General features: G+C 40.6%; 1 protein-coding gene across 1 annotated transcript; it reads right to left on the bottom strand.

The window, feature by feature from the left end:
• Positions 1 to 4,899: 4,899 nt before the first annotated feature.
• Positions 4,900 to 39,817, bottom strand: SELP (selectin P (granule membrane protein 140kDa, antigen CD62)). The gene is made up of 14 exons (XM_006887455.1): positions 39,788 to 39,817; positions 32,759 to 32,849; positions 28,622 to 29,008; positions 25,880 to 25,987; positions 25,240 to 25,425; positions 24,010 to 24,195; positions 21,624 to 21,809; positions 16,742 to 16,927; positions 14,417 to 14,602; positions 13,200 to 13,409; positions 12,010 to 12,195; positions 10,765 to 10,884; positions 9,115 to 9,145; positions 4,900 to 4,954 (listed from the first exon to the last, which is right to left on the bottom strand). Exons 1-14 carry the CDS (start codon positions 39,815 to 39,817, stop codon positions 4,900 to 4,902), a joined length of 2,148 nt encoding a protein of 715 aa, XP_006887517.1.
• Positions 39,818 to 53,313: the final 13,496 nt, after the last annotated feature.

Raw genomic sequence — 53,313 nt, forward strand, 5'->3', positions numbered from 1 at the left:
TTAGGGCTGTTGTACACAGGGTCGCTATGAGTTGCAGGCAACTCGACGGCACATAACAACAACAACAACAACAACAACAACAACAGTGCCAGATTACTCATAAACTAGCTATATTGTCCTGAACATTTAGTCAGCCTCTCTGAACCTCAGTTTTGACATCCAAAAAACAGATAATATAAAAATAGTTTCTCCCAATAGGTTAGTCTTGAGAATGAAAGGATACAGTTAGATATATAAGTAGGGCACCTAGAAAAACACATGTTTATCAGTATGATTTTCTTTTCCTGGTCCAAGACTCCTTACATTCCTGAATGATATGATTGTTTCTCACTGGTCTATGAACTCATTTTGTGCTTGATAGAGAATCTGAGTGAGGAGTGTATTATCTGAAGCATCATTATGACTTGTTCTGTGATTACCTGGATCTACACGTCTCCAGTTTTTTCTCTTGGACTTTGTCTCTATACCTTCTGTAATTTTATTTGTGACAAACTCACATGAAGCCAAATATCATGATATCAGAATCTTCAGTGTCTTCCCTCCTCTTTTCTTTGTCCCTTTGCTAAAACTATCCTATCATCTCAGGGAACTCTGGTGGCCTAGTGGTAAGAACCTGTGCTGGCTGCAATCCTGAATGCATGCAGTTTGAATCTGCCAGCTGCTCCATGGGAGAAGCAATCTCCTCCGTTGTGATTAACTACTGCTGAAAACTTGCTAGAGGGTCAGCTATGGGTCGGTTCCAATTCTACGGTACACAACAACAATATCCTATCATCTCTGAATGCCTGCTCTCCTCCTCTTTGCCTGTCTAAATTCAACTAGATGTCTACCCACCTCTCTGATTCTGAGCTCTGGCTGGCTTTTCTGTTGTCTCAGCTCTTAAGTATTAGCTCTCTGGAGGCAAAGATTTTGAAGCTCCATCACACATACTTTGGGCATGTTTCCAGGAGGGACTAGTTCTTGAAGAAGGACATCATGCTTGGAAGAGTGGAGGAACGATGCAGGACAGGAAGACCCAGGATGAGATAGATTGACACAGTGACTAGTGTAATAGAAGCAGGTATATCAGAGACAATGAGATTGGCCCAGGATAGGACAGAGTTCAGAGCTATTGTGCATAGGGAGACTATGTGTCACAGGTGATTCTATGGAACATAATCACAAGAAGAAGCACTATGCATTCAAATAATGCATACATGTGGGTAGGGAGTTCTAGTTGCCTAGTGGTTAGAATCTGCACTGCAATCCTAAAGGCATATGGTTCCAACCCACCAGCTGCTGCTCCATGGGAGAAGAATGGGCAATCTCCTTCTGTGAGATTTACTACCTCTGAAAACCCACTGGAGGATCAGTTGTGAGTCAGCTCCAAGTCGACACCATCCAACAGCAGCATAATGTGTGGATATCTATTGTCTCTCCATATAGATTATAAACATGGAGGGGAGAGAGATAGAAACAGCCAAAAAAAAAAAAAAGCCTTAAATTCATTGCTGTTGAGTCTGATCTGATAGAGAATCTGAGTGAGGAGTGTATTATCTGAAGCATCATTATGACTTGTTCTGTGATTACCTGGATCTCCAGGGAATTTTCAGAAGCTCTATCTCTTAAGAGAGGATTGCACATTTTTCTTTTCCTGCAGAGCAGCTAGTAGTTTTGAACTGCCAAGAGATGCCATTTTTAGGCTAACAACACAGCTCCCTATAGACTGCAACACCAGAGCCCACCTATCAACTTCTTGTGCAGGGACAGTCGCTTACACTTCTTTATCTGTCTACATCAGCGGTTCCAAAAGCTACTAAGCCATCAGAACTCCTCAGAGAGCATTTACATAATGCAGATTCTGACTCAGGAGACAAAACCGAGAACCACTCATTATTCTACAATACTTGCCTAGTGACTGACATGGAGTTATCAATTATTGACAATGTAGCAAAGAATATTTAAAAACAAATTTAATGTGATTTAGCTAAAAGTTTACAGAGCAAATTGATTTTCCATTCAACAATTCATATATCATTTAGTTTTTTGGTGACCTTGATAACAATTTTTTCAACATAACAACACTTTCCCCACTTCCTCCTGTATTGTCTACTTATCATTCTTTCCTATCCCTTTCTACTTTGTGAGCTTTATCTCTGGACAGATGCTGCGCCTGTGATGTCAGTGGGTTTTAGGTTGGTCTAAAAAGTGCGTGACTCCCTGGTGTTACTACTCACCTTATAGCTCTCTATTATTTGGCTGAAAGTTGAGCCTGGAGGGTGGCTGAGGCTTGGGTGCTAGACTTGAAAAGTGTCCAAAAGTCATAGTCTCAGGCGTTCCACCAGTCTTTACCAGATCAGTAAGCCTGGGCTTCTTATAGTTACTACTTTGTGGGGCTTTTTCCTTGGAGAAGAATTTTAAAGTCAGGAAGCTGCGCTGCAATCCTGAAGGCACACATTTCTAGGTTAACAGTTGCTTGGCAAGAGAAGGATGGGCAACCTCCTCCCACACAATTTACTGCCTCTGAAAACCTGCCTGAGGGTCAGCTATGGGTTTGTTCCAACTTGACCGTACACAACAAAATAGCCTAAGTTATTCTAAAAACTCTTGCAAAATTGTAGTAACTTTTGTAGGTGATGATATAAATGGCCTTACTATTTTTATCTTCATATTTGCATATATTAAATGTGCCTGACATAATCATTGTATTTCAGACACAATAACTTTATTTTAGAGAACGTTTGGTTCACTAGGTTTTGTATAGGGAGCACTGATAGCATCGTTGATCCATCACTGGGATGCTAACCGAAAGCTTGGAGCTTCAAATCTACCAGTCACTGTAAGGGAGAAAGATTAAGCAATCTGCTTCTGTAAAGATGTCTTTAACTCTGCAACTTTCAGATAAGCGATTTCAACTTTACACAAGTGACTTAAAGAACACGTAACAGTTTCTTTCCTATAGAGCATTCAGGTGATAAAGACTTTTTGTCTGCTTCTCTAATGCTCGCTTTGTGGAATATGGTAGGTTTGTGCTGACTGCAGGGTTGAGCTAAAACAGATACACCTGTACTTCGGCACCACATTCACAGTAAACTGCGTGATGCACACAGGAAGACCTAATTGAACAAAATATCACATAGAACATGACGTGTAGGAAAACAGTCTTTTAATTACAGATTTAAATTTTGATCTTTGGATCCTTGGGGTGAGAGTAACACGAGGGATAAGGTCCACAGTGGCCCCAGTGGCACATGACTTCCAGGCTTGGTTCTTGGTCCTCTGCAGTCTCTGGTGACCCAGTCTCAGTAGCAGAGGCCTAGTAAACAGCAACTACCCACAACCAGAGAAAAGCCCACATGAATTCCTTCAAGTTAGAGACATGGCTTGCCTTTAAAGCAGAGGGTGCTGTTCTCCAGTGCAAAAAGAAAGAGGAACTTTTATGTTTCCAAAGTTTGGTTTTCTAGTCAGTCAAATTCTCCAAGTGCTTTGGTTACCGCTGATTATTTCAAGTAACGGCCAGGGTCCATCCCACAGACCGCTGCAACGACATCCTCTGACTTCTGCTGCTTGTGTTGGAGGCAGAGGAGAGGTGGAGCAGGAAGGGATGCTGGATAGTTTGGGATTGTGGTGTGAATATTCTACTCTGTTTCAGAGCCCATATAAAGGAAATGTCATGTCTTCTGTTTACAAGTATTTACAGAAATGCACTCTGGTTGAAGTCAAGTGTAGCAGGAAGTCTAATGTTTAAAAACAGGATCCTGAGGAATTTGAATGATGTGGTCAGGTGATGGAGGCATCTCTGAAAATGAGACAAAATAAATTAATTATCTTAAGAAGGAAGGACTGTGGAGAAACTGGAAATCCTTATTCACTGCTGGTGGGAGTGTAAAATGGTGCAACCTCTATGGAAGACAGTAAGGAACTTTCTCAAAAAGTTGGAAATAGAAATGCCTTTTGAATAAGCAATTCCACTACAGGGAATATACCCTAAAGAAACCAGAACCGCCACCCAAGCAGATATATACACACCCATGTTTATTGCTGCTTTGTTCACAATAGCAAAGAGTTGGAAACAACACAAGTGCCCATCAACAAACAAATGGATAGAGAAGCTGGTATATTCACACAATGGAATACTATGCAGCACTGAAAAACAAGGTACTCATGAAATACTATACAAAATGGGTGACATATGAGGACATCATGCTGAATGAAATATCTCAGTCACAAAATAACAAATACTGCATAGCGCCACTGTTGCAAAATGGGACTGATATCGGGCTTGAGGGGAACCTCACTCTCATCTACTAACCACTAATGAGTATGTCATACATTCAGAAACGTCTTGTTAAAACATTTCTATACAGATAGGTATCGTCACTTTACATTGTCATTTTACTGCCATCTCTGTACCCTACGGCCAGCATAGTTTCTTTCATGGCCTGGTAAATTGGCAGTTTGAATCCACCAGCAGCTCTGTTTGATAAAGATAGGCAGTCCCCTCCCATAAAGATTTACACTCTCAGAAACTCAGGGGAGGGTGCCTTTGAGTCAGAACTGAGTGGATAGCAGTGAGTTTAAATATTCAATGCTAAAAAAAAATGTGCCTATTGAGTCAGTTCTGATTCTGGGTAACCCTATGTATGTCAGAGTAGAGTGAGTTCCTGTAGGATTTTTCAGTGTCTGCTTTTTTATTTTTATAAGTAGACTGTCAAGCCTTTCTTCCAACATGCCTCTGAATAGCTTCAAACTCCCAACATTTTTGTTAGTGGTTAATCATGTGAATGGATGGCACTCCTAAATGTAATAGAACTCCTAAGATGTAATACATGATTATGCTGAATAAGTCAAGCATTTACATTCTTCCTCTTTCCCTCACCCTTCTGTTTCCTTCAAAAGTATTTTCATAGACAATTTACCTTAAGGTCCAGAGTCAAATGCAGTATTTGTGAAAACGCCGTGTGTTCCTAGGTGGCTGAAAGAACAGAAACATAAAGATAATCTGCCACGTAATACTTGATCCCCAACAACACAGAAGCTGTATACCAAGCACATAGTGCCTTCAGAAATCATGGATTTCCACCCTGGAATTCTCCTTTAGAAAGGAAAACAGCATGTGCCAAAGTGACTTTCAAGATCCCACTTAATAGCACTGGAAAATTTACACTGAATTGCACACTCAAATTCAGGTATTGTTGGTGCTTTATGTACTTACTCCTTAGTATGTCTTCCCAAGGAGTTGTTGCCTTTTTGTTTGTGAGATAAAATCGTAGCAAAATCCCAGTTTTGCTGCCAATAAACTGGCAGTAGTTTTGAAAGAATAGTTACACTGCCCTCTAGAGGCATTTTGGTTTATATAATGATCAAGGGATCAGGCTTTAGCAAGTAGAGGCTGGACTGCTGAGAGTCTTAAAAAGCACAGGGTAATAAAGGGCAAAGCCCCATGGTAATTAATTTCCTAAAACATAATGCATGGGAATGACTGTAATTTGAAACACAATGTGAATGAAGATGAAGAAGAATATGAAGCACTATGTCTATGAACTTTGTCAGGAAACCAATTTGAAAAAAGAGCACAGGACAGAACAATTGTCCTATACCACATACAGTTTTAACTAAGCTATCAATATTCTTGTAGACAAAACATATCTAAGCCCCAAACTTAACTGTTTTATGTATGCTGTTGTTGTTGTTATGTGCTGTCAAGTTGACCACCCATAGTGACCCTCTAAACAACAGATCTGAATCCTGTCCTATCCTGTGTCATCCTCACAATTTCTGACATACTCAATCAAGCCCATTGCAGCAGTCACTGTGTCAATCATCTCATTGAAGGTTTTCCTCTTTTGCCAACCATCCACCTTTCTGAGCATGATATCCCTCTCCAAAGAAAAGCCTCTCCTAGCAACATGTCCAAAGTGTGTGAGATGAAATTTTATCATCTTTGCCTCCAAGGAGCACTCTGGCTGCACCTTCTCCAAGATGTAACTGTTTGTTCTTTTGGCAGTCCATGGGATACTTAGTACTCTTCTCTAGCACCACAGTTCAAAGGCATCTATTCTTCTTCTGTCATCTTTATTCATTTGTCTAGCTCTTAGATGCATAGCAAGTGACTGAAAAGACCATGGCCTGAATCAGGCACACAGTCCTCAAACTAACATCATTGCTTCTCAATAATTTGGAGAGATTTCTGACTGCTGGCTTTCCTGGGCATAATATGTCTCCTGATCTTGACTGCTGGATCCAAGTGTGGTGGTGTTGTTGTTATGTGCAACTCATAGCGACCCTATGTACAAGAGCCCTAAACCCTGCTCTATCCTGTGCCAACCTCACTGTCTCTGACACACGTACACCCATTACCCCACTCACTGAATCAATCCATCTCATCGAAGGTCTTCCTCTCCTGCACTGTCCCCCCACCATCCCAAGCATGGCGTCCCTCTCCAAGGACTGGTCCCTCCTTGCAACATGTCCAAAGTATGTCAGAAGAAGCTTCAGAATTCTTGCCTTCAAGGAGCAGCCCAGTTTCACCCTCTGAAGGACAAACCTGTCTGTTCTCCTAGCAGTCCAAGTGTATTTTTTTTAAATTGTTATTTTTTTTAATTTTTAAAGCTGGCCTCAGATCCAACTGTATTGATTGTAGGCCTAAGTAAGATAATGTCCTTGACAGTTTCAGTCTTTTCTTCATCTGTGAAGAAGTTACCTATGGATTCAGTTGCGAGGATTTTTGTTTTCTTGATACTGAGATGCAAACCATTTTGAAGGCTGCAGTGTTTCACTTTCTTCAGCAAGCACTTCAAATCCTCCTCATTTTCAGCAAGCAAGGTTGTGCCATTTGCATAACTCAGGCTTTTGGCGAGTCTTCCTCTAATTCTGATGCCACATGCTTCTTGGAGTCTAGTTTCTTGAATAATTTGCTCAGCATACAGACTGAATAGGCATACAAAGACACACAGTTTTCTTTATTTTAAACCATGTAGTGTTCTCTTGCTCTGTTCACACAACAGCCTCTTGGTCTAGGTATAGGCTTTGCATGAGCACAAATAAGTGTTCTGAGATTCTTCTTCTTCTCAGTGTTAGCCATAATTTGTTATGATCCATACAGTCAAATGCCTTTGCAGTCAATAAAGCATAAACAAACATTCTTCTCATATTCTTTACTTTCAGCCACAATCCATCTACCATCAGAAATTATATGCCTGGTGACACAGCCTCTTCTAAATCCTGCTTGAACACGTGGTAATTCTCTATGTACTGTTGCAGCTGATTTTGGATGATCTTCAGTAACATTTTGTTTGCATGTCATATTAATGATATTTTTCAATAATTTCCATTTTCTATGGGATCACCTTTCTTGGGAATAAAAGCAAATATGGATCTCCTCCAGTCAGTCAGCTAGGTTGCTGTCCTTCAAATTTCCTAACATAGACTGGTGAGCACATCCAGAACTGCATTTGTTAGTTGAAACATTTCACTTGGTATTCTTTCCATTTCTAGGGCCTTATGTTTTTGCTAAAATCTCCAGTGCTGCTTGAACTCCTTCCTTCATTATCAAAGGCCCTTGTTCATATGATACTTCCTGAAATTTTTCAGTGTCAGCCAAATCTTTTTGTTATAATGACTTTGTATATTCCCTCCATTTTCTTTTGATGCTTCATGGATCATTCAAGATTTTTCCAATAGCATCCTTGAGTATTACACCTAGAGGCTTGAATTTGATTTTCAGTTCTTTAAACTTGAGAACTGCTGAGTGAATTATTCCTTTTTAAGTAGCCAATTCCAGCTCTCTGCACATTCCATTATTATACTTAGCTTTGTATTTTCAAGATACCCTTTGAAATCATCTGTTCAGTATTTTTACTTTTGTTTTGACTTCTCAATGCTCTAGTACAATTTTCAGAATCTCTTGTAACATCCATTGTTTTTTCTTTTTCCTCTGTTTTTATAATTGGAAGTGGGAGTGGCATCCACTTCCTAAAAAACATGCCTCTGGAAACTCTAGGAATATTGATAAATGACAATTGTTATAGAAAGGCCGTTACAAAGATTTTACATATACACATTAATTCTTTTTTTGCATTTTGGTGCTTTCATGGTATTAAGGCATTTTGCTGCCAATGAGAAGGGATGTGATTTGCATCCACCATTTGCATTGTTCCATTGGATAAAGATAGGCAATCTCCTCTTGTGCTATTTACTATCTAAAAATGCACTATAAGTAAGCTACGGGTTGGTTCTGACCCGATGGTATACAACAACAATAGCAAAAGTGCAATCACTGTTATAATTGAGAAATGACAGACAAGTTCTACAGCTCTTTGTTTGCCATTCCATTTTGAAAATCAGATGTGTTTGCACCACCTCTGATATTATTTGAGTCAACTAATACAGTATCCGCTCCCCCCTTGGTCTGCCCTTGTAAGAAGCCCTGATGGTATGTGGGGTTACATGTGGGGCTAACCAAAAGGTCTGTATTTTTAGTCTACCATCCACTCTATAGGACAGTCTCCTCCAGTAAACATTAACAGGCTTGCAAACCCATCAGAAGGTCCCCATGAAATGGAATCACATTGAGGGCAGTGGGTTAGACTGTCTTTGGGGATGCTGTCCTCATCATGATCTGATCCCGGCTTCAAGCTGTTCATTCCAGTTTGACTCCCACGCTGAGAATTTGTATTTCTGAGGTAAGAATAAACCTTGATTCTACTCAGAGGGGCAAGCTTCTGATTATTTTCTTAGTGTGGTGCCCAAGCCAAAACTTTATTTGTAATACATTTCTCCTTTCATTTCTCCTCTGGTGGCGTAGTCTGTAGGGATTTACTCTGCTACCCGATAGGTGGTGTCCCTCTGGAAATTTGAAGCCATCAGTGGCTCTGTGGGAGAAAAATGGGCACTCTCCCCCCGAGTGATCTATAGCTCTGAAAACCAGCTGGAATGTCAGCTGTGAGTTTGTTCTGACTTAGAGGCTGTAAGCGTTTTATCATCTGTATATTTTACTTGAAGATAATAAAGGAGCCACTGTAAAAGACTGAGATTTAAAAGACAGTGTTATAGCTGATCATTTCATATCACAGTGACTTATAAAGTCAAATTGGGAAAAATAATGTACCCAATTATAAAACATTTCCTTCTTACCTTGGAGGGTTTAACAGGTTTTTCCCATCATCTGAAATAAGCAAGAAGATACCATGGTTTGTGTAAAAGAAAAAAATATGATAAAAGGAGAAAGATTAGTGATAGGACTGATGGAAGAAAGTCTGTAGACTGATTTTCAGATGGACTTATTATAAGGTGTGTACTCTCCCTCAGGATCTAGAGCTTGGCCTGATTTAGAAAACAAAATCAAACCAATCCCATTGCCATCGAATCAATATGATTCGAACTCATAGCAACCCTCCACTGGTGCCCCAGGCTATATAAATCATTATGGAAGAAGATAGCCCATATTTCTCCCTCAGAGTAGCTGATCGCTTCAAATAGTTGACCTTTCAGTTAGCAGCCCAACAGGCTACATTAAACACTTGACAATATTTAACCCCAGAATCCTCTCACCTTCTCCCTTCTTTCTCTCAGTGAAAAACTCTACTTCTGGCCTTTGCTTTGGGTTTCTGTTCTTCCTTTCTTTTATTATTATTATTATTATTTGTATCAGGGTTTCTTGCAACTTATTTCTTTGGCATTTGAAAGCCCTGCATTGTTGCAAACTGGATCCTGCTATTCAGACATCAGTTGAGTGAGCTAATTGCACAAATTGTTCCAACATGACAGTAGATGCTTTCCCTCCAAGGTAATATGTGATCGGGGTCCCCTCCTTTAATCTGAGTGCTACATTCTAATAATGGAAATTTTAGGCATTGTTGAAGACCTAGCAGTTAACCCACAGGAAATCAAAAGCATCTCATGGAAAAATAAGTTTGGATTATAGTAAGTTTTAAAAAGAAAAAAAAGATTAACACATTTACTTATTACATACACTTAGTGAGTGTGAGAAATTCTCAGTGGAATCTCCCCAATGGCAGCAATATTCTGAGTCCCAACCTTTTGGGTGGTGCAAACAGTTAACAGGTTCAACTGCTAATCAAGAGGTCTGGGGTTATCCAGAGGTAGTTTGGAAGAAAGATCTGGAAATGTGCTTCTCCAAATCAGCCCTTGAATTCTTCATGGGGCATGGCTCTACTCTGGCACACCTGGAGTTGCCAGTAACTGGAATCCACTCCATGGTAACTGATTTTGTTTTTTGCTTATTTGGTGTTCGAGGAATGCTAAAGTTATAGTTTTGCCTTACCATACTCACCATTATTTAGCATTGGCATTGGTTGAACTTATCTATCCTCCTATTATATATAGTCCTTGCTATCAGGAAGCATCATTTTAGGTCCCACCACATAACAAAGCTGATCAATAGATGAGCTACATGGAGGAAGGAGTGGGGGGTGGGGTGGCGGGAAACACAAAACCTTCTCCTGTTAGTTTTGGTGATAGGCCACCTAGACCAGAAGCTCCAAAATACCAATCTTAAAAACACTCTGGGAATTTGGGGAATAGAAAAATTCAGATTTCCAAGTCCATCCCTTGATCTTCTAGTACAAAGATCTAAATTGTTATAAAATCCCCCAGGTGATTCTTATAAACAACTAGAACAACTGAACACAAAATAATTTACTTTTTGCCTTGTTTTTTTGAAAATGTTTTTAAATGTGAATTACTGAAGTTAAGGTTTAAACCTCCCACTTCAAGTCACAGGAAAAAAAGAAAAAAGAATAAAATAAGAAGACTTTTATTTACCTTTTTGTCTGCAACGTCTCCTTAGCAGAGCCAAGAGTGTTCCACCCATCAAGAGACCGGTTGTGGAAGCCACAGCTCCGCCAAAGTAAGTCAGAGCTTCCTGGATGGTCAGTGGTCCCGCTGCAAAACATTTACAAACCCGCACAGCGTGAAAACTGTACTGCAAACAATGATCATTATCCCAAGAGTTCTAAGATGTGAAATTGAATAGGGTCATCAGTGGTCATCAGTGCCACCAGGCACAAGAGGAAGATGTGGAAGTGGTTAAAACCATTGCGACAGAAGAAAAGAGGGACCCAACTTTATCCCTTAAGTAACATGTGAAGGAGTCAGTGGAAAGATTCCATAAAAACAATTAAATGGCAAATAGAATAAATGGAAATAAATACAGCCATTTGTAATTTGGAGGGCAATTGAATATGCTGTTGTTTGTTGTCGATTGCCATCCAGTCGAGCACAACTCATAGTGACCCTATGAACAAAAGACCTAAAGCTTTTCTACAACTATTGTCTCTATGAAAGAAAAAAAAAGAAGTCATAAGCTGCTAAGAGGAAGGGGGATATGAAATAAATCTTGCACGTAATAGAACTTAATTTAAAAAAGATAACATTTTCAGGGAAATGTGATAAATAGGGGTCATAAAATAAGCTAGGATTATGCATAAAATTTGTGGTGCTGGTGAAAAATATTGACTATTACACAGACTGACACATAACCAACTCTGTCTTGGAAGTACAACCAGAATGAGCTTTAGAGACAAGGATGACAAGATTTTATCTTGCATACTTGGAGCATGTTATCAGGAAGGAATAGGCCCTAAAGAAGAATATTATTCTTGGTAAAGTATAAGATCACCCCCAAGAGGAAGACACTCAACAGTGTGGACTGACACAGCGGTGCAGCAATGGGCTCATCACCACGGTCATGAAGAAGGTGCCAGATCCAGTGCTTCACTCTCTGTGCACAAGGCCACGCGAAACCCTATCACTTTAAGACGTTCCGGAACTCCAAGATGAGTTAAACGTGAATTATAAGGAAATGAGTGGTGACTGTCTGTACAGAGTCACTGAATTTCATTCACATTTCTCTGTACAAGGCAAAGAAATTCCATGAGGTGAGAAAATTCAGTGAAAGGAAGCAAGACTACTACGGTTGGATGTACTGTTGTGGGACACACAAAAGAAAAGCACTGGTTTGCTATTTTCCCTATCAAGGTAACTTTTTCACTCATATGAAGCCTGTACCTTGGCAGGTGGGCACCGTGTTAGACCAGTGGCCATTCTCTTGACATGCTGTCCTTGCTGAGCCGTTAAGTAATTGACCTTCTGGACAATGGAAAGTGCAGGTGGACCCATAGCTGAGATTTCCCCAGGGATTGGAACAGTTCACCACTATTGGCATAACAATGTGCAGCTCAGTGCATCTGACAGCTGCAGGAAACAAAACAAGGCAGGAAAAACAACATATAAAATGCAAGTAGCAAAAATAATCAGGGTTATAAACTTCATTTATCACCCAGCTATTAGTGCCAGTGAATGAGGCGGAACTTAAAAGGCCCAGAAATGGAATGATTCACTTCTGCTGGTCATAGCAACTCTCCTAACAGCACATCGGCAGACCTGTCCACTCGAAGAATGCCTGGTAATGTATAATCAATCTTGTCTAAAAATATTACTTATGAAATTCTGATTCTTGAAAATATTGTCTGAGTGCTTCTGTTATTACTATTCCCAGTTAACAACTATCTGGAATGTTTCCATGTGTTTGTGAAAACATTTCAGTGTCTAACATGGCTGAACTCTTAGAAGTTTTAGACCAGCGTAGGACATAATTTCTTTCAAACTATTTTTAAGAAACCATATTATTTCTCACAATTTATGGGTAGGGAACCAAAGCATAGGAAAGAACATTTGTCAGATAACATTACTGAGAAACAGTACCACCTCCAAGCACCGTGATGGGAATATAAAAATGAAAAATAAATAGATCTCAATGCTTCCCATGTATCTTTTCAGAAAATGTCACCCTTGGTTTGTTTATAAAAAATAATTTAGGTTTCAATTATTATGAAAAACATGGGTTATCTACATTGTCACCTAATAGAAATGCAACTTATTTTTCACAATTTACATGGCTAGTTTCATGCAGTAGCATGCTCATTGTCCTAACACATTTTGGACATTTACAAACATTTCCTCCTTTGAGTCTTAGCATGCCAGGGCATTAGCTTGCACTAATGAGGAAGAGGAGAGCTAACAGGTCAGCTGAACATGGTTTCTGACTAGGGTGGTCAGGAACGGTGGGTTGGTGTAGATTTCATGAAGGAGCTGGTATTTGAAGTTGTTTGGTTTTGAGAGCGATGTTAGCAGGCACAGGGTCTAGTGTGAGGTTCCACAGGGAAGCAGCATCTGAAATTCCCTGCCACGCACATTACCTCTGCAGGCTGGAGCTACTGCTGTCCATTGTCCTGAAGGTCTGCACTGGAGACGGCTGGCTCTGGTAAGGGTGAACCCAACATTGCATCCAAAGTAGCAAGTGGTATTCAAGCCAAAGGCTCCCAGATGATGAGTGCAGGACATTGTTCCATGCTCAGGAGGGATGAGGGCTGGGCATCGTACCTCTGAAGGAAGAGCTGGTGATATGGCTGTTGGGAGAAAGTGCCCCAATTTAGAGGGCCCACAATTTAAAGAAGTATTATAGAATTAATAAATGCTTTCCACTCCTTTCCTGAGGAGTCTTTACCAATACATCCTTCAAGAAGATTATTTCTCCTTAAAGAAGAGTATTGATTTCCAGTATGGAAAAACAAGATAAAGAAAGTGACTTAAGAGAGTATTTGGAAAGATGATTCTCCTGGCCGTCAGAAGAAATTGTTATGTTATTTGTCAGTGTTACTGATATTTTTAAAACAGAGACATTGGTGTAAGAGCATAAGAAATTCAGTAGAAAGCCAAGTTGCCTTGGGCAGACTGCCTGTGTGTTTGTCCCTGTCTTATTGGAAGGTCTTGTCTTTGACCACGGGCTAGCCTGGCATGTGGGACGTGAATGGGGCTGCTGGCTCCGTCACTCGCTTCCCTGGAAGACAATGGGCCACCTCCTTCTACCCTAGTTTCTTGATTTAAAATACTGGATCAGTAACTTCACCTCTTGTATCCTCCATTCAGTCAACTCAAAACTGCTTTTTGAAAAAGAGGTCAAAAATACAAAGCACAATGTCTGCTTAAGAATCAAGTTGTCCTTTACTTTTTATGTAGTACTGTTGAGTTGGAAGCAACTCACAGCGGGCCTTCCTTCGAGAAAGGGAGGAGATTCCTCATTGTCTCCCTGTTTCTCCCTAAGAGCTGCTGGTAGATTCAAACTGCTAGAAAGGTACTGCCTCTGGGGTAACAGCACCCTGGAGCTACACTCCCTGATAACTGGACCACCAGAGTTCACTTACAAACAGAACAAGTCCTGCCACTCCTTACAGATGTTGAAATCTGTAAACTCTGTTCCCTTCAGATGACCTTTTTAATAAAAAGGAGTAGTCTTTCTACAACAACAACAAGGCAATATATACCAGTCACAGTAAGAATGATTTAAGTGTTGATTATTACTGTAGAAGACAGTTCCACAACAAGAGCTGACCCTAAAGAATAGATACTGCTTTACCTTCACAGCTGGGTGGAGGTGCTGTCCATTTTCCAGAAGTAGTGCATTCAACATCCGTGGACCCTTGTAGCTTAAAGTCCTTGCTACAGGAGAAGTGGCAGGCAGACCCGGCATGGAATTCTCCGAGGATGTCCAAACAATCCATTGTGCCTCCTTCTGGAGGGAACAGCTCTGGACACCTGGTGGCTGGAGCATTAAACCAAGAGAGTCACATTCTGCTGGCTTATTTAGAGGTCCTGTCTGTGACTCACTCATCCATTCAGCAAATCTTTATTGAACAGCTACTGTGTGGTGTTTTGCTAAGCAATGGGCATTCCACAACAGATAAGATAATTCATTTACTTCAGAGGGGTAGGATGGGACAGCCTTGCAGCGAAGAGTAATGTAGAAGTCATGGAGATAAGGACATCAAGGATATTTCAATTGTCACATTCTAGACTTTGTATTTCCATCCCCTTTTCATTACCCTCCACTTCAGAGACCTCACAGAATTGTTCTGATTATTTTTTATTGTTGGATATTTTTATTTATAACATATAGTATAAAAATACATGTTTATACTTTTCCATCTAACTGATCCACTTTCAGGTCTTGGCAAAATATTCCCACATAAGCATAAAATAAAAGGAGGAGGGTTGGACAAAGTATAGTTAGTATTGCTTGTTTGGTTTTTTTAAATTGATATTTTAATGAAAGTTTTTAAAGAACTATACCGATGGGGTAGTTCTACTCTATTCTATGTCGCTGAGTCAAGTCTACTGTAACAAATGATTGGATTTTATTTTGGAACTGTGATTTTGAAATATTGCCACATGGTGACAGTATAGCACAGTGATTTAAAACATTCTCCTCTACCTGCTGCTTCATTGCACTAACAATCTCCAGCCCACTAAGTATTACCGTCTCAACTAGATGAATGGATGGACTAGACAGCAGGGAGCTTATTAAAGTGAGAAATAGGAAAGCCTGTATATGTAACAATTGAATTGCATTGTTCTGAAAGGTCTGTGATTCAAACCCACCAGCAGCTCTGTCAGAGAAAGAAATAGTGGTCTGCCCCTGTAAACACTTAGAGTTGGACCTTTTGAGGCAATTCCACTCTGACACAGCAGTAGATAGAGTCAGATTTACAGAGCACTGGTAGTGCAGTGTTTAAGTGTTTAACTGCCAACAGAAAGGTTAGGTGCTTGTCTACCAGCCTGTTCCACAAGAGAATGATGAGACAGTTAGCTGCCATCAAGATCACACAGACTTTGGGAAACTTATGGAGCAGTTCTACTCTCTCCTAGAGGGTCATTAAGGGTCAGTATCTACGTAATGGAAATAGCTTTGGTTTGAGGTTTTTATAACGAAGGCTCCTTTTTTCAGAAGTTCCTGGATGGATGGAACCTTCAACCTTTTGGTTAATAGCCAACGGTATCAAGTGCAATCAGCATTCTGGAACCTGACAGTTTGTCCCCAATAAACCCCAACAAACCAGCCATTGTAAGCTCTCTGGAGCACAGATCTGCTGTGACCCACAAAGCAGGCTGGCAGATGATGGTGACAAGTCAGATCAGACCTAGAATCCTGACTTCACTGCTTCTTAGCCAGCTACTTTCCCTCTCAATGTTGTGGTTCCTTTATCTTTAAAACAGGGATGATAATAATATGCATTTATAGGCTGTTATGAGGATTGAATGTGGAAATACCTAAAACCTGCCCTCAGGAAGTGTATAGTCCATGTAAGAGGATGAGTAGAAGTACCGAAATACCATGTGAGGTGCTGGAGAAGCTAGGATTAAGTCATATCTGTCCCTGAACAAGTGCAAGGGACTCAGTGTCTGAAATCTCTAGTGCTCAGTGGAAGGGAATGAAGAAATGTACACATGAACTAATGAGGAGTGTAGGAGGGAAAAAAAGACTATAAGGAATTGAAAATCTGTGTAACAGTACGGCACCACCATTTATAACCATTCTTTCCTTAGACTGACAAGTTACTCAACCTCTCTGGGCCTAGGTTTGCTCATCCATAAAATGGAAATGATACTCTTCTTCCTCATAATTTCAGAACTGTGGTGAATATTAAATTCTTTAATTACATGAAAACACTTTCTAAAACAGAATTATTTGGCCAGAATTGTTACTATTAGATTATTAATGATAGAGTTGGAGGTAGGAAAATGAGAGAGGGAGAGAGAGTAGCATTTGGTCTAGATTGTTGGTTTAGTGGACAATGTGTTGCTTGCTGACACTGGTAAATGCTTTCCCATGAATCTCTACTGATTCTGAATTTTCGTAATGTTACCTTAAAGGCCATGAGAAAGGACAGACCCAAACTCCTACCTTCACATGTTGGTGAGGAACCTGTCCAGTGTCCAGATGAAGTACAATCCAACCTTTCTGGTCCAGACAAAGAAAATCCCTTTTCACACCGGAATTGACATGTAGTTTTATAGCTGGAACTCCCAAGAGGTTGGAAACAGGTGACCATTCCATTCTGAGGGCTCAGCAAAGGTGTGCAAGTAACTTCTGTCATAAGACGGAGAGAGAAAGGGAAAGGAGAAATAATATTATAACTCAACAGGCCAAGGGGGTGTGTGTGAGGGGGAGAGGGGAGATAGATAATGGATGGGTAAGTAACTGACAGTCAGTGAACATCTTGAAACACCCCAAATAGCTTTCTTTAGAAATTATTTTTAAATAGGGAATGACCTGTTTAGAAAAATAGTTGTGCGGGTGGTCCCAGCTGCCCCTGGCTGTATTGGAAGTTGCTGCTCCCTTGATACTCTCTTCTCAAATGGACCTCATGGAAAACCAAATGACTAGAGTTCTGGTTATCCCTTGGACTGCCAAAAGAGCAAACGAGTGTGTCTCAGATGGAGTGCCTCCAGCTTGCTCCTTAGATGCCAGGATCAAACTTTGTCTCTCATCATTTGGACATCTTGTAAGGAGGGGAAGATCCTTGGGAAAAGGTGTCATGCTGGGAAAGGTGGAGGGTCATAGAAAGAAGGGAGGGCATCCTCCCAACAAGATAGGCTCAGGTATATCTGAGGCACAAGATAGGGAAAAATTTAGATACAATGTTCATAGGGTCACAATGAGTTGTGGCAATTTGGTGACACCTAACAACAATGACTGGAGGAAAATAGTATACTTCCCCCCTTCCTAAAACTCCTTTATGATGTGGCAGAAAGAATCTGGGTCCACATCTTGGCTGTTACTTATCAGTAATGTATCTCTACATTGTGATTCCAAATCACAGTCTCTTCACCTGTAAAATGGGAAAAGCCACAATCCTTACCTTGTAGGCATCCTTAGCTGCATAATAATAAGCTACTTAAATAAATGTATAATGAAATTTTAAAATACAAGTTATAGACACAAAGTAGCCACATAATGTTAATAGCCTATTTGCAAATACAATTTCCACTTCTTCCATCTATTTCATCCTACCACCACAGATAACTGAACTTGTTCACTTGCATGAAAGTTACAATAAGCCTCAGTCCTTTGCCACACTTTACACCAAGAGAATCCAAGACACCAGGGAATCTTCTATTCATTGCTGTTTGTTGTGTACTGTCAAGTCAGAATGAACCCATAGCTGACCCTCAGGCAGATTTTCAGAAGCAGTTAATCACATGGGAGAAGATTGTCCATCCTTCTTCTGCGGAGCAGCTGGTGGCCTCGAACCACATGCCTTCAGGATTGCAGCACAGCCCTTGCCACTATGCCACCACTGTTCAATGGTATCATTGTTTAATAAAGTCTTGGTGGTATAGTGTGTAATGTGTTGGATTGCTAATCGGAAGGTGGTTGTTGTTGTTGTTATGTGCTGCTGAGTTGCTTGTGACTCATAATGACCCTGTGTACAACAGCTTTGAACCCTGCTCTATCCTGAGCCAACCTCATTGTTTCTCACACACCTACCCTTATTATCCCAGTCACTAAGTCGATTCATCTCATCCAGGGTCTTCTTCTCTTACGCTGTCCCTCCATCCTCCAAAACATTATGTCTCTCTCCAAGGACATGCAACATGCCCAAAGTATGTCAAACAGAGATTCAGAATCCTTGCTTCCAAGGAGCAGCCTGGTTTCACCTTCTCCAGGACAAACCTGTTTGTTCTCCTAGTGGTCCATGTTATATTCAATACTCACCTTCAGCACCATAGCTCAAAGGCATCAGTTCTCCTTCTATCATTCCAGTCAGTCATTGTCCAGCTTTCTGATTCATATCAAGTAATTGCTAAGACCATGGCCCAGATCAGTTGAATTTTAGTCTCCAGACTTTAGTACTCTGGAGAGGTCCCTGAAAGCTGCCTTTCCCAATGTAATTTATCTTTTTACTTTCTGGCTGCTGGTACCAAGCGTGTGGATTGTGGAGTTAAGCAAACTGAAGCTGTTAACAATCTCAATCTTGTCACCGTCTATCATGATGCTGCCGATTGGAAATGTGGGTAGTTCAAATTCACCAGTTTCTCAAGTGTAAAATGGGCAGCTACTCCTGTAATGATTTTTAGTTTTGGAAGCCAGGTGGAGGCTTGCTAAAAGGAGTCAACAACTTGAGGACAATGAGTTTGGTTCTTAGGTATTTCAGTCTTCAGAGTATTTTCTGTGCTCTTTCATTCCTTCCTTCCCCCCCAACTACATTGCCCCCAAGTATATGAATTTGTCCAAAAATCTAGTTGTTTTCTGTCACTGAAACCTATTTAGTGTTAAGTATGTATAAGAGGATGAGCTGGAAAGAGGAAAAAGGGGACTGTAAAGGCACATTGAGGCATATGCAAGACTTGGTGACATTGAGTCCATTTCCAGATCTTTCTCTAATGGCAGGGGTGACAGTGGAGGAGAGACATTAAAAAGGGAAACGGTCTGCTAACGTGCTTTCAGAAGTATTGCAACAGCTAGGGGGTTGCAAGCCTCACTGTGCCTTCCTGCCCAGCCCACATTTGGGTATTTCACATGATAGGCACCTAGCAGTGAGAGGATAAGGAGAAAGTTCAGTTGGAGTAAACAAAGAACTAAAAGCAGAAGGGAACTGGAAGGTCACAGGAAGCAGTGGTGAGTGGCAACCTCCTTGCTGTGAAACGCCCATAGGCAAGCCAGTATGAGGCAATGAACTGTAATCTGTGCCTGGTAGAGTTCAGGGCAGCCGAGAAGAGCTCTGAGTGCTGTGATAACCCAAAGCAAAGATACCCAGTCCTTCCCCAAAGCTGCATGGACTTTGTGATTCATCCAGGCTTCAAAGTATCCAGGATGGGAGTTGAGGAGAAGAATCTCAGTCTCACCCTGTTCCCCTCAGACCTGCTCTAAAAGTGCCTTCCATCTGTCCATCCTACAAAGACAGACCACAAGCATCCCTGTCGAGTTTCCAAGTCTGTAATCCTTAAGGAAGCCAATTGTCATTTCTTTCCCCTAAGAAAAAACTGGTTGACTTGAACCACGAACCTTTTGGTTAGCATCTGGGTGCTTAAACACAGTGCTCCAAGGTGACTTGGAAGACAGTTTGGGGACAAAGGACACCCAGTTTTGCTGAATTTGTTTATTCATTTGCTCATTCAGTCATCCACGGTTGGCCCAATTTAGCAGTGGTGGACGTGAGTGTGACCTAAATAGCAAGTGGTTTCCTCTTCAAAACACGACGTACCAGCTTGATTTTGCCAGATGTTACAGTCTGTGCAAAATGAGTCGGCAAAGGCAAACAACACAGAAGTTAGTTGGTATTTTATGTGTTTTACTTTTCGTGGCAATTATATCTGTTTCATAAAGTTATAAATTACAGAAGGGGAAAATCAGAGAGGGAACATATTTGGAGGAATTCACACCAGAATGTAAACAGTCTCTGTTTTAGGGTGGAGGTATTTTAAAACAACATAATTCTCCTCCTGTATTTTCCCCTCCCTGTAGTCTTGGTAAATAAAGACCTTGATTTTGGAGGGGGGCGTATATTTTTACTAATTTTAATGAAAGTTGACAGAGATTTAAGGTTTCCAGTCATTCATTGTTGCACTTTTCTCCCTGTCCACACCTTCCCCCCAATTTGCTCTTCTCTTCGAAAATAAAAGAAAAATTCTTTCATTGCTATACAATCCCTCCCCTCAAGTCCACTCCACTGTACAGCCTTCATTCTGAACTCCTGTCATGACAAAAATACCTAATCATAAATCCCTTTTAAACAGTTCTCTCCCTAATCTGTTTCAGTATTGTATACATTATTTATCCCATCTTTCTCAGTCTTCCCTCAACCCTGATGACAGTCCCGTTTTACCGCAGTGGTCCTCTGCAATATTTGTCCTTTTGTGACTGAGATATTTCACCTAGCATAAAATACCTTGTTTTTTAAAAGCAATGTTTGCCATAAAGATAACTAAAAAATCGGGTACAATTAATAGAAAAAAGAATGAGTATAGGGAAAACACATCTATCTTTTAATCTCCAAACACAGATTACTAGATTAAATTCTATTTCAGGTGGATATTATACTATCAGTAGAATGCAATGACTTTTAGATATCAAGATACATATAAACATAAAAGTTTATCTTGAATCTGAAAATTTCTTTCTCTGAGAATACTGTAACCTCAAGTTCAAGAAGTAGTTTCTTTCTCATAACTTTCATTGTACTTCATCACTTTGCTTAATATTTCATTTGTGGGTTTGCTCCCCATTCCACCATTATACTAGACTTCTACGAGTGAAGAACCATGTCGGCTTCGGGATAACTATCTCGTACCTATTTTTTTTTCCTTTTAAGGTTTCTTTACAGATATTGTAATTAGCCAAGGGGGAACAGTTAACCTGGCTCATGAAAGAGCCTTTAGGTCCTGGTAAAGTAGACCCTCAGAGAGATGGATTGAGACAATGGCTGCAACTGTGAACTCAAGCAGCAACTATTATGAGGACAGTGCAAAACTGGGTGGTTTAATTCCATTGTACCTAGCGTTGCTATGAGTCAGGACCAACTCAACAGGACCCAGAAAACAACAAGAATGAAGACCTTGCAAAGGCATTCCCAGGGCTTACTCCCCAGTGTCTGTTGCCAAACAGCCCGATATTTGTACCATCTGCCTAGCCCATGAAGGTATTTGCTTTTGAGGTCCCTGAGTTGTAGGGTGAAAGGATGAGTTCAGTATTCATTTTCTAGATGTTTTCAAGGTGGTCATTTACCATGGTGAAATAAAGCTTAGCGTTTATTTCCAAGATGGTGGGGAGCACACGACTATACCTTGGCATTCTGGTGGCATAGCACTCCAATGTCCTGTAGCCAAGCATTGCAGCATGCTCGCACCCACCAGGAGTGAGCCTTCGTCACAGGTGAAGCTGCAGGCTGACTGGTACCTGAAGGTACCATGCACATGGGAGCAGTTCATCTGGGCCTTGTTGGGAGCTGGAAGATCTTGGCACCTCAGAGCTAAGGGATGGGGAGGCAAAGGAGTGAGGGGAAAGAATGACACATAACCACTCATTGATTTCAACCCCTAATCCTCCCTTGAGACAGGAACAGAAACTCTTAAATCAGAATTATTTAACCCAGAGGAATACAAAAGTGTCACCTAATGGAAATACTGTATTAAAAAAGTGCTGACTCATTATTGAGCATTTGGAAATATGTATTAATAACTTCTTCTATCTCATGCTTTTGAGCCAAAGACTTATTTCTAAGAATTAGTGTCACCATAGTAGATGTGCATGCAAAAACGACTTCAAATATTTTGTCAAGAAGTTATTTGAAAAAGGAACTATGCTAGTATAATTGTCTTTAGTCTGGTGGTGTAGTCTGTAGGGAATTGCCCTGCTATCCCAAGATCCATGCCTCTTCTGGCAGTTCAAATCCACCAGCAACTCCTCAGGAGAAAGGTACACAATCTTCTCCTATGTGACTTGCAACCTCAGAGGCACAATGGAATGTCAGTTATGAGTTAGTTCCAACTCTCGTGACAATGAGTCAGAATAGCAATGCAGTAATATCAAAAGTGTACATTGGATATAAAGCCCGCGTATCAAAGTAGAAAACCCTAGGAGAGCCTGTAAATGGAAGTAAGGAGACCACATCGCATGATGTTTAAGAGAACATTCAGATACCTGCCCTGGATAATTCTATCTGGAAACAGGAATAGCATGAATGATCCCTGATGATCCATGTTAAGTGTGTCAGAAGACAGTTTCTTTGTTGCCAGATGGTCCATTTACAATCTATTACATCATCCTTACTAAAGCTCACTCAAATGGGGCTTGACAATCTAGTGCTTCAACCTCATTTAGCATTATATCAGAGTATACTTAAACAAGGGAGCTCTGGAAACAGCCCATAGGGAGTTTTGCTGCTCACCTGAAGGTGGCTTCTTTCTGATGGTTCAAATCCACCAGCAACTCACAGGAGTGAGCACCTACTTTGTGATTTATAGCCTCAGAAAGCCGACCAGAGGGTCAGCTATGAGTTGATTTTAAGTCCATGACAACGAGTATGAGTTGTTTTCAATCTTAAACAGAGAGGAATTGCATAAACTACCCATTTATGCCAATAAAAGAAAATATGAAATGCTGATATAGTAGTTCTGAAATTATTTCTGTGTAGGGTATTTTTTGTAAACAAATATTCCTAACTATCTTGCTGTGCATTAGTTATCCTATAAAATATTGAAAGATAATCTTTTAATAAAAACAGACCATGTGCTTATGATTAATAGGATGTTGTTATTGCTATTATCTTACCTACATTTATGAAGCACAAAGCTGTTTTGAAGTTACTTTTATACACATTAATTCATAGTAACTAGTGAGGTAGAAAGATAAGGCAGGTGATTATTATTGTTATAAAAACCCATTGCCACTGAATTTACTTCATAACAAGCCATCAGAACAGAGTAGAGCAGGCCTACAGTGTTCCCAAGGCCATTATGTTTGTGAAAGCAGATTCACCTCTTTCTCCTGTGGAGCAAGATTTTGATTAGAAGCCTCCCTCTTCAGCACCCCCAGGGCTCCATTGTTGTTGTCAACTGTTACCAAGTTGGCTTCTGACTCATAACTACTCCGCACACAATAGGATGGGAGAGTTGCTTAGGTTTCCATTGGCTGGTTTTAGGAAGTAGATAGCTAGACCTTTTCTTCATACTCCATCTTAGTTTGGAAGCTTTTCTGAAGTTTGTTTCAGTTTATAATAACACACAAACCTCCAATGACAGATGGGTGGTGAGTGGAATGAGGTGTATTGGCTGGGAATGGAGCCTGATTTCCCACATGGAAAGTGGGAATTTTACCACTGAACCCCCCACTGCTCTCAAGGCAGGTAATTGTGTCCCCATTTAACAGAAGACCCTGAAACTCAGCAACTTTAAAAGTTGTTGAGAGGGATTAAAAAGTTAGTATTAAGTTTATCTTTATGTACTGTTCTTCCTCTCCAGTCTCCTTCATGCTAACATATCCCAAAAGTGCCTTGATTGTGCTGAACTGAATATATTGGGACCAAAAATGGGTTTCTTTACTGTTTCATCTCTGGTGCATAGTAAGTTGTCAGACACTGTCTGATGGATAAATTGATGACAATGATAAATTAAGATGTCAATGCCTTCTGAGCTGTGAAGGGCAGAAGGAATATTTCAATGTTACCATACCTTCACACACGGGGGCAGGTGCTGTCCACTGTCCCTTGTCAGAGCACCAAGCTGTTTCAGCTCCTCTCAGCAAGAAACCCTCTGCACAACTGAAGCTACAGCTGCTGCCATACTGAAAGCCTTGCAGAGACGAGGAGCAATCCATGTTGCCGTGGACAGGCCTTTCCATCGGATCGCATGTAATAGCTGAAAGGAAAAGTTATTGTCTGAAACCCTCTTCACAGTGGAAGCTGCATGTGAGTTGGTGCTGGAGTTCTTTTGCAGACTCAAAACAGATTGTATTTCCTCATTCAGGAGGCTTTAGGGGTGAGTATTGGATGGTTGCAAAGGAGGAAGGAGAGAGATGGAGGTAGAGGATTGAGGGTTGGGAGGGAGGGAATCACAGAGTCACAGAGTTTGGTGGACAGAGGCAGGGCATAAAGGATAGATCTAGTGGGGACCTGAAAAGAAGGCATGAAAGTGGCATAGAGCAATGGTGATTAATTTTATAAAACAATGAATGGGAATGGTTATATGAAACACACAATGTATATATGTATATGAATTTTGTATGCAAATCAATACAAAATAAAGAATTAAAAAACCCAAAACAAAAAAACACCCAAAACAAAATTAGTGTTACTCTTGACAAATTTAGAAACATTATTCTGAGTGAAAGAAATTAATTTCAAAAAGACAAACGCAGGTATGATTTCTATAATATGGAACGCTTAACAAGCAAATAGATGAGAGTGTATCAGCGACTCCCAGGGACTCTCGTGGCTTAGTGTTAAGGAATTTCACTGTCCACACAAAGGCACATGGTGTGAATCCACTAGCTACTCCCTGAGAGAAAGATGGGCAACCTCCTTCCATATGATTTATTGCTGCTGAAGACTCACTGTAGGGTCAGCTATGGGTTGGTTCCAATTTACAACTAGGGGAAGACAAAAGGGACACGAGGGAACTCTGTTAATGGGGATGGAAAATAAGGCCATATATAATGGTGGTCATTGTGTTTGATGTCATTTTGTCACTGAATTGTCATTTGTTGAATTAACAAATGTATTATTTATATTTTTCACAAGAAGGGGGGGGAAATAGTGTAACTCCAGTTAAGTAGAAGAGGTAAGGAGAATTTTCCATCTACTATTCACCCTTGCCTTTCCCAAATTTAACCAGGAAAGTGACATTATTCTTTCCTTGCAATTCTGGTTGCTAATGAGGCTCTAAAAAGCAAGGACTACATACCTACACACTGTGGGGGTTTATTCGTCCAGTGTCCAGAAGCCAAACATTGCAGTTTGCTGGGTCCTTTCAACATGTACCCTTCTGTGCATTGAAAACTGCACTGTGAGTTGAAAGAGAAGTCTCCCAGAGGGTGGCTGCAGTTCATCAGCCCGTGCTGAGGTATGTCCAATGCTCCACATTCACTAACTGCAAGAGATAAAACATTGGCTTAAAGACAAGGCCACATTTGCTGAAATCTAGCTCATATGTGTTACCTTCTTCATGCACTCTCTCTAGACTCTAACCCAGAATGTCAACTTTTATTTACTCCCTTTGTATTGCATATATTTTGAGAAATAACCATTCTTTCACTGACCTTTACTTGAAATATGAAAAACAAGCCCTAAATAGGTATCCTTCATTTGCTTCTTCTATGCTTTTTCTCTTTTGAGATTTTTTTAATGAGTAAATGTTCTTGCCTAGGATAAAATGGTTTACCCAGAACCCATATCTAATTGAACCCAAATCTAATTGAAAAGCTTGAGTAAGGTGAACAGATTGTTGAGAGCATCCAGGATTGGGCTTCACCCATCAGAGAGAAGCTGACATCATCTTTGGGGCAAGGTGAAAAACCAAAATATTATCAAAATTGTTTCCTCACCGTATTCACATTCTGGCCCATAGAATCCAGGGTAGCAGGAGCAAGTGTAGTTCCCAATTGTCTCAATGCATTCTCCTTGGCTGTAGCAGGACATGTCATGGCAGGAGGCTGAGTGATGTGGAAGGATTAGAATCATGGTCATTCGTGAGAGATTCAGACTTGCTTAGACAGGACTGAGTTAGGCAGACAGCAGAGAAGTCAGCTTGTCGTTGTGAAAGTATTGTGAGAGCCTATTGTGGCATTATCCAGCTCCCATTTCTCTGCTGTATTGGCCTAGTGTGAAGGAGTTGCACTACCAACCCAAAGGCACACAGTTCTAATCCACCAGCTGCTCCACAGGAGAAAGATGGGCAGTCCACTCCCATGTGATTTACTGCCTTTGAAAACCCACTGGAGGGTCAGCTATGAGTTGGTTCTGACTCTATGGTATATAACAACGACAAGAAAGAAGTTAGGGGCTCTGGTTACACAATGGGTTAAGCGTTTGGCTAGTAAGCCAAAGATTAGAAGTTTTAATCTATCAGACACTCTACAATGTAGCTATCTGCTTCTGTAAAGATTTACATCCTTGGAAATGAGATAGGACCATCCTAATCTATCCTATGAGTCAGAGTGTATTCAAGGTCTATAGGTTTTGGGAAGGAGGGAGCCACTCTGTGTGAACTTGTAGGAACAATTGGAGCCCTCACATGGAGCCCACGCTAGTACAAAGGTGGACAGTCACTGCCCAAACACAATCTGAATCCAGGGTCCCTCTGGAGTTTGGACCTTAGGCAAGTCATTTGCCTGAGCCAAATATACCCAATTTTAGGATAACAACTTCTCCACACTTTGCGTCCTATATCCTATGGTAGAGGAGTAGAGAAGCCAAATGAGAAATTTACTATGCTCAGTAAAGGACTATTTCAGGATATAAAAATGTTCGGGTTAGATGATATGGACCATGGCTGACCTGCCAGGACTTCCTCACTGTTCCAGAATAAAGAAAGAAGGCTCACGGTTTTCTTTTCTTGAAGGAGATTTTTTTGAGAGTGTGCATTCTTCGTGGAGAAATGGTAGTGAATGAAATTGACACTATGGGAGATGGTTTTATTGATTAAGTCCTGGCCAGGGGCTTCGACTTGTAGCTCAATTGCTTTCTGGTGGTGTATTTGTTTTGCACAAAAACTTAGTTACATGTTGGTCCAATTAAGGGTAATTATGACATTAAATCCTCTGTCACAAAAAGTGTAGTACTAGATGATGTCTGAGTTTCCTCTTAACTATGGGATACTATTTCTGTAAGCCCTATGAGGGTCTGAAAGGAAAAAACCAATGCTCCCCTGAATGAATCAGTGAGGTTGATGAAGCTGAATGATATCCTTGAAACAGTTCTAAGGGAAGGCACAGGAAGCCTCTGTGGTTGGAAGATAAAGACCAAGGCAACATCTTCCATACTCTTTCCTTATCCTCTTGTTTTGACCCTGTTCTTTTTTCATAATGAGGACATAATAGTGGAAAAATGCGACAGGCTTAAAATATAGGAGATTGGTTATCAGTTTTGTTTCTGTCATACTACAGGACCTTCAGAAAATGAAACATCCCAGAGTTTCCATTTCAAGAATTGATGCCTTTGAATTTTGGTGCTGGTGAAGAGTATGGAATAGCCCATAGACTGCCGAAAGAACAAATCTATGTTAGAAGACATGCAGCCAGGGTGCTCCTTAGAGGCAACGATGGTGAAACTTTGTCTCACATACTTTGGATGTATATTAGTAGGGTTCAGTCCTTGGGTGGGGGGAGGAAACCACATCACCTTATAAAAGTAGAGGATCAGTGAAGGTGAGGAAGATCCTTGAGATGGCTTGACAGTTACCATACACCGGGCTTAAAGCACAGTGGAGATTGTGTGGATGGCAGGGTTTCATTCTGTTCAACACAGGGTCACTATGCATTGGAGTTGACTTAAGGGCACCTGGCAATAACAAAATTTATAAAGGGTTGTTGTTGTTAGGTGCTGTCAAGTCAAATATGACTCATAGAGACCCTTGTGAACAACAGATCTGAACCCCATCCTATCCTGTACCATCTGAAGGGTAAGCTGGATGATAGTGAAATTTACTTTTAGTTACAGAAGACCACTGTTCTCTAATTCTGATCTGATGTTCTTTAAGGTGCTCCATAAAAAGTTTATTTGATGGTGCAGTGATTTAAGAGCTTGGCTGATCATCGCAAGATCAACAATTTGAACTCATTAGCTCCTCCACACTATAAGATGTGGCAGGCTGCTTCTATAAAGATAATAGCCGACTAGGAAATTCCATGAGGCACTTCCTTTCTGTCCTTAAAGTCATGATGAGTCAGAATTGGCAACAATCATTAACAGTTTATGCTTTGTTTTCATTTTTCAGGCTCCATTTAACTGACTCATTGGTTACCTTTGACTAACAAGTAAAAATCTTTTTTAAAAGAAAAATATTTGATACTGGTTTATTTACAAACTAAAACCCGTTTTTAAGGAAAAAAAGATTTCAGAAGAGTAGGGAAGACTCCTAGTTCAAATGGTTCAAATGGTTAATGGCACAAATGCTGACTGATGGGTTGGAGGCTTAAGTCCACCCAGGGAGGTCTCAGAAGAAAGACTTGGGGATCTTTGTAAAAAAAAAAAAATGCCATCTACTGCACACAAAAGAGACACATGGGATCACCATGAATTGGGGTTGACACCCTGACAACTGGTTTTTAAGAGAAGAACGGCCTTACCTGTATAGCATAGTGCTCGCTTTCTCTTCCCACAAGGCTCATCGTTCCACTTGCCGGGGGCTGTTGAACTCTTGATGTATATTTCCACACAATCCTGATTGTTCCTCTTGTTGTTGGGTTCATTGTCAGCCCAGTTCTCGGCAGCCTTGGTGAGAATCTTTTTGGTTCCCACCCAAGTCCACGTGTTATTGATCTTTCGGATGCCAATCCAATAGTAAGTTTTGTGGTGGGGAATGACATCATTGAGGTAAGCGATTTCATTTTTGTTCTGGATGGCCACCAAGTCCGTATAAAACTTCTGGCAATACGCCCGGGAAACGTTCCACGAGTATACTTGTGTGCTGAAATGGTACGTCCATGCTGCTACTTCTCTCTGGTTCATTAGATCTAGAGTAAGGGAGAAAGAGTACCCCTTTGCATCTCTTAAGCCGAGAGAGGTTCTTTGTCAGACACACATAATATAGTCAGAGGAATTTCTGAGCAGAAGAGAAATACTCCAAACATGACTACTTTGTGTCTAATCTAGTTTTAGGAGAAGAGAGTGGATGTTTGCATTTCACATAGGACTACATGAAGTCAAAAGAGGCAATAGCCTCTTCTGAGGCTGTCTGATGTTAAAGTTGGAAAATCATTAATCACCAGAGTTGGAAGGAACCTCAGAGGTGATCAAAATGAATGCTTTCCTTTTATAAATGACCAAAACAAAATATTGACTTCACTCTAAATCAATGAAGCAAAAAAATCAACAAATTTCTGTTGAGTTTACTTGATCTTATGGGAACCCCAAGTATGTTACAATAGAAGTGTATTCCAGAGGGTTTTTTTACTTTAGAAGGAGATCATGAGGTCTTTTGTCCAAAGAACCTCTGTGTAAATACAAACAACTAACCTTTCAGTTGTAGGTGTGTGTCTAAATTTTTTTTGTTATGCAGGGCCTCCCAACTCAGAGAAGGAAGCATATGAGGTAATTTGCCCTATCCCAAGTTATATGACACAGAAGAGTGCCTTTATGGCTATCGTATATCTATAGGTCCTATTGTCAGCATGAGAAATAAGATACTTCATGACCCTCAACTTACCTCCTGGTCCAGCCTCATAGTTTGCCACATGTAATTTTTTAGCAAAACAGAGCTCCCACTTCCAAGGCGTTCTGAAGGCTATTGCTGCTTTCCTGTCTTCCCTGCTTTATGCCTAGTAAGTTTTACTTGGTGGTTTAGAGGTAAGGGGTTGTGTTGTCAACCCAAAAACATGTGGTTTGAATCCACCAGTTGCTGTGCAGAAGAAGAAAGATGGGAAATCCCCTCCAAGTGATTTAATAACATTGAAAATCTGCTGGAGAGTCAGTTAGGAGTAAGTTCTGACTGGATGGTACATAACAACAACTCTCCTTTTATTCTCTACAGTGACTCAGTGTTTTCCATGCCAGACTATAGGTCTTATTTTCCTCCAGGGCCATTACAGCCATGGATGGTAATGTCTGTGTCAAAAACCCTGTCCTCAGTTATGTATCTCTGATGTCTGACTCTTAGTAGCTCTGGATTCTTAGCACCCAGCAAGAGCTTGGCACTTATTAATAAATATTCAAGAAATATTTCTTAGATAAGTGAAACCTATCTAGTTTGTGGCAAATCAGGACCCCTGATTGGCAATCGCACACTATCTCTCCCCCTGGCTGTTTCTCTTTGAAAAATTACTTTTCCTATGTCTGCTTGTCCTGCATATTAGTTGAACTTATATGCAGAACATATTCTCTGGGAGGCTGGGCTGTATGAGAAGTGTGGCATCAGGACTGGAGGAAGACTCATCAGCAACCTACATTATGAAAATGACACAATCTTCCTTGCTAAAACTGAGGAGGACTGAAGCACTTGCTGCAGAAAGTCAAGGACTACAGCCTTCAATATGAATTGAAGCTCAATACCAAGAAAACAAAGTTTCTCAACAATGGTCCAATTGGTAGCATCAGGATGGATGGTGAAAAAGATTGATACTGTTTAACAGCTTTAGTTTGCTTGGCTCTGCAATCAACACTCTTGGCACCAACAGCCAGGAAATTAAAAGATGTATTGTGATGGGAAAGTCTGCTATTAGGGACCTCTCCAAAGTACTGAAGAGCAATGATGTCACTCTGCAGGCTAAGGTGCTCCTGATGCAGGCCATCATCTTTGCAATCACTGGCTATGCATCAGAGAGCTGGATAATGACTAGGGAGGATAGAAGGAGAATTGATGCCTTTGAGCTGTGGTGCTGGAGAAGAGTATTGAATATACCATGGACTGCCAAGAAAACAAACAGGTTCATCCTGGAGAGGGTAAAGCCAGGCTGCTCCTTGGAGGTCTGATGTTTTGTCTGACATACTTCGGACATATTGCAAGGAGGGACCAGTCCTTGGAGAGGGACGTCATGCTTGGCGCAGGGTAAGGGACAGTGCAGGAGAGGAATACCCTCTATGGGGTGGATTGATTAAGTAACTGGGGTAATTGGGGTGGGTGTGTCAGAGACAGTGATATCGGCACAGGATAGAACAGGGTTTAGAGCTGTTGTAGAAAGGGTTGCTATGAGTCACGGGAGACTCTATGGCACATAACAACAACAACACATCTGCTTACTTACCAGCTAAGAGAAAGTTGAAATTGTCTCTCTTCACACACTTGTGATATTAAATAAATAAGGAATATGCCCTTCAAAAATTTAAAGAGCACTAGGAGGCAAAGGATTGTTATTTTAGCCAGTGGGAGCTCAAGGGGCCAAAGAGGCCAGTTCCTTTGCGGGGAGGTGTACAATGCAAGCAATCAGCACTGGAAGTGGCTCCTTTTCCTGTTTATAAGGCCTTGTTCTGTGGAACCCACTCCTTTGCTATCTGTGTACAGGTCAGTCATATTTGTCTCTCTTCGTCTGCCTTAAATCTTTATGTCACAAATTACGATGTGTCCCAGACCACATTACAATGTCATTGTTTCACTTAGGTTTATATGAACTCAGATGAGGAAATAGCTGCTTCTGAGATGTTTGATGTAGAAGATTTAGAATCACAAGTTTGCCAGAGTTGGAAGGAATTTCAGAAGTGACTTAAGCTAAAGGTACTTTTGCGTTTGTAAGCTTCTTCCTCCATGTACACACATGCATACATCTCTTATTGCTGTCAAGGTAGAACTGATTCATACTCTGTTGGATTTCCAAAGCAGCAAATCACACAGGAGGAGATTGTCCATTTCTCCCTCAGAGCCATTCGTAGATTTGAACTACTTACGTAGGCATGGCCTTTGGGTTAGCAGTGAAACTTCTTACAGAGTAGCTCACCAGAGCTCCCCACATACATAATATAAAAATTACATTTTACAACTGCAGGAGTACAGAGATGAGTATATCTTGATATATAAAGAGCATTATGAACCACCTCTCTGGTGGCTCGAATCCATCAACCACCCCATGAGAGAAAGATAGGACGTTTGTTTCCTAATGAATTTGCAGCCATGGAAGCCTGCTGGAGGATCAGCTATGAATCAGAATCAACTCAACAACAATGAGAATGAATAGCTGAACAGTTAAGTACTAGGTTGCTAAGTAAAGGGTTGGCTGTTCAAACCCACTCAGAAACTCTGTGGGAGAAAAGAGTTGGCAATTTACTCCAGTAAAGATTGTTGTTGTTTACCGTGGAGTCGGAACCAACCTATAGTTGACCCACTGGAAGGTTTTCAGAGGCAGTTATCGCACAGGAGGAGGTTGCCCACCCTTCTGCCGTGGAACAAGTAAAGATTACATCCTAGAAAAGTCTATGGAGCAGTTCTGTGCTATTACATGAATGCCCCATGTCAAAGTTAACTTAATGACACAACAACAATGTATTCATATATATTTAAACTATCTTCTTTGCCCTGAAAGAAAATTGTTTTTAAGGACTTAAAAACACATTGTGGGCCCACAAAAGTACTGTGGGTCGATGCCTATTGTATCTAATAATTATATGGTCCTGAAACACGTTCTGGAGGTTTTCCTATGAACAGTGCTGATTGGTACATTTCTCTTTTAGAAATATTGATTCTGACAGTTTTCCTCTGCTCTCACTAACTTCTCTCCTTTGGCTCTGGGATCCACCATAATCACTCAGGGTTGGGTGACAGGTTAAGTAGAATTTACCAGAAATCAGCATACTGAAGAAAAGGATGGGAGCTGTTTGGAAAACCACTCTCTGAATTCTCCAGTTCCTGCTGGTTTGTAGGCAGCTAGCCTGAAACAAGATATGAAAATTGTGTTTAGTATCTATATGCAATCATAATGGAGGAAAATGTTAGTTGAGTCAAATGACCAGAGAGGTACTACCTTTGTTTTAATAGCAAACCCCTACCTATTTGATTACCAGAGCTCAAGGAGTTTATAATCATTACGTTGCCATTGTTGTTGTCAATTGCTTTCAAGTCAGCTCTGATGTCTCACATGGACTCGTGGACAACAGAGTGAAATGTTTCCCAGTCTTGTGGCATCTTCAGAATCAGTTGTATGCATGAGTCTGTTTTGCTCCCACTGAATATTTTGCATGCCTTCCAGCCTAGGTGGTTTGTCTTCCAGCACTCTATCAGACCATCTTATGTTGTGATCCATTGTGTTTTTACTGGCTAACTTTTGCAAGTAGATAGATCCCTGTACACTTATTCTTAGTTTGTCTTGGTCTGTAAGTTCCCCTGAAACATGTCCATGGGTGATCCTGCTGGTATGGAAACAGTAATAATGCAGCTTCTAGCATCATAGCAACACATAAGCCACTAGCATATGACATGCTGACATATGAGCGGCAAGAGCCCTTCTCTACAGAAGTCCTCAAATGCCATCTGCCATACACCAGTGATGGAGGATGACTGAGCGACACGGTGTGTACAGGTAGTAATAGCTGAGTGGTAAGAGCACAGAGTGCACCAGTGATTACAATCTGAGCAAATAGAGGGCACGACTAAAGCCTGGACTAGACAGAGACTTTGGTGGTGCAGCCAGTAGTGTGCTCCACCCCTAACCAAAAGGCTGCACATCTCCAGTGATTCAAATCCATCAGTGGCTCTGAGGGAGAAGGAGGAGAGGCTGCTTCCTGTTAAGGTTCACAGCAGCAGACACCTGAGGGAGAGTCACTGTGAGTTGGAACTGACTCAACACAGCGAGTATGGTTTTGCTGAGTCTCAAATAAGAGAATTAACTTTGTGTAACAAGTCTGACATTGGTCCATTGAGGAGTTTCTGAATAGATGCTTTGAGAAACAGACATAATCTGAGTTTTTACAAACTGGAGCATTAGTCAGCAGGGCTCTGTGGGCCTATTGTCAGAGACTGAGAGGATCATAATGCTGTGATTTATAGCATTGTTTATTTGCACAGGAAGTATGTTGATAGCCACTTAATGAGGACCTCATTCTGTTGCATTCTCTGCTGATTGTGTTGGATCATCAGTTGTTTTCACTGTCATTTGTCTATGCAGCACCTACCAAGTACCATACAGATGTTAGGGCAGAAATTCTAACCAGATGATGTGGCCTCCCCAAGGGTACACGAACAAGGAGAGTTTAAGTAAATCTAACTCTAGACTCTGAACATTTCTCTCAAAATACATACTCTTTTCTAAAGTCAACCTTTTAGGAACATATCCTTCTACTACTTTACAAATAAATCACATATACTTTTAGGAATCTAACTCTACAAACTCTCTTATAAAAGTAGAGAAATAATGATAATTATAGAACAGAGTTCAGGTCTTTTGTGCAAAGCTTACTCTAATTTGACTTAACAACATTTACCTGCTGCTAAATAAGACTAGTGCTGTTATATCTGGAGGAACTTTCTTCAACTTTGCACGTCACTCTTTGTCAATGTGCTGTATGAGGTAACCTGGGTTTGCCGTGATGTTGAACCTTGTGCCATGGGGTTATTAAATATCAGAATGGTTTCCCAATGTGGACAGGGTTTGGTGGAGCTCCCAGTTGTAAATCAGGTTTGGAAGCAGGAGTGGCATCCACTTCCTATACCACATGCCTCTGGAAGCTCTATGAACTTGGAGAAACAACGATAGCTATGGAAAGGCATTCGTTCTTTTGTTCATAGAGTCACTATGAGTTGTGATCGACTCAATGGCAATCAAAAATAACTCCACCTCTTATTTATTATAAGACCTGGTCCTTCAATGTTAAAAAAAAAAAATTGAAATGATGGTGTGCCAAACAGAGACAATAAAATTGTCAGCTGTTGACTAAATGTTCATGGCAAGTCAAATTTTGATGAAATTTTAAGACATGTAACTTGACAGAAGTTGAAATAATGGAAAGACTTTGCTATAATAAAATTTACATATTTGCATGAATCAAATTTCCTAATGTTCAAAAGCCTTAAAAGATAAATAGAAGTATAGAATTGATGCTGATCCTGTCTAAATTTATCAATAAATAGTACTCATGCATGAGACTCATGCAAATGTAAGATAAGCCTTCTTCTCATTCAGAAAAGAATGATGCTAAAGATTCTTAAATACAAAATTTTAAGTTACTTTAAAAAATGTGTGTTCTAACAGTGATTTTTTTTTTTTTAAAAATCACTCAATCCATCAACAAACGAATGGATAGAGAAGCTCTGGTATATTCACACAATGGAATACTACGCTGCATTGAAAAACAAGAAACTCATGCAATATTGTTCAAAATGGGTGACCTTGGGGCACAGTATGCTCAGTGAAATATATCAGTCACAAAAGGGCAGGTGTTGCATGGTGTCACTGTTGTAGAATGAGACTGATATCAAGGTTGGGGTGAGACTCAGAAAAACTGGATAAAGTATGTATACTGCATTGAAACAGATGAGGGAGAGAACTGTTTGAAAGTGATATATAATTGGGTATTATGGTTATGACAAGAGTCCAGAATGAAGGTTGCATAGTGGAGTGTACTTGGAGAGGGAGGGGGGATTCTATACCAAAGAAAGAATTTTTCTTTTACTTTTCAAATAGAAGTGCGAACTGAGGGCGGGAGGGGTGGGCAGGGAGAAAAATGCAACAATGAATGAATGGAAATCCAAAATCTCTGTAAACGTTCATTAAAATTAATTTAAAAAAATAAATAAAAATAAAATTTAAAACAAAACAAATCACTTAATCAGGAAGTTCTTTTAACATGTAGAGACTTATGACTTAAAGAATTGAAATCTTTTAAATACCCATTTATTATTTTCTATTTTTTGTAAAAAAATAGGTGGAGTAATCAAGATAAGGGAATTCTGATGGCCTAATGGCCATGCGTAGTTCAAATCCACCAGCTACTCTGTGGGAGAAGGATGGGCAGTCTCCTACTAGATCTATCCACTGCCTTTGAAAGTCCACTGGAAAAAAACAAAAAAACAAACAAAAAAAAAAAAGTAAGTCCACTGGAAGGTCAGTTATTAGTAGGTTCTGATTTGACATACCCAATAACAATAATGAAGATACTACTTCCAGTTTAAAAATACATCAGCTGAAAATTCTGCAGAGGAAATAGATTAAAAATAAAGACTAAAGAAAAAGGGATTAATAATAACAAATTTCATATTATTAAAGAAGAGCTTGTTTATTAATGAAACTATTTGGTCACTACAGTATTTTTGAAGTGATGAAGCTTACCAGATCACTATGATTCTTAATTCTACCAGATACAATTGAAGAAGTGATGTAACAGATTTATTTTAAAAGGCCAGTATTTATAATATGGTAAAAAAAAAATCCCACCTTGAATACTTTTTAAAGTTCATGACATGTATTGGTGTGCCACTTTATAAAGCATGAGAATCCAGGAAAAAGAAATTTGAAAGGAGTAAAAAAATTGCTGGCGAGGGGCCCAGTTAGGTAGTTTCTTAGAGGGGCTCCAGTGTTTGCTTCCGAAACTGGCTTTCTGCACAGATGAAGGAGAGGAAGAGCAAAGTCTTTTAATCTGGTGGCATGCTTCCTGTGCCCTTCGGAAGTGGTTTACTCCCGGTACAGAGTTTCTACGGTTTCTCTGAGCCCTTTGGGGCCAGTTCAGGGGCAAGTGGGCCTTCAGATCCCACCACTATATGTCAATCCCTACCTCTCATGAAGAAGTTTCATGTTTTAGCTTTGTTTAATCTTTTAAGATTCAGCCTCTACAAAATGATTTCTCCAGCAACTTCTTTACCATATCACATAAGACAGAGAGAGAGAGAGAGAGAGAGAGAGCATGCGCGTGAGAAAAAGCACACACTAGGAATGGAAATGGTCTGTGAAGGTTTTGGAGGACTATGGGAAGCTCTGCGGGACTCTGGTGGCCTAGCAGTAAGAAGCTACATTGCAATCCCAAAGGCACAGTGTTTGAATCCACCAGCCAGATGCTCTGAGGGAGAACGATGGGCAGTCTCTTCCTATGTGATCTACAACCTCTGAAAACTCACTGAAGGGTCAGCTATGAGTTGGTTTCGACTTGATTACATATTACAACAATGACATAGGTACTTCTGATCAAGGTACAATTAGCTAAGAAAGGAAAATGTGCATCCCTGATTTAATCTGACTATTCTTTTCCAATTTTTCCCTCATCAAATACTAAATTGCTTCTCAGTCATTGATTTTGGTGTCATACTCTGTAGGGTGTTGCACTGCCAATCCAAAGGCAATGCCTCTCTGGCAGTCCAGACCCACCACTGATTCCTTGGGAGAAGGATGGGCAATCTCCTCCTGTGCCATTTCCATTCTCCCAAAACCCACTGGAGGCTCGGCTAGGAGTCTGTTCTGATTCGATGGCAATGAGTTTCAAGTGACTTTGAAGATAGGGTCAGGAGTCCCTGAGAGGGACAAACCATCAACCCACCCAACTACTAACCAAAAGATGGGAGATCTGAGTTTACGCAGATGCCTCAGAAGAAAAGCCTGGTGATTTACTTCTCAAAATAAGTCCTTGAAAATCTTATGAGTACACTTCTACTCATATGTTGTTAGGAGTTAGAATCAACCTGCTGGCATTTGGGTTTAAGAAATGATAAAAACTACTGGGGGGAAAATCAACTTCGCACTTCTTAGGTCTTCTGCAGCAAGTCTTAGACCATGAATACTTAGGCTGGGCCTGTTTGATCCTTACTCCTCACCGCTGTAGAGAGGCTTCAGGTATTTTGTTCATAGGGTTGCTATGAGTCCTGTTCGACTCAAAGGCCATCAACAACAACAACCTCACCACTATGACTCGATGAATTGAAATACCTGTCCAAGCATGAATGTGGGGTTATGACAATGACTCTTATTTTCCTGGGGTTTAGGAACTCATTTGAAATCATAATAAAACCTATAGTGAGGACATTTGCAATTTAAAAAAAACAAACAACAAAACAATTTCAGAAAGCTCATGGACTTATCAAATCCACCCATGTTAATGAACCCTAAGTTCAAAACTCTGTTCTAATATTAAGAAAGCACTTAGACTCATTAACAACTGAGAAGAGTATTGTGTGTAGGTGTGGGGTGTGAATAGGGTTTAAAAATCTTCCCTTGAGTAATCATTTCCCCTGAAATATCTGCAGGGTGGACAGACCTTCTCACCTCTGCTCTTGTTTTGCAGTGAAGTGTTTTGTACTGTGTTGAGAGATGCTGGGTCTCTGTTCTCATGTTCTTAGGCTTTAGGAACAAGAGGAAATGCCTTTCTAGAAGTGGTTACATGCTCCGCGAATCTCTCCTCTTCTCTGGCAGCCCATTCCAAGTGGGAAGTCACTAGGAAGGCACCCGAGACAAGGTCACTGCAATAACATCCGGTACCCGTGTCAGCCTTCATTAAGGCTGTTTCACACTGAGGTTCTCACTAACTTTACTTTTCCAAGGAAATGAAAACAATGATGAGATGAAGAGAGGGGCATGGAGAAAGTGGAAGGAACACGTGTTATCCCTCGGCCCCATGTTTTCTAGGAGGGGACGTGAGATGTTAGTAGCGTGCTCATGGCTGCTAGCATCCTTCGTGACTTACCAAGTTGGTGAGGATGCTGTCATGGAAGGAGACCTTGGTCCTTGTCCATGTTGTAGACCAGAGTTTTGCAGTCTTGGGCAGAATCAAATGATGTCCTTCCCTTACCCCTTGTCCTTCTGTGAGTTCTGTAGTTAAACTGTCTTCATTTCCTCTTTACTCTCTAGCCTGCTGCCCTTCCATTCTACCAAACTGCTTCTGCTACATTTATCACTGATATCTTAATTACAGAATCCAGTGATGACTTCCCACTCCTCCTTGACCTTTCTGCAGCGATAAATACTGCTGACAACTTCCTTTTGCTTAAAATGCTTCCCTTGACTCTAATAATGATTTTCCCCTGACTTTTTTTGTTTTCCCTGTGAGTCTTCCTCTGGATCTAGCGCAACCCTCTGCTTTCACTTGCAGAGGTGGGGTTACCGCAGAGGATTGTCCCTTCTCCCTTTACTGTTTTCTGGGGATCTCTCATTTGTTTGCCCATCACTCCCAATATACATCTCCTTTCCAGACTTGCCTCCTAGACTTGTACCTCACACTTCAAATGCAAAGCAACCACAGAAGTATGTAACTGGAGGAAGCCACTGGCACAGAGTTCTCAAGGGCATGAGCTATAATTCGCTTAGGTTTGAATTCCCAACCTTTTTAGACCACATTGGGAGTTCTGGTGGCATAGTCCATAGGGAGATGCTCTATGAACCTAAAGTGGTAGGTTTAAATCCACCAACAGCATCACAGAAGAAAGAAAGTAATCTTTCCCATGTGATTTACAGCCCCCTAACCGGCTGGAGGGTCAGCTATGAGTCTGTTCCAACTCCATACCAATACAAGAGCAAGAATAGACCACATAGGGACGGGCAATCTCCATTGCAATCTACAGCCTGGGAAACTCAATGGAGGATTGGCTATGAGTCGATCCACTCTGTAACGATGAGAAATAATGAGTAGGCCATATTCCAAAAACTATGCATATGCATATATATATATGAATTATTGTGGCAAAGTTATCTAAAAGTAAGATGTAAGTGTACTAAGTGGGAAAAGGTTGGAAAATGTGATAATTGCATTTTATAGTTCTAGTTAGTGTTGCATGCCACTGAGTCAGAACGGACTCAAGGCTGACCCTCTTGCCGGTTTTCAGAGGCAGTAAATTACATGGTAGAAGCCTGTCTGTGTTTCTCCTGTGGAGCAGTTGGCAGATTTGAACGACTTACCTTTGGGCGGGCAGCACAGTTCCTTACCATTAGGCCGCCAGAGCTCATATTATATTTAAGCCAAAATACATATCATAATTAGGTATAAAAGCTTAAAAAGCTTTTGCAGCAATATTAGTGTTTTGTGTTGTTCTATTTGAATGAGAAAGATAAGGAATGTGATGGCTCATCCCCAAGTGTCAGGACCTACTCTCTTAACTCCATGTAGGTGGCACGTGAAGGGAAGTAGGGAAGTGAAGGTCTATGACCATAGGTAATGTGTTTCAGTATTGAGGGGTATCAAATAGAAGCAGTTCTTGATTGGAGGGAGGAGAGTGGGCAAATTTTAATCAAGCCCTCTGGACTGGAAGTGACTCTCTGAAAGGTTCTGACACCAAAGAGAATTCATATGAGGATTGTATATAGTCTTACTGCACAACATTTCAGCTAGTTTATCAAACTCTGGTGACTTGAAATGTTGTTAAGATGCTAAAAACATAACTAGTATTTCAAATACCCACAGGATCACTAAAGGTGGACAGTTTTAAGAACTTTCAGACTTAGACTAGGAATAAAGACTTTTTAATGTACTTGCAAAAATTAACCAAAGAAAACCTTAAGGTTTACAGCAGAAGATTGTGTGATATAGTGCTGGAAGATGAAACCCTAGGTTGGAAGTCACTTAAAACACACAGTGGCTTCAACTGTGAACTTGAGCATGCCAACAGTTGTAAAGCTAGCACCAAACCAGGCCATGTTTGTTCTATTAGCTTTGAGTTAGAGCTGCTTCAACAGCAACTAACAGCACATCCCTATGAACATACAGCAGTATTGGAACACCTTGAAATGCTCCATTAAGTGGAATCAGGAAGAAAACGAGGATCTCTCTTGCAATAACCTTTCCTATCAATCTACCACTAAATCCCATTAACTACATTCTAACTAGATAACCTTCCATTCTCTACATTTCTACTTCACTGCCACAGCTTAAATTCAGATACCATCACTTCTTCCCTGGACCATGTCAGTCATCTTCTAATTGATCTCTTCCTCTAGAATCACCAGTCTCCAGTCCTGTATTCATAATGCAGTTAGAGTGATATTCCTAATATAGAAATTTTATTAGATTGCTTCACTACTTAAAATCTTCTAGCTTTTCTTACTCCCTGAATGATACTTACAAACACTTCAAATGATCAATACGTTCAAGACCCTTTATGATAAGGCATTCCTTCTGTGCATCTTGTGGGAGAGGGAAGAGCGCTCTCCTCCCATGTGATTTATAGCCTTTGAAAAACCCTGGAAAGTGGAAAATGAGCTGTTTCCAACTCGACAGCAGTGAGTGAGTGTGTTTACCTAGTCTCATGTCCTGTCAGTATCCCTCAGTCCATGTGCTTTGGTTTTATGTGTGTGTGTGTGTGTGTGTGTGTGTGTGTGTGTGTAGGGAGTAGTTACATTAGAACAGGGAGGTCAGGACAACTATCTAAGGAGGTGTCATGTAAGTTGAGAGATAAATGACCAGAAGGTACCAGGCATATAAGAAGCAAGCAGAAGAACATAAAAACAGAAGAAAACATTATTGCAGTGACAATAATGTGGACAGGAGGAGTGAAGTGCTCCAAGGACATGATACCCTTGGTGTGGTTAGAGTACAAGAAGTGATGGAAAAGAGGGTATAAGATGAACTGAGGCTGGGAACAAGTCAGAGCACAAATCAATCCAGATTCTATAAACCAGGAAAAAAGGGCACTTTATGTTTTGCAGTTTGGTTTTGCATGTTTTTGCTCTATTTTAAACTAGGTGCAATAAGCAACTAGGGAGGATTTTAAGAGAGGCAATGATATGGTCTAATTGATGTGGAAAACTGGGAGTTACTTAGCATTCACGAAAAATGTAGGCAGACACTGCAGTAGAACAGATGAAGAGAAGTGTCTGAAAGAAATAGATACATATGATATATATGACAATAATCTGGAACAAGGGATGCATTGCTAGTTGGGCTAGGGGAGGGGAGAAGAAAATGTACAAAAAAGGAAAAAAGCCTGTAATAACCACAAAAAGACATAGGCAGAGACCAGCTCTTGTGGTTTTGAAATGCCAGCTGTTAGAAGGGACCCCCTGAAGAGTTCCAAATTTAAAAAGTAGCAGGAACTGATGCAGCTGCAATAATCTCCAAATCAAACCAAACTTGTTGCCATTCAGTTGCTTGGGCCTCACTGAAACCCCTTCTGTGGGGAGCAGAACTGCACCCCAGGGTTCTCAAGGCTGTAGCCTCTTGGAAGCGGGTCTCCAGGGCTCCCTTCTACGTACCCCTAGGTGGGTTCCAACTCCCACTAAGTATTAGTTGGTAATTGAATATTTAACTGTTTGTACCACCCAGAGACTTTACAGTCATCTCAGGAAGAGTTGAAGAGGACCAGACATGGGCTGGGGCCTGTGGAAGTACAGAGGAGGGAGGTGGACATCAGAATCATAGAGGAAGTGAAACTACATGCTTTGTTGATGAATAAACACAGATTTCACAAGGTGTTACAACTGGCACAAAATTCCTTAAGTTTCTGGGGAAAACAATGGCACTGATATCAGGTCTGGCTTAAAGGTAAAGAGGTTACCTGATAGCAAATTAGAAATAAAGGCAGGAAGGAGCCCAGGACATTAAAACATCAGACATATATTCAACTGAGGCTACTGATGATCACTGTTTAGGGTAAAAAGTAAGTCTTTAAATCAAATAAAAATGTCTTACTGGACCATATTGTTATATGTCCTTTAATTCAATCTGACTCTTAAATGACCCTCTAGAGGCAGTAAGTTAATCATTGAGGAGGAGATTGCCTGTCTTTCTCCTGAAAAGCAGTTGGTGGATTCAAACTGCCTGCCTTTGAGCTGACTGCCTAATTTCTTAGCCACTAAGCTATCACAGCTAAAGGCCTATAAATCAAACCCACTGCAGTGGGGTTGCTTCTGACTTACAGTGACTCTCCACCAGGCTTCTGGGACTCAGCTTTTACGGAAGGAGACAGCTTTGCCTTCTCCCAGGGAGGAGCTGGTGGATTCAAACCACCTTAGTTTAGCAGACTAGCTATTTGTACAATTTCTGTTCTGCTTTTTAATCAGTGGAACTCATGTCAAGTAAGCAATACAACAAATACCATGTATAAAGCTGCCTTGGGCCTCCTATGTAGAGTTAGGTTCAGAGTCTTCTCGGCCCCACTTGTTCTTTTGGGAGTGGTAATTTCCTTCTTTTCCTTAGGATTTGGTTAACAGGCCTCCACTTACACCTCTGAGGCAGTACATTTTAAGAACTGGTGACCATCCCAAGAGCTGGAACCATTTAACTGCACTTTGAAAAATGTAAAAAAAAGCAAGAAGAGAGGGAATTGAAAGTTGCAGACCAGAGATAATGAAATACACACAAATTGGAAGAGTAATCACCACTACAATTTAGTTCTCTATAACCTTGACTAGCATGAGCATAATTTAAGTTTCTAGTCAGAAACAAACATCCTGGTTTTTAAGACTGAATTTTCTGCACCAGATTAACATTAGCTTTGCTTCCTGAGGCCCTTGAGGTTAATGGCTGTCACACTCAGAACTGGAAACAGTTTGGAGTTCTGGAATCACTAGAGCCAAACATGTTTGGGAGCAAATGAAAAGGTCTTGTCTTCAGATTATTAGGGTCTCCATGGGTTCTGGCTCAGGGTTCATATGCCAATGGAGGCATTTAGGGCAACCAGGATGATTTTTTAATCCACTATCCACATGGAACCCTTTCAGTTGTCTAGAAAAGCCGGGTTTCATAAGGATGTTTGCATTTTTATCTTAAAAGAGGAATTAACGCTTTCATCAGAAATGTAAAAGACTTTGTGGGCCAATATGCTTGCTTATTTCTGAAAGAAAGGAGGATAGAGAGAGGAAAGTATACAGGAGGAGAAAGAATAAAGGGAGAAATACTTGCTGATTCATTTAAGTTAACCAATTCAGGAAAAATGCAACATGTAAAAGATAAGACAAAATTAATCTACATGCTTATGTCATTGTGGTTCAAGTTCAGGACAAGTTTGAACAGCTTCCTCTTCTTTTCATCCTCCTCCTATCCTTGCTCTCTTCAGGAGAGAGCATCTCATTCCAAGGACTTGAAAACACATCATAGGAAAGCAAGAGGTGAGGGTCAATCAGGTGTAATCACTGCTTTCTTCTGGAATATCACAGAGGTTCCCAAAGCAGAAACCATCCTGGTCCTCCCTAGTTGCAGACTTCAGGATTTTGAACCTTAGAACAGTGTTGGACCCTCTTGGTAAGCTGGGGGTAAATTTAAAAATAACCTACTCATGTGTGTCAGCTCTGGGCAATCATTGTTATGTGCCACTGAATCACCTGCGATCCATAGGGACCATATATGTACAGCAGCTCTGAAGCCTGCCCTGTCCTGAGCCAGTCTCCCTGACTCTGACACACCTACCCACATCGCGCCAGTTACTGTGTCGATCCATCTCATCTGGGATCTTCCTCTCCTGTGCTGTCTCTCCATCCTTCTGAGCATGATGGAGTTTGGAACCTCATTATACTTCCCTAACTTTTCTTTCCCTTGTAGTAATAATTAACATTTATTGATCACTTACTATGTGCCAGAATCAAACCCAAGTTGCTTTTCAGTGCAATCTTATTTAATCTTCCCAGTTATGAAATACAGTATTATTTTTATACCCATTTTACAGATGAGGAAACCGAATTACAAACAAGACTAAGACATATGACAAGAATGGAAACTATGTGCATATTCCAGATCAGATGCCCAGGTCTCAGAGAAAAAAAGAACGTGAAAAAAAATTATTTCAACTGCTGATTTGTCCGTTAGGCACTTAACCTTTCTTTCAGACCAGAAATTAAAGTAGTCCTGGAGAAGGCGGTCGTCCATTTACCACAGGACAGGAGTACAGATCCTAACAGCATCCAATCTAGCAGTGCAGAGTAAGTTTAGGGAAATACCTCTAATCTCTGTAAGGCACAGTGTCCTCATCTGTAAAATGGACATAACAGCCCCAACTTCACAAGGCAATTAATTGGAAGGGAGGATTAAAAGGTTAGAGAGTTAAAGCAGCATTTGAAGTACTTGCAAATTCTAAAAGGCTAATCAACAACAAGCTCCGTGACTTCTCTTGCCATTGTTTCTTTAACTTTTACTATCATCTTTTTTCCAGTCCTGACCTCCTAATGCCCATTTAAATTCTACCACTTTGCATAGGAGAGATAAATGAACTTACCATCTCTCCCGGGGTCTGCTGGCTTTCTCCCTTCTGCTGGACTCCAACTTCTTATAGTCCCCCACTGCCTCCCTCAGAGTCAGCCTGTTTGAAATAGCAACTTCCTATTCCCTTTCCAGAAATTCGCCACAGCCCTTCCCATGAGGTTAAGACTGATAACGCTGGAGCCGTGTTAACAGTGTAGTAGTAGCAGTCACTGAGGGGTAGGGGTCACCTCCTTCCACAAAAGGCTTAGAGCAAGTGTGAATCATACTGGTGGCTCCTGCCTGGAGACAGGAGCAAGTGTGACTCACGCTGGTCATCCCAGGATGAGCAATGCAGGAATGGTGTCCACATCCCTAAGTCCAGTTTCCTTCGATTATAGTCTGAATTGCAATCTAAAGGCATCTATTTGGAAAATATTTTGTATTAATTGTGTCTTACTGTAGATTATCCAGGTTTTACGAAAATCTATGCAAATGTTTATTATTCTAGCAACACTCTAAGGAGAAAGGAGTAAAAATAGTAAAAAAAAGTGGATAGAAAAGGAGAAAGAAAAAAAAAAGGAGAAAGCTTCTTTACAAAGTAGATTTTCTGGAACTTCAAAAGGGTAGAGGGCACCCCACAAAAGCCACTGCTAATAAGCCAATTCCAGTTCAGAGTGACCTCCATTGGCCTACCATGGCTGTAAACCTTTAGGGAGAAACTGGTTAATCTTTCTTTCAGGGGCTGGTGGATTTGAACCTCTGGTCTTTCAGTTAGCAGATCAACATGTAAACCATTATGGAGCCTCAGGTCCTCTTCTGGCACTTATGGAAGGGGGATGTTTTATTAAAAATAATTTTGAATTGTCGTCAAAACCATATATTATTTGAAAGAAATTCTGCTTTATATGTTAAAAATTTCAAATTTACCCCTATGCTTCTGAAAGTTGGACAGTGAATAAGGAAGACTGAAAAAAGATCAATGCCTTTGAATTGCAGGGTTGTCAAAGAACATTGAATATACCATGGACTGTCCAAAGAACAGAAAAATCTGTCCCGAAGGAAGTACAAACAGAATTCTTCTTAGAGGCAAAGATGGGAAAACTTTGTCTCTCTTACTTTGAGCATATGCTTGGGAGGAAGCAGTTCTTGGAGCACAAGAGAGGAAGACTCAAAGAGCTAGTTGAACACAGTGGCTTCCGCGATGGAATTGAACATGACAGAGATTGTGAGGATGGTGCAGGATAGTGCAGGGTTCAGAGGTGTCATTCATAGCGTTGTGATGAGTCATAGTTGAGTCAATGTCATTAGTTAAAAAAAATCCAAGTTTAAAACAACAACAAACTATAACAATAACAAATTAAAAAAAAAAAATCCAAAACACAAAAGCAGGTTTCCAAAAGGAAAGGTTAGTATTTCTTTCCCCACTGAGTTTGTGTGATTAAGAGATTTTACAATGTAGTGTTTAATTAAGGTTTAGATTGTGCTGTTAAACTACCTGAATCTCTTCTTCTTTCAATCTCTAGGTTGTGGTTGTTGTTGTTGTTACATATGTGCCTTCGAGATGCCTGCAACTCATAGCAACCCTATACACAACAGCTCTGAAGTCTGCTCTATCCTAAGCCAATCTCACTGTTTGACACTCTCATTACTCCAGTTACTATGTTAATCCATCTTATCCAGGGTTTTCTGTTCTTGTTTGGTCCTTCTACCCTTTCAAGCATAATGTCCTTCTCCAAGGTCTGGTCCCAGCTGGCAACAATGCCAAAAATTGTGAGACAGAGCCTCAAAATCCTTGCTTCCAAAGAACAGCTTGCTTCACGCTCTCCAGGGCTGACCTATTAGTTCTCTTGGTGGTCCATGATATGTTCAATACCCTTCTCCAGGACCACAACTCAAAGGCATCAATTCTTCTTCTGTACTCTTTGGTCATTGTCTAGCTCTCTGATGCATAACAGGTAAATTGAGAAGACCATCACTTGGATCAGGCACAACTTAGTCTTTAGATTGACATTGTTGCTCTTTAGCATTCTGAAGAGGTCCTGGTAGCATATTTTCCCCAATACAATTCATCTTTTGATATCGTGACTGCTTGTGCCAAGAGTGTTGATTGTGGAACCAAGCAAGCTGAAATAGTTAATAATCTTAATTTCTTCTCCATATATCATGACACTGCCATTTGGTCCAGTGGTGAGAATCTTTGTTTTCTTGATATTAAGCTTTAATCTATATTGTAGACTATAGTCCTTGACACTCTGCAGCAAATCCTTCAGGCCATCTTCAGTTTCAGCAAGTAAGATTGTGTTATCTGCATAATATAGGTCGTTCATGAGTCTTCCTCCAACCCTGATGCCACATTCTTCCTCATAATGTCCAATCTCCTAAAGATTAAAAAGTTATGGAGACAGAACACATACCTGACACACTCCTTTACTGATTTATAACTATGCAGTGTTTCTTGCTCTGTTCTGAAGACTACATCCTAGTCCAAGAATAGGTTTCACATGAGCAGTATCAGATGTTCTGGGATTCCCATTCTTCTTAAAGTAAGCGACAATTTGTTGTGATCCACACAGTCAAACGCCTTTGCATAGTAAATGAAACACAGACAGACATTCCTCTGGTACTCTGCCTTCAGCCAAAATCTGTCTGACATTTACAATTATATCCCTAGTGTTGCAGCCTTTTCTAAAGCCAGCTTCTATTTCTTGTAGGTCTTTGTCAATGTACTGTTCCAATAATTTTTGGATGATCTTCAGCAGGATTTTCCTCATGTGGGGTATTAGAGATATTGTTTTATAATTTCCACACACTTGTCAGATCACCTCTTTTTTTTTTTTTTAATGGGACTAAATATGGATCTCTTTCAGTCAGTTGGCCAAGTGATTGTCCTTCAGATTTCTTGACACAGCCTGGTAAGCACATCCAGGGCTGCATCTGTTTGTTGAAATATGCCAATTAATATTCCAGTAATTCCTGGGGCTTTGATTTTTTTTTCCAGTTCCTTCAGAACAGCTTGAACTTTCTCCTTCATTACCATTGCCTCTTGGTCCTATATTGTTTCATGAAATTCTTCTGTGTCAGCCAATTCTTTTTGGTACAGTGATTCTGTGTACTCTTTCCATCTTCTTTTGATGCTTCCTGGGTCTTTCAATTTGTTCTTCATTTCCTTCAGCTTACAAAATGTCGAGCAAGTTAACTACTTCTAGGTGGCTATCATATACATTACTTAAACCCTTTATGCATCTGTTTTTTTCAATGGTGGAATAGGATGGTAATAATGGAATATATCTTCCAAGGTGGTTATATGATTAAATGAGTTTATATGTCTAAAATACTTGGAATAATATTTGAAACACAATTCATACTCAGCAATTGATAGTTGTTACTACTATTTTCAGAAATAAAACCCAGGTATTACATTTTTTATATCAGGTTAGAAAAATCACAGTTGTAATTTATCATCTTAGAATTTAGTTGTGTCATTGTTGTTGTGGGCCAACAAGTCACAACCAACTGGTAACTGACCCACTAGTAGGTTTTCAGAGGCTGTAAATTGCATGGGCGGAGATTGCCCATCTGTCTTCCAAGTAGCAACTGGTGGATTTGAACCACCTGCCTTTGGGTTGACTGCACAACTCTTTACCCTTAAGCCATCAGAGCTGCCTAGTTGTGTGGTAGTGGATACTATTCTTCATTCAGACCATGACTATTACAGTTTATACACAGGTACACAAGAAATATAATGGAACAATCAGAGGTGAGGCAGGAGAAGCCTAAAGGTCAAAGTGGCTTAAATAGCTTGATGCTGTATTTTCAGTTAGGAATTTGGAGCTGAGAGAAAAAGATTGCACAATAGAAATGGAAAGTCTGGGGAAGGATATAGTAGTGAAGAATGACTCAGAGGAATGAGGAAAACTAAAGGGGGAATAAGTGGGAATTTTTGAGGCAGCAAAATAACATTAATTCAGAGCCCAGACCGGAGCCAGACTGCCTGGCTCCACTATAGGCAGCTAAGTGGCTGGAAGTGGTAATTAATCTCTTTTTTTACTCAGTTTCCTAAATGATGATGACAAATAAGAATAACAATAGTCAACGAAGTGCTTACAGATTAATTTACATGTGGGGCCTTTAAATCAGTATTAGCTCACTATTTAAGGGTGAACTATTATTTTAGTGTTTTTGTAAGACTTGCTCCATCTCCTCTATTTTTTTCAACCTCAGCCAATATTTTTGCTGGCTCATTTTTGTTTTGTTTTTTTAGTGGCGGCTCAGGGGTACAATTCCAGGTTTAGTTGCCATCCAGGGCACCTCATGGAGACTCACCATGTCAGTGGAGACTCGCACGTTGCTATGATGCTGATTAGTTTTTGGTGGAGCTTCCAAACTAAGGGTAGCAAAAGACTTAGAAACTACTTCACAAAAGTAGCCAGTGAAAACTCTGCGGGTTACATAGTCCAATTCATGGTGGGCAGTGAAGGTAAAAAAGAACCAGGGAGCATTTAGCTTCATTAACCCAACATAAGATCATCACTTTCATGACATCTACCAGTATTTATACTGCCATTAAACTTATGATGTAATTACAATGTAATTTAATGGTTTGTTGTGTTGTTCTTATGTGCCATGAGTCAACTGCAAGTCATTGCAACCCTATGAACAATGGCTGTGAGCCATTGCCCTGTCCTGAGCCAATCTCACCATTTTATCTCACACCTGACCACATTGCCATAGTCATTTTGCCCATCTATCTCAGCCTCGCCTACACTGACTCTTGACTCTTTCAAGCATGATGTCCTTCTCAAAGACCTGGCCCCTCTTGGCAAAATACCCAAAGATGTGAAACAGAGCTTCAAAATCCTTGCTTCTGATGAGCAACCTGGTTTCACCCTCTCTAGGGTAGATCTGTTTGCTCTCTTGGAAGTAGATGCTATATTCACTAATTTTATACAGTACCACTAATCAAAGGCATTGATTCTTCTTCTGTCATCCTTATTCACTGTCTACCTGGAATTGGAGGAAGACTCTTCAACAACATGCATTGTAAAGATAACAAAATCTTTTTCATTGAAAGCGATAGGCCTGCGGGGCTGACTCACTGGCATGACTACTTCCTCCACCGAGAGATGGCCCACCTGACAGGATCAGCAGCAAGCATCAGTAGCCACAGCCAATCAGCATGCTCCATGACTACTTCCTCTGCCAAGAGACTGCTTGTTTAATGGTGTCACTTGATATCACCAAGAGTGGCAATAGCTACAGCCAATCAACGAGTTATATGACTACTTCTGCTGCCAGGAGACGGCCCCTTCCTCCCCAAGTCTTTTAAAAGGCCACATTTTTTCCACGCCACTTGTGAACTTCTATGACCCGTCCTGCAAACCTGTCTCTCCCTCTCTCTCCAGCCTTGGTTAAAGAACAGTGCCCAAGAGCCTGAGAGACACAATAAAAGCTTCTTTGCTTAATTTTGGTTTCCGCACCTGTTTTACCTAACAAAAAGTGAGAAGGACTTGAAGCACTTGATACATCTGAACATCAAGAAAACAAAAATTCTCATCACTGAACCAATAGGCAACATCCTGATAGATGGAGTCTTTGCTTTTTTTTTTTTTTTAATAGATGGAGTCTTATAAACAGCTTCTTTGTCTATGTATAAGTTTCACACTAGTGTGACTAAGGATGCTGAGATTCCTGTTCCTCTCAGTTTTAACCATAATTTATTATGATCCACACAGTCAAATGCCTTTCCATAATAGAACACACACACACACACACACAGAGTAAACATCTTTCTGATATTTTCTGCTTTCAGCCAACATTCATCTAACATCAGCAGTGATGCCCCTCATGCATCTTCTGAATCCAGCTAGAATTTCTTCTTTTTTAGATGGTTGATGTCTTGCTGTGTTTCTTTGAAGATGGCAATAATTTTTCAAAAGTAATAAAATATTCTTTTCTCCCTTCTAAAACAAATAAACAAATGTCCTGTTCCTCTGTAGATCCTTTTTCTCGCTGAGTACCAAACCCATGACCAATGCTTTCCTCAGTTGCAAATGCGGGAGGATGTTCTACTTGAGAAATATAGCAGAGGAGGCATCAAAAATGCTTCTTTCCATTGTTGATCCTCTTTTGCGTGAAACTTCAAAGCCATGAGCATAACCTGGCTGAAGTTGAAGGGCAGAAGAGGTTCAGCCAGAAGGAAGATGGAAGCAGAAGTGTCAAAAATGCTCTCTTGACTTAGTGATCCGGCTCTCTTGAAGGCCCATAGCCACTAACAAGGTCTGGGCTCAAATTGAAGGGGTGAGGAGGTTCTACCAAGGAAAGATGGCAGATGGGTGTTCAAAAAAATGCTTCCTTTAGTTGTGAATCCTTGCTTGTGTTAAGCCTCAGACCCATGAGCAAGGCTTGGCTCAAGTCAAAGAAAAGAGGAGTTTCTATATGAAGCATATGGCAGAGGATGTTTGGAAAATGTTCCTTCCGTTTTCCATCTTTGCTTCATTTATACCCCGAAGCCACATTAAAGCCTAGCTCAAGTTGAAGAAGGGAGCGTTTTCTACCTGAAACAAGATAGTGGAGGAGGGGTGTGAATGATTCTATTCACTGACAATCATTGATTGTTCTAAGTTTAAAAGCCATGAGCAAATGTCTTCTGTTACCGATCCTTGCTTGCTCTAAGTCCCAAAGACATCAGCAAGGCCTGGCTGATGTCGATTGGTGGAAGAGGTTCTACTTGAAGATGTCTGAGCAGCAGTAAAAAAATTTTTCCTTTCATTTCCAATCCTGGCTTCCTGGCCCCATAGCCATGAGCAGAGCTTGGGCCAAGTAAAAGAGGTGAGGGGGTTCTACCTGAAGCAAAAGGCAGAGAATGTGTGGAAAATATTTCCTTCTCATGCAGATCCTTGCTTGGTCTAACATGGCTCCTGAAACCATCTTAAAGCCTGGCTCAAGATGAAAGGGGGAGTAGGAGGTTCTACCTGAATGAATTTGACAGAAAAGAGTTTGAAAATGTTTCTTTCCATTGTGGATCCTTACTTGCTGTAACCTTCAAAGCCAAGAACAAGGACTGACTGAAGTTGACAGGTGAAGAAGATATGGGTCTGAATCCAGTTTGAATTTCTGGCAGTTTCTGCCAAAAGTGGAGCAATTGTACTCTGCATATATAGGGTGACTGTGAGTGGAAATCAACCTAACAGCATAGATAAGTTTTTAGCTGCCATTAAGTTGACATTAGCTTCTAGTGACCTTATGTATGACAGAATAAAACATTCCCTGGTCCTGCACCATCTTCACTATCATCGATATGTTTGAATCCATTATTTCAATCATTCTTCTGTGGCTTCCAAGCAAGGGGCTCATTTCCCAGCACTGTATCAGACAATATTCTGTTGTGCTCAGAATTTTTCATCAGTAAGGAGTTGTGCTGCCAACTCAAAAGCATGCAGTTCAAATCTACCAGTTGTTCCATGGGAGAAAGAAGGGAAATCTCCTCCTATATGAGCATGGATCCATCAGTTGCTCAGAGGAAGGAAGATGGGAAATCTGTTGTGTGATTAACTACCTCTGAAAACCCATTGGAGGGTCAGGAATGGGTTGGATCTGACTTAAGGAAACACAATGACAGCTCTCATTCTCTCTCTCTTTCTCTCTCTCCCTTCCTCCCTCTCTCCACATATATTTTGTTATTACATGCAATCAAGTTGTTTATGACTCAGCAACCGTATGTACAACAGCTCTGAAATCTGCTCTATCCTGAGTCAACTTTATTTTCTCTGACATATCTACCCCCATTACCCCAGTCACTGAGTCAATCCATCTCATCCAGGGTCTTCCTCTCTTGCCCTGTCCCTCCACCTTTCCAAGCATGATGTCCCTCCCTGCAACATGCCCAAAGTATGTCAGAACTTAAAAATCCTTGCCTGCCTGTCTTTCTGTCTATCTATCTGCCTCTCTTTTTCTCTACACACACACACACACACACACACACACACACACACACACACACAATTTGTTGTTATTGTATGCTGTCAAGTCAAAATCATCCACAGCAAAGTAGAAAACATCCATAGCTAATTCTCTAGTGGGTTTTCAGAAGCAGTTAATTACACAGGAGGAGATTGCCCATCCTTCTCCTGTGATGGATTCTAACCACTCGGCCTTGGAACTGCAGTGTAGTTTTTTACCAATATGCCGCCAGAGCTCTATGTTTTTCAAATGTACCTATGTGAGAGAAGGATGGGAAATCTCCTACTGTGTGATTAACTGCCTCTGAAAACTTGCTGGAAGGTCAGCTATGAGTTGGTTCCAACCCAATGATAGACAA

Source organism: Elephantulus edwardii, unplaced genomic scaffold, assembly GCF_000299155.1.
Source record: "Elephantulus edwardii isolate Elephantulus edwardi_28Jun2011 unplaced genomic scaffold, EleEdw1.0 scaffold00057, whole genome shotgun sequence".
NCBI classification, from domain to species: Eukaryota; Metazoa; Chordata; class Mammalia; order Macroscelidea; family Macroscelididae; genus Elephantulus; species Elephantulus edwardii.

Coding starts and splice junctions, on each gene's coding strand:
- SELP (XM_006887455.1), bottom strand. CDS start 39,817: ATGGTAAGGAACTGTGCTGCCCGCCCAAAG. Junction 25,988..28,621: donor GCGAGCACTATGCTATACAG/GTAAGGCCGTTC, acceptor CACATCACTCAG/CCTCCTGCCATGACATGTCC. Junction 13,410..14,416: donor ACCTCCACCCAGCTGTGAAG/GTAAAGCAGTAT, acceptor TTCTCCCAACAG/CCATATCACCAGCTCTTCCT.